This window comes from Salmo salar, chromosome ssa14 (assembly GCF_905237065.1).
Source record: "Salmo salar chromosome ssa14, Ssal_v3.1, whole genome shotgun sequence".
Classification (NCBI taxonomy): domain Eukaryota; kingdom Metazoa; phylum Chordata; class Actinopteri; order Salmoniformes; family Salmonidae; genus Salmo; species Salmo salar.
Window position 1 is genome coordinate 18982435 of NC_059455.1, and position 67830 is coordinate 19050264.

Sequence of the window (67830 nt, forward strand, 5' to 3'; positions counted from 1 at the left end):
TGGCGCGCGAGTTCATGTTGGGTACCCTCGTTCCAATACGTTATAAAAGAGTATGTCCACCTTGAATATTATTCATGTTCTGGTTAAAAAGGCCCTAATGATTTATGCTATACAACGTTTGACATGTTTGAACGAACGTAAATATATTTTTTCCCCTCGTTCATGAAGTGAAGTCCGGCGGGCTTAGATCATGTGCTAACAAGACGGAGATTTTTGGACATAAATGATGAGCTTTTTTGAACAAAACTACATTCGTTATGGACCTGTGATACCTGGAAGTGACATCTGATGAAGAGAATCAAAGGTAATGGATTATTTACATAGTATTTTCGATTTTAGATCTCCCCAACATGACGACTAGTCTGTATCGCAACGCGTATTTTTCTGGGCGCAGTGCTCAGATTATTGCAAAGTGTGATTTCCCAGTAAGGTTATTTTTAAATCTGGCAAGTTGATGGCGTTCAAGAGATGTAAATCTATAATTCTTTAAATGACAATATAATATTTTACCAATGTTTTCTAATTTTAATTATTTAATTTGTGATGCTGACTTGACTGCCGGTTATTGGAGGGAAACGATTTCCTCAACATCAATGCCATAGTAAAACGCTGTTTTTGGATATAAATATGAACTTGATAGAACTAAAAATGCATGCATTGTCTAACATAATGTCCTAGGAGTGTCATCTGATGGAGATTGTAAAAGGTTAGTGCATCATTTTAGCTGGTTTTATGGTTTTGGTGACCCTGTCTTTGAATTGACAAAACATTACACACAACTCTTGTGAATGTACTGTCCTAACATACTCTAAATTTATGCTTTCGCCGTAAAACCTTTTTGAAATCGTAAAACGTGGTTAGATTAAGGAGATGTTTATCTTTCAAAGGGTGTAAAATAGTTGTATGTTTGAAAAATGTGAATTTTGACATTTATTTGGATTCAAATTTGCCGCTCTTGAAATGCACCTGCTGTTGATGGAGTGCACCACGGGGGGGACGCCTGCGTCCCACCTAGCCCATAGAGGTTAATGTGTTTGAGCCAGTCAGTTGTGTTGTGACAAGGTAAGGCTAGTATACAGAAGATGGTCTTTTACCAAATAGGGCTAAGTCCATTTATTTGATAAGAACAGCTCAAATAAGCAAAGAGAAATGACAGTCCATCATTACTTTAAGACATGAAGGTCAGTCAATGCGGAACATTTCATGAACTTTGATAGTTTCTTCAAGTGCAGTCGGAAAAACCATCAAGCGCTATGATGAAACCGGCCTCTTATGAGGACCGCCACAGGAAAGGAAGACCCAGAGTTACCTTTGCTGCAGAGGATAAGTTCATTAGAGTTACCAGCCTCAGAAATTGCAGCTCAAATAAATGCTTCACAGAGTTCAAGTAACAGACACATGTTCAGAGGAGACTGCGTGCATCAGGCCTTAATGTCGAATTGCTGCAAAGAAACCCCTCCTAAAGGACACCGATAAGAAAAAGAGACTTGCTTGGGCCAAGGAACACGAGCAATGGACATTAGACCAGTGGAAATCTGTCCTTTGGTCTGATTAGTGTGTCTTTGTGAGACGCAGAGTAGGTGAACGGATGATCTCCGCATGTGTGGTTCCCACCGTGAAGCATGGAGGAGGAGGTGTGACGGTGCTTTGCTGGTGACACTGTCTGTGTTTAATTTAGAATTCAAGGCACGCTTAACCAGCATGTTTACCACAGCCTTCTGCAGCGATACACCATCCCATCTGGTTTGCGCTTAGTGGGACTGTCATTTGTTTTTCAAAAGTACGATGACCCAACATACCTCCAGACTGTGTACGGGCTATTTGACCAATAAGGTAGAGTGATATAGTGCTGCATCAGACTGCCCTGACCTCCACAATCACCCAACCTCAACCCAATTGAGATGGTTTGGGAGGAGTTGGACCACATAGTTAAGGAAAAGCAGCCAACAAGTGCTCAGCATATGTGGGATGTCCTTTAAGAATGTTGGAAAAGCATACCAGGTGAAGCTGGTTGAGAGAATGCCAAGAGTGTGCAAAGCTGTCATCAAGGCAAAAGGTGGCTACTTTGAAGAATCTAAAATATATTGGTTACTACATGATTCCATATGTGTTATTTCACAGTTTTGATGTCTTAACTATTATTCTACAAAGAAAATAGTAAAAATAAAGAAAAACCCTTGAATGAATAGGTGTGTCCAAACTTTTGACTGGTACTGTATATGTCAACTTTTTATAGATTTGTTACATTTTCACAAAAGTAGTGCTATAATAGTGGACCAATAGAGCGCCTGTTGCACAGCCAAACATATTTTTCCAGCACCCCAATTGAAAATAACATTCATTAAAAGTACCCTGCACCACCAAACTTCTTCCCGTGGCGTTGCCCAAGGGGTGTACGTTTTGGTTTTTGTACTAACACAACACAGCTGATTCAAATGATAAAAGCTTGATGATTAGTTGATTATTTGAACGGTTAAAGGATGAGAGAGGGAGGGGTCTGACTGGATGGGTCCTTAAAAAGGAGAGCAGGAAGCGGTAGAACTCAACTCACAAACAGAGCGCTGACATGACCAGACTGCAGGTGAGAGTTCAACATAGTACTGTATCGGATTTCATCCCAAATGGTGTCTTACTAGGTGTGCCATGCATCGGGGTTAGTTAGCTAGGGTGCTGTTTTGGGGAGAACCCAAGAGCATAGACTTCTCTACTTAAGTAGATGGTGACTATCAGATGCTTTCAATTCCCTATGTAGTGCCATTTGGAGTCAAACATTCCTGTGTGCCAGGCTAATCTACTGTATGTGGTGGAAGAGATGATAGCTGGTATTCCTCAGCCCTTCATTAGTTGAATGTGATAAGTGGACTTACTGGGGTGCTCGAGCAGAGGTTGGGGAAACAGATGGCTTCTCTCGTGTGTGTGTGTGTGTGTGTGTGTCAGGAGACTATCACCATGGCGATGTTGACCCTTCTACTGCTTCTCAGCGCTGCCTTTACACTGGGCGACATAATGACTGCGAACATAGCAAGTAAGAGTCAGCTTCACACTTTACATCACGAGTGTCGAACTCATTCCACAGAGTGCCTAGTATCTGCAGGTGGTTTACCTTTCAATGAAGACAACCAGGTGAGGGGAGTTCTAAATTGATCAATAGAGGGAGGCGCTAAAACCTGTAGATACTAGGTGCTCTGTGGAATGAGTTTGTGCTTTACATCATTCGTTGTGTATATTTTGTTGTGGTATGACTGCTCTAAAAATGTTATTTATGATGCAAGGGGATTTGTATGTCTGTCAGTCTCGACTATCCTTTCAAGTCGGCTGCAATTTCGTAACACTCCCTGTCTTCTCCTTTCAGATGATTTGGTGAAATTTGCAGCAGACAAAAGAAACCCATGCCCCAGAGGCTGGTTCCAATTTAATTCACGCTGCTTCATGTTTGTCAAAACTGCAATGACATGGCCCAAAGCAGAGGTATAATGCTTACCCTCTACAATTGAAATGATCTGGCTCTTTTAGTTAAAGGGTCTTTGGCCTTATTTTAACAGGCGCCTCATGTAAAATATGCTGTAATTAATAATGTCTATAGGCTTTGCAATATTTGTGTGGAGTTGGGCCCTGTTGTCTATTAGAACCCACAGGGCATGGGTTAACTAATCTCTAAGAGCCTGTTAATAGAACATTAGTTCCGATGGCAATATTTGAGTCCAGAAGACAAATTCTCAGACTGGACAACTGACTAATACTTCCATTATGACATGTCTTTGTCTCTGTGTACTGCTTGCTCTAGCGCCACTGTCAGTTACTTGGAGAAAAACTGGAACCTGTGCGCAACACTGTAAAGTACCTTGGCGCAAACCTGGCATCTGTGCACAGCTATGAAGAGTTCCGATTTCTACAGGCGGTGGTGTTGATCAATACTGGCAGTTTCCCTCTTACCTGGATTGGCGGATATGATGCTGTTCAGGCAAAGGTGGAAAAGGTACCCAGTTGTCATAGTTGAGTAAAAGTGATAGGAGTGACTCCAGGGAAAGGTATACTATACCTGAACAGTTCAGCTTGAGGTCTTAGTATACTCATCAATATGTCATGTCCTAGGAATCCTGTTTTAAGACTAATGAAACAATCAGCTCAGAGTAGGTGTTAAGACACTGCTCAGACAACTCTGTGCCAAGAGTAATCAACTCGCCAGTTTCTCAGCTGGTGATGAGCACAGTTTGAGGTACAGCAGAGGAAAGATGGTGACAACGCTCATTGACATTTAGCAAGTAACGGGGGACACACACAATCGCAACACTTGTTCACACATGTGATTTATTAGCCTAGTGGTTATAAGTATTTAGGCATGTCATGTGACTAAGGCCTCGTGTGAAGTCATTGTCAAAAGTGAAAGAAATACTGTTGGATGTAGGTCTAGATTTGAGTTGATCATCTCGAAAGAATACTTGGATATTTCAACTCCAAAGCAATTGCCACAGATGATCCATTATATTGGCCTCTAACCATGTGTAGAGTCTGCAATGGAATGCAGTCGGGCAGATCAGGTGGGACCATTCTAGCCTATGAGAGAGCAGATTCCAGTGTGACAGGCACAACTCCGATATAAATGGTTTTCTCAGTTTCTGGCATGTCATGTGTGCTACTTGTATCAGTACTCGTAACAACCTAAGCATTACAAAACGTATATTTGCTCAAATAAGCCATTATATTTGTCGTCAATGAAATTCGACATCTTATTGACGGCCATACAAAAACCTTACCCGCTTGAGAAGGCAGATTTTGGCCGTAGTTATCCTTCTCGCTCTTCTCGACTCTTCCTCTTTGCTATGGCGCAGAAACAACTTACTAGGTGGCTTGTTCCATTTGAGACCTTGGGATTAAGGTTGTATCTGACATTTGTTAAGTTGATAGGTCGGTGTAGTTTTTAAGAAAGTGTCTATATAAAAAAAGAACCTGGTTTGGAAGATCTTACAGATGTACAAAAAGAATGCCCATTGCAGTATCCACTGACACAGTGGGCTGGAGTGAGTACTATAGCATGGTATCAAAAGGCAACCTATTCCATATCGGTCTGGCCATGTTTTAAATCTGGAAGCCTTAATGGTGACCCGTCAGTTTGCGACATATAACAATTTTAGCTATTTTTTATTTTGTTTTTAACCATGCTGCGCGACGCTGTTCAGCGACCAAAAATGATAATGGTGGCGCTGTTTCCCCCCTAATGCAGATTCAGTCTTTAAACGGTTGTAGGCTGGGTTTTTTTTTCACCGGTCAAGGCTATGGAAATGCATTGGGATTTTTAGAAATGTGGTTGTAGTATCAACACTTATGGGTTTTCACCCCACAGTTCCAGTGTCAGTCTGCACGTTTTTGGTAGTGGTGGCTTTTACGGTTCTGGTGGTGGAGTAAAGACCATGAGTATGTTGGATTTTAGAAATTGTTCAGCAAGCACATCTGAGATCTCACTACTTCCCCACAGGACAGGCTATGGTTCTGGAGTGACGGCTCCAAATTTGATTACGAGAGCTGGGCTGAAGGGGAGCCGAATAACCACTATGGTGCCAGAGAGCCATGTATTCAGATGAACTTTGGAGGTACAGTAAGCCCATTATCATTCATCAAATTCAACTTTTTCAGAGTACGTTTAACAAATAAATGTGACTTTTCTATTTCGTGTTTCCTCTTAAGCTGAAAACGGCTGGAACGATGAATCATGTGGGAAGAGCTATCCCTCCGTGTGCTCCATAAGAACCTGTTTAATCCTTCAAACTATCAATTGAAACCAAAAATGCTACGCCGGTGTCAGCATCCTAACTGCAAATGTTATGTAGTTATTGTTTCTTGTCAATAAAACAGGTGTCTGTATTTAATCTCATGAGTCGTAATTAAACATTGATTCACTTTGAAGATGGAGTCTGTTCAGTGGGCATTTCAATTCTTTGATATTGTTTCTTGAAGAATAGAATTCTCTTAGGACCCAAAAAGTAGTCTCACTGTCAACTGCGTTAATTTTCAGTAAACATGTTTAAATATACACTAAAATAACTCATCCTAGATCTGAATGAAATAATATTAAATACTTTTTTTCTTTACATAGTTGAATGTGCTGACAACAAAATGACACAAATAATCAATGGAAATCCACTTTATCAACCCATGGAGGTCTGGATTTGGAGTCACACTCAAAACTAAAGTGAAAAACCACACTACAGGCTGATCCAACTTTGTAATGTCCTTAAAACAAGTCAAAATGAGGCTCAGTAGTGTGTGTGGCCTCCACGTGCCTGTATGACCTCCCTACAACGCCTGGGCATGCTCCTGATGAGGTGGCGGATGGTTTCCTGAGGGATCTCCTCCCAGACCTGCACTAAAGCATCCGCCAACTCCTGGACAGTCTGGTGCAATGTGGCGTTGGTGGATGGAGCGAGACATGATGTGCTCAATTGGATTCAGGTCTGGGGATCGGCCGGGCCAGTCCATAGCATCTGCCTTCCTCTTGCAGGAACTGCTGACACACTCCAGCCACATGAGGTCTTGCATTAGGAGGAACCCAGGGCCAACCGCACCAGCATATGGTCTCACAAGGGGTCTGAGGATCTCATCTCGGTACCTAATGGCAGTCAGGCGAGCACATGGAGGGCTGTGCGGCCCCCCCAAAGAAATTCCACCCCACACCATGACTGACCCACCGCCAAACCGGTCATGCTGGAGGATGTTGCAGGCAGCAGCACGTTCTCCACGGGGTCTCCAGACGCTGTTACGTCTGTCACATGTGCTCAGTGTGCCAGTGTGCGCAGTGTCATTTTGCAGGGCTCTGGCAGTGCTCCTGCTCCTCCTTGCACAAAGGCGGAGGTAGCGGTCCTGCTGCTGGGTTGTTGCCCTCTTACAGCCTCCTCCACGTCTCCTGATCTACTGGCCTGTCTCCTGGTAGTGCCTCCATGCTCTGGACACTACGCTGACAGATACAGCAAACCTTCTTGCCACAGCTCGCATTGATGTGCCATCCTGGATGAGCTGCACTACCTGAGCCACTTGTGTGGGTTGTAGACTCAGTCTCATGCTACCACTAGAGTGAAAGCACCGCCAGCATTCAAAAGTGACCAAAACATCAGCCAGGAAGCATAGGAACTGAGGAGTGGTCTGTGGTCCCCACCTGCAGAACCACTCCTTTATTGGGGGTGTCTTGCTAATTGCCTATAATTTCCACCTGTTGTCTATTCCATTTGCACAACAGCATGTGAAATTTATTGTCAATCAGTGTTGCTTCCTAAGTGGACAGTTTGATTTCACAGAAGTGTGATTGACTTGGAGTTATATTGTGTTGTTTAAGTGTTCCCTTTATTTTTTTGAGCAGTGTATATGACCATAACAGACAGTATCTGGTGTGGCCACCAGCTGCATTAAGTACTGCAGTGCATCTCCTCATGGACTGCACCAGAGTTGCCAGTTCTTGCTGTGAGATGTTACCCCACTCTTCCACGAAGGCACCTGAAAGTTTCTGGACAATTCTGGGGCTATGGGAATGGCCCTAGCCCTCACCCGCCTATCAAAAAGGTCCCAGACGTGCTCAATGGGATTGAGATCCGGGCTCTTCGCTGAACACTGGCATTCCTGTCTTGCAGGAAATCATCCACAGAACTAGCAGTATGGCTGGTGGGGTTGTCATGTCAAGATGAGCCTGCAGGAAGGGTACCACATGATGGAGGAGGATGTCTTCCCTGTACTGCACAGCGTTGATTGCCTGCTATGACGACAACCTCAGTCCGACGATGCTGTGACACACCGCCCCAGACCATGGCGGACCCTCCACCTCCAAATCGCTCCAGAGTACAGGCCTCGGTGTAACGCTCATTCCTTAGACGATAAACGCGAATCCGACCATCACCCCTGGTGAGACAAATCCGCAACTAGTCAGTGAAGAGCTTTTTTTGTTTCTTTTCAGTCCTGTCTGGTCCAGCGAGGGTGGGTTTGTGCCCGTAGGTGATGTCTGGCGAGGACCTGCCTTACAACAGGCCTACAAGACCTCAGTCCAGCGTCTAGCGGACCGTCGGAGGGTTTGTGCCTTCCTAGTGTAGCTCGGGCAGTTGCCATCTGTACTGCCGAGGTGTGATGTTCGATCCTGTGCAGGTGTTACACGTGGTCTGCCACTGCGAGGTCGGTCCTGTCTCACTGCACGGACAATGCAAGTTATTGCCCTGACCACATCTGCAGTCCTCATGCCTCCTTGCAGCATGCTTAAGGCACGTTCACGCAGATGAGCAGGGACCCTGGGCATCTTTCTTTTGGTGTCTTTCAGAGTCAGTAGAAAGGCCTCTTTAGTGTCCTATGTTTTCATAACTGACCTTAATTGCCTACCATCTGTAAGCTGTTAGTGTCTTAATGACAGTTCCACAGGTGCATGTTCATTAACAAGTGTGGGAAAACTGTGTTTAAACCCTTTACAATGAAGATCTGTGAAGTTATTTGCATTTTTACGAATTATCTTTGAAAGATAGGGTCCTGAAAAAGGGATGTTTTTTTTATTGTTGCTGAGTTTATCACTTCACAAACACTAACGTAAACGAATAGTGTGTATAGCTTTTAAAAGTTGAAAATTGTCAGAGCGCTGTCAGTGAATATTAGTGTTACATTTCCCTACCCCATCCGTTCCCTGTATACCAAGTAGTGGGGCAGCTGTTTGGTGGTTCGAATCGCAGAATGTAGCTTTTGCGTTTCCAAACTCTCGCTAGGTATAGACGTGAGTACAAGATATACTTATTAGAGCCAACTGGTTTCAACTGTTCTGCCTGCGGATATGGAACACGGACCTGTTCATCGGACGTGCTGTTTTCGACTCTCTCGACCTCCGTGCTCGGCTATGAAAAGCCAACTTACGTTTACTCCTGATGTGCTGACCTGTTGCACCCTCTACAACCACTGTGTATAAGCACTTTGTGAAATCTTCTGATGTAAAAAGGGCTTTAGAAATGCATTTCATATGGAATCGCATGATGCGCAGTGTGATGTGTTTATTCCCTCCGTGCACAGCTAGCTAGTATAATTGCATCACCATGATCATAGTAATGAAGTGAAGGTGATCACTTTACTAAGTGGGTGGAGGCAATACCCATTAGGGTCAGTAAGGGAAGAAAGAGGACGTGCTTAACTCAATTCCCTTCTGTAAACCATTAAAGGTGCTTGGAACCAAAAACAGATTGTTTTGTATGATACCCATCAAGGACGAGACTGGCGAGGCCACCTCCAAGGCGATGGTGGACATCTTCAACACCCACGGTCATCCTTGAGTGACCGAGGTCATGAACGCTGGAATGGTTTTAATTTCTTTTACAATTTTTTTTCCATGGTACATATTTCAATATGTTACATTGTCAATAGATATCGCTTTCCTACCCCCTCCTCCAGGTTTTGTGACTGGACCAACCAGACCCTCAAGACTGCCATGGGCAAGTCCCTTGATTGGTACCAGGAAGGATGCGAGAACAACCTGAAGGTAAGTCTCTCTTTGCACACGACAGCAGCATCTAGGCCTCCACCGAGTACGGACGCGAGCCGGTGGATGTTTTCAAACCAGATCAGAACGCCTTTTGAGGACCACCTTCCTAGGAAATATAGTTGTATTTATTCCTGTTCTCAATCAAGGTGAGACTGAACATGGACGAGGCGCAGGAGAAACAGAAGGAGAGCTACCGGAGCAGAATCAAGAAGGGGACCAAGTGCTACGACGTCTGGGCAAATGACTTGGTTTGGAAGAAGGACGGAAGGAAGGAAGGCGAGACCTGAGAGAACCTCGCTGCTCTTTCGCTCCTAGCTGGGGTCACCATCTGTTAAAGTGAATATAAAAGATCTCACAACTATTTGCATACAAATGACCTGAAGCTACTTTTAGTTTCCCTAACACTGATATTTTTCCTCTGTCTTCCTAGGGTTACCTCGGTGGAAGCCAACAATCTTCCACAGTTGGACAGTCGACCACTGAAAGCCCTGACGCCCTACACTTCAGTGAAGCTCGATAGACAAAGTATGTAAAGTTTTGGTTGACATTTGAGAAAAGCAAGAAATTAATTTTAGGACCATCGACTGGCCGAGCCCCCAGGAGGAATCCCATCTACCAGAACCAGTGAGTTTGGATCAGTTTGATTCTCTGTGCGGAGGGGGACCATGGAGGCTATACCTTCCAAAAGTGTTGAGCAGTACATATCTCCCATTTCTAACACTACACCAATCCATTACATTTTCTCAGTGTAACCTGTGTGTTTGCTTGTTTCTGTGTCTGTCTCCTACCCTGCTCCTGTTCTCAAGAGAGCAGCAGTGCCTGGACTTTGCAGTCTCCCTCTTCAAGTCCCCCTTCTGAGACTGGCTGCCTGTTGAGAACAAGGGACAGGCAGAACCTCCCACCCACACACATCCACCTCCTCTATATTCCACGCACCAGAATTCAGTATTTTAGTCTGATTGTCGGTGTACAGAAAATAAATTCATGACACAACTGTACCAAAAACGATCAAAGTTTATGTATTAAAATATTGACAGGTTGGTTTTCACAGCTGTTTCACAAGGTGTTCATTATTGGAAGCTGTAAGGTATCCTTTGATGGTATTTATTTGTTCCAGATTATTCATTGTTGTATCCTAGGACCAACAAGAGATATATATTCAACCACAAGGGTGTATTTAATGAGCTATGTGATAGAGAGGAAAAATGAATCATAATAGAGGACTACTGAAATTATATTATTTCAGTGTAGATAAGGGCAGGTTAAAATAAAAACATGACAGCCAGACAAGCCAGTGACTGAATCAAGAGGATTTACATATTTGTGGAGTGGACATGGGCTTACTTTGTGATATTGTGTCAAGCAGAATACACGGTTTCTTTGACATTTCCTAAACGGAGCAACATTTAAGACATAAGGATTTCATGTTGTAATGTTGACGAGGTACCCAAAAAGTAGTTTGACTTAATCTTTCCATGTTATTAGCTAAACAAAGCTTGCTTAAACAGCGAAATTGTCGCGGAAATCAGCCATGTTTGCATAACGACGAAGAAAAGAACACAATTTAGGCTGTGATCTCCAAAATTCCAATGACTAGGTAATCACACCGTTGATATAGCAATGGACGCTAATAGTTGATCGAATCCTATTGCGACGCAGTGGGGGACAGTATTGGTTTTATTAGTCTCTCACTCAAAAATGGCTCTACGCCTTATGGCAAAATGATGAAACAATATGGCAGTCCCCGCACCACAATGTGCATTCTGTTGGGCAGGCACAAATAGGCTGACTGTGCGCACAGAAAAAAGTGTGTGGGACTTTCCCTTAATCAGATTTTAGTTTCCAAATAATTCATTAGTGCAGCAATTTCATTAATGTATTAGTTTGGATCAAAGAGTAATTCCACGAGCCAAGCTGTTTCAAAATGTTCAGCACCGCATGACGTTTCACAGTTCAGCACCAGGATGTGGATAGCACACATGACATCAATGCCATAACCTCACACTTGGTTTTGCAGGATCCTCCAATGTGCAAAGAAAACTACCCAAATGAATTTCCCAAAATGAATCTGGTACTTATGTTTGTGTGATGTAACAATTGGTTCATTCATTCTCAAAGGGTACATGGTAACAAGGCTTGTTGATGCTCATACACATGCTCTGCTAAGACCCGTTCAAGCCAGTGTCAAAAAGCCTCAACCTTTTCCAAAAGCAAATTCCGTCATCTCCTACATGCCAAACGGCCAACAGGCTTACATGGGCTTTTAGCAGTTATTGTTGGGGTTCTTATAATGGGGTAGACTCTGGTAGAGAGAGAGAGATGCACTAGCAATGCTACTGGTCGATGTTTGAAAAAAATACAGGAGCAGGGTAGGAACGAGCTTAACAGAAATTGCTATTCATGCAGGTGATATCCAGGGGATATAGAAGCGTCAAAATATCAGCTGCATTTCAACTGTATTTTGACTGCATTTTTGCTGTGAACCGTAACAGTGATAGCCTTGGCAGAACAGCATAAACAGATCTGGGAGTGTGGCTTTCAGTTAGTTCTTTTTGGCAACCCATCCCATGAGAGTGAATGTCTCGCCAATTCATCTGTTCTGTTATACTTAATCAAAATCTGACTAACCCAGTGCACTGCCTGCTATGAATTCTATCTGATGGTGTTTGCATGTTTAGGTAAAAATACAAATAATGTCCCCATTTGGAACACTGACAAGTAAAGAGCATACATATATAGTACCAGACAAAAGTTTAGACACACCTACTCATTCCAGGGTTTTTCTTTATTTGTACTATTTTCTACGTTGTAGAATAATAATGATGACATCAAAACTATGAAATAACACATATGGAATCATGTAGTAACCTAAAAAAGTGTTAAATCTATTTCTATTTGAGATTCTTCAAAGTAGCCACCCTTTGCCTTGATGACAGCTTTGCACACTCTTGGTATTCTCTTATCCAGCTTCATGAGGTAGTCACCTGGAATTCATTTCAGTTAACAGGTGTGCCTTGTTTAAAGTGAATTTGTGGAATTTCTTTCCTTCTTAACCTGTTAGGGCTAGGGGGCAGTATTTGCACGGCTGGATAAAAAAAATCTACCCGATTTAATCTGGTTACTAATCCTACCCAGTAACTAGAATATGCATATACTTATTATATATGGATAGAAAACACTCTAAAGTTTCTAAAACTGTTTGAATGGTGTCTGTGAGTATAACAGAACTCATTTGGCAGGCAAAACCCTGAGACATTTTCTGACAGGAAGTGGATACCTGATGTGTTGTATTACCTTTAAACCTATGCCATTGAAAAACACAGGGGCTGAGGAATATTTTGGCACTTCCTATTGCTTCCACTAGATGTCACCAGCCTTTACAAAGTGTTTTGAGTCTTCTGGAGGGAGATCTGACCGAACAAGAGCCATGGAACGATGATGGCCCATTAGACACCTGGCGCGCGAGTTCATGTTGGGTACCCTCGTTCCAATACGTTATAAAAGAGTATGTCCACCTTGAATATTATTCATGTTCTGGTTAAAAAAGGCCCTAATGATTTATGCTATACAACGTTTGACATGTTTGAACGAACGTAAATATATTTTTTCCCCTCGTTCATGAAGTGAAGTCCGGCGGGCTTAGATCATGTGCTAACAAGACGGAGATTTTTGGACATAAATGATGAGCTTTTTTGAACAAAACTACATTCGTTATGGACCTGTGATACCTGGAAGTGACATCTGATGAAGAGAATCAAAGGTAATGGATTATTTACATAGTATTTTCGATTTTAGATCTCCCCAACATGACGACTAGTCTGTATCGCAACGCGTATTTTTCTGGGCGCAGTGCTCAGATTATTGCAAAGTGTGATTTCCCAGTAAGGTTATTTTTAAATCTGGCAAGTTGATGGCGTTCAAGAGATGTAAATCTATAATTCTTTAAATGACAATATAATATTTTACCAATGTTTTCTAATTTTAATTATTTAATTTGTGATGCTGACTTGACTGCCGGTTATTGGAGGGAAACGATTTCCTCAACATCAATGCCATAGTAAAACGCTGTTTTTGGATATAAATATGAACTTGATAGAACTAAAAATGCATGCATTGTCTAACATAATGTCCTAGGAGTGTCATCTGATGGAGATTGTAAAAGGTTAGTGCATCATTTTAGCTGGTTTTATGGTTTTGGTGACCCTGTCTTTGAATTGACAAAACATTACACACAACTCTTGTGAATGTACTGTCCTAACATACTCTAAATTTATGCTTTCGCCGTAAAACCTTTTTGAAATCGTAAAACGTGGTTAGATTAAGGAGATGTTTATCTTTCAAAGGGTGTAAAATAGTTGTATGTTTGAAAAATGTGAATTTTGACATTTATTTGGATTCAAATTTGCCGCTCTTGAAATGCACCTGCTGTTGATGGAGTGCACCACGGGGGGACGCCTGCGTCCCACCTAGCCCATAGAGGTTAATGTGTTTGAGCCAGTCAGTTGTGTTGTGACAAGGTAAGGCTAGTATACAGAAGATGGTCTTTTACCAAATAGGGCTAAGTCCATTTATTTGATAAGAACAGCTCAAATAAGCAAAGAGAAATGACAGTCCATCATTACTTTAAGACATGAAGGTCAGTCAATGCGGAACATTTCATGAACTTTGATAGTTTCTTCAAGTGCAGTCGGAAAAACCATCAAGCGCTATGATGAAACCGGCCTCTTATGAGGACCGCCACAGGAAAGGAAGACCCAGAGTTACCTTTGCTGCAGAGGATAAGTTCATTAGAGTTACCAGCCTCAGAAATTGCAGCTCAAATAAATGCTTCACAGAGTTCAAGTAACAGACACATGTTCAGAGGAGACTGCGTGCATCAGGCCTTAATGTCGAATTGCTGCAAAGAAACCCCTCCTAAAGGACACCGATAAGAAAAAGAGACTTGCTTGGGCCAAGGAACACGAGCAATGGACATTAGACCAGTGGAAATCTGTCCTTTGGTCTGATTAGTGTGTCTTTGTGAGACGCAGAGTAGGTGAACGGATGATCTCCGCATGTGTGGTTCCCACCGTGAAGCATGGAGGAGGAGGTGTGACGGTGCTTTGCTGGTGACACTGTCTGTGTTTAATTTAGAATTCAAGGCACGCTTAACCAGCATGTTTACCACAGCCTTCTGCAGCGATACACCATCCCATCTGGTTTGCGCTTAGTGGGACTGTCATTTGTTTTTCAAAAGTACGATGACCCAACATACCTCCAGACTGTGTACGGGCTATTTGACCAATAAGGTAGAGTGATATAGTGCTGCATCAGACTGCCCTGACCTCCACAATCACCCAACCTCAACCCAATTGAGATGGTTTGGGAGGAGTTGGACCACATAGTTAAGGAAAAGCAGCCAACAAGTGCTCAGCATATGTGGGATGTCCTTTAAGAATGTTGGAAAAGCATACCAGGTGAAGCTGGTTGAGAGAATGCCAAGAGTGTGCAAAGCTGTCATCAAGGCAAAAGGTGGCTACTTTGAAGAATCTAAAATATATTGGTTACTACATGATTCCATATGTGTTATTTCACAGTTTTGATGTCTTAACTATTATTCTACAAAGAAAATAGTAAAAATAAAGAAAAACCCTTGAATGAATAGGTGTGTCCAAACTTTTGACTGGTACTGTATATGTCAACTTTTTATAGATTTGTTACATTTTCACAAAAGTAGTGCTATAATAGTGGACCAATAGAGCGCCTGTTGCACAGCCAAACATATTTTTCCAGCACCCCAATTGAAAATAACATTCATTAAAAGTACCCTGCACCACCAAACTTCTTCCCGTGGCGTTGCCCAAGGGGTGTACGTTTTGGTTTTTGTACTAACACAACACAGCTGATTCAAATGATAAAAGCTTGATGATTAGTTGATTATTTGAACGGTTAAAGGATGAGAGAGGGAGGGGTCTGACTGGATGGGTCCTTAAAAAGGAGAGCAGGAAGCGGTAGAACTCAACTCACAAACAGAGCGCTGACATGACCAGACTGCAGGTGAGAGTTCAACATAGTACTGTATCGGATTTCATCCCAAATGGTGTCTTACTAGGTGTGCCATGCATCGGGGTTAGTTAGCTAGGGTGCTGTTTTGGGGAGAACCCAAGAGCATAGACTTCTCTACTTAAGTAGATGGTGACTATCAGATGCTTTCAATTCCCTATGTAGTGCCATTTGGAGTCAAACATTCCTGTGTGCCAGGCTAATCTACTGTATGTGGTGGAAGAGATGATAGCTGGTATTCCTCAGCCCTTCATTAGTTGAATGTGATAAGTGGACTTACTGGGGTGCTCGAGCAGAGGTTGGGGAAACAGATGGCTTCTCTCGTGTGTGTGTGTGTGTGTGTGTGTCAGGAGACTATCACCATGGCGATGTTGACCCTTCTACTGCTTCTCAGCGCTGCCTTTACACTGGGCGACATAATGACTGCGAACATAGCAAGTAAGAGTCAGCTTCACACTTTACATCACGAGTGTCGAACTCATTCCACAGAGTGCCTAGTATCTGCAGGTGGTTTACCTTTCAATGAAGACAACCAGGTGAGGGGAGTTCTAAATTGATCAATAGAGGGAGGCGCTAAAACCTGTAGATACTAGGTGCTCTGTGGAATGAGTTTGTGCTTTACATCATTCGTTGTGTATATTTTGTTGTGGTATGACTGCTCTAAAAATGTTATTTATGATGCAAGGGGATTTGTATGTCTGTCAGTCTCGACTATCCTTTCAAGTCGGCTGCAATTTCGTAACACTCCCTGTCTTCTCCTTTCAGATGATTTGGTGAAATTTGCAGCAGACAAAAGAAACCCATGCCCCAGAGGCTGGTTCCAATTTAATTCACGCTGCTTCATGTTTGTCAAAACTGCAATGACATGGCCCAAAGCAGAGGTATAATGCTTACCCTCTACAATTGAAATGATCTGGCTCTTTTAGTTAAAGGGTCTTTGGCCTTATTTTAACAGGCGCCTCATGTAAAATATGCTGTAATTAATAATGTCTATAGGCTTTGCAATATTTGTGTGGAGTTGGGCCCTGTTGTCTATTAGAACCCACAGGGCATGGGTTAACTAATCTCTAAGAGCCTGTTAATAGAACATTAGTTCCGATGGCAATATTTGAGTCCAGAAGACAAATTCTCAGACTGGACAACTGACTAATACTTCCATTATGACATGTCTTTGTCTCTGTGTACTGCTTGCTCTAGCGCCACTGTCAGTTACTTGGAGAAAAACTGGAACCTGTGCGCAACACTGTAAAGTACCTTGGCGCAAACCTGGCATCTGTGCACAGCTATGAAGAGTTCCGATTTCTACAGGCGGTGGTGTTGATCAATACTGGCAGTTTCCCTCTTACCTGGATTGGCGGATATGATGCTGTTCAGGCAAAGGTGGAAAAGGTACCCAGTTGTCATAGTTGAGTAAAAGTGATAGGAGTGACTCCAGGGAAAGGTATACTATACCTGAACAGTTCAGCTTGAGGTCTTAGTATACTCATCAATATGTCATGTCCTAGGAATCCTGTTTTAAGACTAATGAAACAATCAGCTCAGAGTAGGTGTTAAGACACTGCTCAGACAACTCTGTGCCAAGAGTAATCAACTCGCCAGTTTCTCAGCTGGTGATGAGCACAGTTTGAGGTACAGCAGAGGAAAGATGGTGACAACGCTCATTGACATTTAGCAAGTAACGGGGGACACACACAATCGCAACACTTGTTCACACATGTGATTTATTAGCCTAGTGGTTATAAGTATTTAGGCATGTCATGTGACTAAGGCCTCGTGTGAAGTCATTGTCAAAAGTGAAAGAAATACTGTTGGATGTAGGTCTAGATTTGAGTTGATCATCTCGAAAGAATACTTGGATATTTCAACTCCAAAGCAATTGCCACAGATGATCCATTATATTGGCCTCTAACCATGTGTAGAGTCTGCAATGGAATGCAGTCGGGCAGATCAGGTGGGACCATTCTAGCCTATGAGAGAGCAGATTCCAGTGTGACAGGCACAACTCCGATATAAATGGTTTTCTCAGTTTCTGGCATGTCATGTGTGCTACTTGTATCAGTACTCGTAACAACCTAAGCATTACAAAACGTATATTTGCTCAAATAAGCCATTATATTTGTCGTCAATGAAATTCGACATCTTATTGACGGCCATACAAAAACCTTACCCGCTTGAGAAGGCAGATTTTGGCCGTAGTTATCCTTCTCGCTCTTCTCGACTCTTCCTCTTTGCTATGGCGCAGAAACAACTTACTAGGTGGCTTGTTCCATTTGAGACCTTGGGATTAAGGTTGTATCTGACATTTGTTAAGTTGATAGGTCGGTGTAGTTTTTAAGAAAGTGTCTATATAAAAAAAGAACCTGGTTTGGAAGATCTTACAGATGTACAAAAAGAATGCCCATTGCAGTATCCACTGACACAGTGGGCTGGAGTGAGTACTATAGCATGGTATCAAAAGGCAACCTATTCCATATCGGTCTGGCCATGTTTTAAATCTGGAAGCCTTAATGGTGACCCGTCAGTTTGCGACATATAACAATTTTAGCTATTTTTTTATTTTGTTTTTAACCATGCTGCGCGACGCTGTTCAGCGACCAAAAATGATAATGGTGGCGCTGTTTCCCCCCTAATGCAGATTCAGTCTTTAAACGGTTGTAGGCTGGGTTTTTTTTTCACCGGTCAAGGCTATGGAAATGCATTGGGATTTTTAGAAATGTGGTTGTAGTATCAACACTTATGGGTTTTCACCCCACAGTTCCAGTGTCAGTCTGCACGTTTTTGGTAGTGGTGGCTTTTACGGTTCTGGTGGTGGAGTAAAGACCATGAGTATGTTGGATTTTAGAAATTGTTCAGCAAGCACATCTGAGATCTCACTACTTCCCCACAGGACAGGCTATGGTTCTGGAGTGACGGCTCCAAATTTGATTACGAGAGCTGGGCTGAAGGGGAGCCGAATAACCACTATGGTGCCAGAGAGCCATGTATTCAGATGAACTTTGGAGGTACAGTAAGCCCATTATCATTCATCAAATTCAACTTTTTCAGAGTACGTTTAACAAATAAATGTGATTACTTTTCTATTTCGTGTTTCCTCTTAAGCTGAAAACGGCTGGAACGATGAATCATGTGGGAAGAGCTATCCCTCCGTGTGCTCCATAAGAACCTGTTTAATCCTTCAAACTATCAATTGAAACCAAAAATGCTACGCCGGTGTCAGCATCCTAACTGCAAATGTTATGTAGTTATTGTTTCTTGTCAATAAAACAGGTGTCTGTATTTAATCTCATGAGTCGTAATTAAACATTGATTCACTTTGAAGATGGAGTCTGTTCAGTGGGCATTTCAATTCTTTGATATTGTTTCTTGAAGAATAGAATTCTCTTAGGACCCAAAAAGTAGTCTCACTGTCAACTGCGTTAATTTTCAGTAAACATGTTTAAATATACACTAAAATAACTCATCCTAGATCTGAATGAAATAATATTAAATACTTTTTTTCTTTACATAGTTGAATGTGCTGACAACAAAATGACACAAATAATCAATGGAAATCCACTTTATCAACCCATGGAGGTCTGGATTTGGAGTCACACTCAAAACTAAAGTGAAAAACCACACTACAGGCTGATCCAACTTTGTAATGTCCTTAAAACAAGTCAAAATGAGGCTCAGTAGTGTGTGTGGCCTCCACGTGCCTGTATGACCTCCCTACAACGCCTGGGCATGCTCCTGATGAGGTGGCGGATGGTTTCCTGAGGGATCTCCTCCCAGACCTGCACTAAAGCATCCGCCAACTCCTGGACAGTCTGGTGCAATGTGGCGTTGGTGGATGGAGCGAGACATGATGTGCTCAATTGGATTCAGGTCTGGGGATCGGCCGGGCCAGTCCATAGCATCTGCCTTCCTCTTGCAGGAACTGCTGACACACTCCAGCCACATGAGGTCTTGCATTAGGAGGAACCCAGGGCCAACCGCACCAGCATATGGTCTCACAAGGGGTCTGAGGATCTCATCTCGGTACCTAATGGCAGTCAGGCGAGCACATGGAGGGCTGTGCGACCCCCCCCAAAGAAATTCCACCCCACACCATGACTGACCCACCGCCAAACCAGTCATGCTGGAGGATGTTGCAGGCAGCAGAACGTTCTCCACGGGGTCTCCAGACACTGTCACATGTGCTCAGTGTCATTTTGCAGGGCTCTGGCAGTGCTCCTGCTCCTCCTTGCACAAAGGCGGAGGTAGCGGTCCTGCTGCTGGGTTGTTGCCCTCTTACAGCCTCCTCCACGTCTCCTGATCTACTGGCCTGTCTCCTGGTAGTGCCTCCATGCTCTGGACACTACGCTGACAGATACAGCAAACCTTCTTGCCACAGCTCGCATTGATGTGCCATCCTGGATGAGCTGCACTACCTGAGCCACTTGTGTGGGTTGTAGACTCAGTCTCATGCTACCACTAGAGTGAAAGCACCGCCAGCATTCAAAAGTGACCAAAACATCAGCCAGGAAGCATAGGAACTGAGGAGTGGTCTGTGGTCCCCACCTGCAGAACCACTCCTTTATTGGGGGTGTCTTGCTAATTGCCTATAATTTCCACCTGTTGTCTATTCCATTTGCACAACAGCATGTGAAATTTATTGTCAATCAGTGTTGCTTCCTAAGTGGACAGTTTGATTTCACAGAAGTGTGATTGACTTGGAGTTATATTGTGTTGTTTAAGTGTTCCCTTTATTTTTTTGAGCAGTGTATATGACCATAACAGACAGTATCTGGTGTGGCCACCAGCTGCATTAAGTACTGCAGTGCATCTCCTCATGGACTGCACCAGAGTTGCCAGTTCTTGCTGTGAGATGTTACCCCACTCTTCCACGAAGGCACCTGAAAGTTTCTGGACAATTCTGGGGCTATGGGAATGGCCCTAGCCCTCACCCGCCTATCAAAAAGGTCCCAGACGTGCTCAATGGGATTGAGATCCGGGCTCTTCGCTGAACACTGGCATTCCTGTCTTGCAGGAAATCATCCACAGAACTAGCAGTATGGCTGGTGGGGTTGTCATGTCAAGATGAGCCTGCAGGAAGGGTACCACATGATGGAGGAGGATGTCTTCCCTGTACTGCACAGCGTTGATTGCCTGCTATGACGACAACCTCAGTCCGACGATGCTGTGACACACCGCCCCAGACCATGGCGGACCCTCCACCTCCAAATCGCTCCAGAGTACAGGCCTCGGTGTAACGCTCATTCCTTAGACGATAAACGCGAATCCGACCATCACCCCTGGTGAGACAAATCCGCAACTAGTCAGTGAAGAGCTTTTTTTTGTTTCTTTTCAGTCCTGTCTGGTCCAGCGAGGGTGGGTTTGTGCCCGTAGGTGATGTCTGGCGAGGACCTGCCTTACAACAGGCCTACAAGACCTCAGTCCAGCGTCTAGCGGACCGTTGGAGGGTTTGTGCCTTCCTAGTGTAGCTCGGGCAGTTGCCATCCTGTACCTGTCCACAGGTGCATGTTCATTAACAAGTGTGGGAAAACTGTGTTTAAACCCTTTACAATGAAGATCTGTGAAGTTATTTGCATTTTTACGAATTATCTTTGAAAGATAGGGTCCTGAAAAAGGGATGTTTTTTTTATTGTTGCTGAGTTTATCACTTCACAAACACTAACGTAAACGAATAGTGTGTATAGCTTTTAAAAGTTGAAAATTGTCAGAGCGCTGTCAGTGAATATTAGTGTTACATTTCCCTACCCCATCCGTTCCCTGTATACCAAGTAGTGGGGCAGCTGTTTGGTGGTTCGAATCGCAGAATGTAGCTTTGCGTTTCCAAACTCTCGCTAGGTATAGACGTGAGTACAAGATATACTTATTAGAGCCAACTGGTTTCAACTGTTCTGCCTGCGGATATGGAACACGGACCTGTTCATCGGACGTGCTGTTTTCGACTCTCTCGACCTCCGTGCTCGGCTATGAAAAGCCAACTTACGTTTACTCCTGATGTGCTGACCTGTTGCACCCTCTACAACCACTGTGTATAAGCACTTTGTGAAATCTTCTGATGTAAAAAGGGCTTTAGAAATGCATTTCATATGGAATCGCATGATGCGCAGTGTGATGTGTTTATTCCCTCCGTGCACAGCTAGCTAGTATAATTGCATCACCATGATCATAGTAATGAAGTGAAGGTGATCACTTTACTAAGTGGGTGGAGGCAATACCCATTAGGGTCAGTAAGGGAAGAAAGAGGACGTGCTTAACTCAATTCCCTTCTGTAAACCATTAAAGGTGCTTGGAACCAAAAACAGATTGTTTTGTATGATACCCATCAAGGACGAGACTGGCGAGGCCACCTCCAAGGCGATGGTGGACATCTTCAACACCCACGGTCATCCTTGAGTGACCGAGGTCATGAACGCTGGAATGGTTTTAATTTCTTTTTACACCATTTTTTTTCCATGGTACATATTTCAATATGTTACATTGTCAATAGATATCGCTTTCCTACCCCCTCCTCCAGGTTTTGTGACTGGACCAACCAGACCCTCAAGACTGCCATGGGCAAGTCCCTTGATTGGTACCAGGAAGGATGCGAGAACAACCTGAAGGTAAGTCTCTCTTTGCACACGACAGCAGCATCTAGGCCTCCACCGAGTACGGACGCGAGCCGGTGGATGTTTTCAAACCAGATCAGAACGCCTTTTGAGGACCACCTTCCTAGGAAATATAGTTGTATTTATTCCTGTTCTCAATCAAGGTGAGACTGAACATGGACGAGGCGCAGGAGAAACAGAAGGAGAGCTACCGGAGCAGAATCAAGAAGGGGACCAAGTGCTACGACGTCTGGGCAAATGACTTGGTTTGGAAGAAGGACGGAAGGAAGGAAGGCGAGACCTGAGAGAACCTCGCTGCTCTTTCGCTCCTAGCTGGGGTCACCATCTGTTAAAGTGAATATAAAAGATCTCACAACTATTTGCATACAAATGACCTGAAGCTACTTTTAGTTTCCCTAACACTGATATTTTTCCTCTGTCTTCCTAGGGTTACCTCGGTGGAAGCCAACAATCTTCCACAGTTGGACAGTCGACCACTGAAAGCCCTGACGCCCTACACTTCAGTGAAGCTCGATAGACAAAGTATGTAAAGTTTTGGTTGACATTTGAGAAAAGCAAGAAATTAATTTTAGGACCATCGACTGGCCGAGCCCCCCAGGAGGAATCCCATCTACCAGAACCAGTGAGTTTGGATCAGTTTGATTCTCTGTGCGGAGGGGGACCATGGAGGCTATACCTTCCAAAAGTGTTGAGCAGTACATATCTCCCATTTCTAACACTACACCAATCCATTACATTTTCTCAGTGTAACCTGTGTGTTTGCTTGTTTCTGTGTCTGTCTCCTACCCTGCTCCTGTTCTCAAGAGAGCAGCAGTGCCTGGACTTTGCAGTCTCCCTCTTCAAGTCCCCCTTCTGAGACTGGCTGCCTGTTGAGAACAAGGGACAGGCAGAACCTCCCACCCACACACATCCACCTCCTCTATATTCCACGCACCAGAATTCAGTATTTTAGTCTGATTGTCGGTGTACAGAAAATAAATTCATGACACAACTGTACCAAAAACGATCAAAGTTTATGTATTAAAATATTGACAGGTTGGTTTTCACAGCTGTTTCACAAGGTGTTCATTATTGGAAGCTGTAAGGTATCCTTTGATGGTATTTATTTGTTCCAGATTATTCATTGTTGTATCCTAGGACCAACAAGAGATATATATTCAACCACAAGGGTGTATTTAATGAGCTATGTGATAGAGAGGAAAAATGAATCATAATAGAGGACTACTGAAATTATATTATTTCAGTGTAGATAAGGGCAGGTTAAAATAAAAACATGACAGCCAGACAAGCCAGTGACTGAATCAAGAGGATTTACATATTTGTGGAGTGGACATGGGCTTACTTTGTGATATTGTGTCAAGCAGAATACACGGTTTCTTTGACATTTCCTAAACGGAGCAACATTTAAGACATAAGGATTTCATGTTGTAATGTTGACGAGGTACCCAAAAAGTAGTTTGACTTAATCTTTCCATGTTATTAGCTAAACAAAGCTTGCTTAAACAGCGAAATTGTCGCGGAAATCAGCCATGTTTGCATAACGACGAAGAAAAGAACACAATTTAGGCTGTGATCTCCAAAATTCCAATGACTAGGTAATCACACCGTTGATATAGCAATGGACGCTAATAGTTGATCGAATCCTATTGCGACGCAGTGGGGGACAGTATTGGTTTTATTAGTCTCTCACTCAAAAATGGCTCTACGCCTTATGGCAAAATGATGAAACAATATGGCAGTCCCCGCACCACAATGTGCATTCTGTTGGGCAGGCACAAATAGGCTGACTGTGCGCACAGAAAAAAGTGTGTGGGACTTTCCCTTAATCAGATTTTAGTTTCCAAATAATTCATTAGTGCAGCAATTTCATTAATGTATTAGTTTGGATCAAAGAGTAATTCCACGAGCCAAGCTGTTTCAAAATGTTCAGCACCGCATGACGTTTCACAGTTCAGCACCAGGATGTGGATAGCACACATGACATCAATGCCATAACCTCACACTTGGTTTTGCAGGATCCTCCAATGTGCAAAGAAAACTACCCAAATGAATTTCCCAAAATGAATCTGGTACTTATGTTTGTGTGATGTAACAATTGGTTCATTCATTCTCAAAGGGTACATGGTAACAAGGCTTGTTGATGCTCATACACATGCTCTGCTAAGACCCGTTCAAGCCAGTGTCAAAAAGCCTCAACCTTTTCCAAAAGCAAATTCCGTCATCTCCTACATGCCAAACGGCCAACAGGCTTACATGGGCTTTTAGCAGTTATTGTTGGGGTTCTTATAATGGGGTAGACTCTGGTAGAGAGAGAGAGATGCACTAGCAATGCTACTGGTCGATGTTTGAAAAAAATACAGGAGCAGGGTAGGAACGAGCTTAACAGAAATTGCTATTCATGCAGGTGATATCCAGGGATATAGAAGCGTCAAAATATCAGCTGCATTTCAACTGTATTTTGACTGCATTTTTGCTGTGAACCGTAACAGTGATAGCCTTGGCAGAACAGCATAAACAGATCTGGGAGTGTGGCTTTCAGTTAGTTCTTTTTGGCAACCCATCCCATGAGAGTGAATGTCTCGCCAATTCATCTGTTCTGTTATACTTAATCAAAATCTGACTAACCCAGTGCACTGCCTGCTATGAATTCTATCTGATGGTGTTTGCATGTTTAGGTAAAAATACAAATAATGTCCCCATTTGGAACACTGACAAGTAAAGAGCATACATATATAGTACCAGACAAAAGTTTAGACACACCTACTCATTCCAGGGTTTTTCTTTATTTGTACTATTTTCTACGTTGTAGAATAATAATGATGACATCAAAACTATGAAATAACACATATGGAATCATGTAGTAACCTAAAAAAGTGTTAAATCTATTTCTATTTGAGATTCTTCAAAGTAGCCACCCTTTGCCTTGATGACAGCTTTGCACACTCTTGGTATTCTCTTATCCAGCTTCATGAGGTAGTCACCTGGAATTCATTTCAGTTAACAGGTGTGCCTTGTTTAAAGTGAATTTGTGGAATTTCTTTCCTTCTTAACCTGTTAGGGCTAGGGGGCAGTATTTGCACGGCTGGATAAAAAAAATCTACCCGATTTAATCTGGTTACTAATCCTACCCAGTAACTAGAATATGCATATACTTATTATATATGGATAGAAAACACTCTAAAGTTTCTAAAACTGTTTGAATGGTGTCTGTGAGTATAACAGAACTCATTTGGCAGGCAAAACCCTGAGACATTTTCTGACAGGAAGTGGATACCTGATGTGTTGTATTACCTTTAAACCTATGCCATTGAAAAACACAGGGGCTGAGGAATATTTTGGCACTTCCTATTGCTTCCACTAGATGTCACCAGCCTTTACAAAGTGTTTTGAGTCTTCTGGAGGGAGATCTGACCGAACAAGAGCCATGGAACGATGATGGCCCATTAGACACCTGGCGCGCGAGTTCATGTTGGGTACCCTCGTTCCAATACGTTATAAAAGAGTATGTCCACCTTGAATATTATTCATGTTCTGGTTAAAAAAGGCCCTAATGATTTATGCTATACAACGTTTGACATGTTTGAACGAACGTAAATATATTTTTTCCCCTCGTTCATGAAGTGAAGTCCGGCGGGCTTAGATCATGTGCTAACAAGACGGAGATTTTTGGACATAAATGATGAGCTTTTTTGAACAAAACTACATTCGTTATGGACCTGTGATACCTGGAAGTGACATCTGATGAAGAGAATCAAAGGTAATGGATTATTTACATAGTATTTTCGATTTTAGATCTCCCCAACATGACGACTAGTCTGTATCGCAACGCGTATTTTTCTGGGCGCAGTGCTCAGATTATTGCAAAGTGTGATTTCCCAGTAAGGTTATTTTTAAATCTGGCAAGTTGATGGCGTTCAAGAGATGTAAATCTATAATTCTTTAAATGACAATATAATATTTTACCAATGTTTTCTAATTTTAATTATTTAATTTGTGATGCTGACTTGACTGCCGGTTATTGGAGGGAAACGATTTCCTCAACATCAATGCCATAGTAAAACGCTGTTTTTGGATATAAATATGAACTTGATAGAACTAAAAATGCATGCATTGTCTAACATAATGTCCTAGGAGTGTCATCTGATGGAGATTGTAAAAGGTTAGTGCATCATTTTAGCTGGTTTTATGGTTTTGGTGACCCTGTCTTTGAATTGACAAAACATTACACACAACTCTTGTGAATGTACTGTCCTAACATACTCTAAATTTATGCTTTCGCCGTAAAACCTTTTTGAAATCGTAAAACGTGGTTAGATTAAGGAGATGTTTATCTTTCAAAGGGTGTAAAATAGTTGTATGTTTGAAAAATGTGAATTTTGACATTTATTTGGATTCAAATTTGCCGCTCTTGAAATGCACCTGCTGTTGATGGAGTGCACCACGGGGGGACGCCTGCGTCCCACCTAGCCCATAGAGGTTAATGTGTTTGAGCCAGTCAGTTGTGTTGTGACAAGGTAAGGCTAGTATACAGAAGATGGTCTTTTACCAAATAGGGCTAAGTCCATTTATTTGATAAGAACAGCTCAAATAAGCAAAGAGAAATGACAGTCCATCATTACTTTAAGACATGAAGGTCAGTCAATGCGGAACATTTCATGAACTTTGATAGTTTCTTCAAGTGCAGTCGGAAAAACCATCAAGCGCTATGATGAAACCGGCCTCTTATGAGGACCGCCACAGGAAAGGAAGACCCAGAGTTACCTTTGCTGCAGAGGATAAGTTCATTAGAGTTACCAGCCTCAGAAATTGCAGCTCAAATAAATGCTTCACAGAGTTCAAGTAACAGACACATGTTCAGAGGAGACTGCGTGCATCAGGCCTTAATGTCGAATTGCTGCAAAGAAACCCCTCCTAAAGGACACCGATAAGAAAAAGAGACTTGCTTGGGCCAAGGAACACGAGCAATGGACATTAGACCAGTGGAAATCTGTCCTTTGGTCTGATTAGTGTGTCTTTGTGAGACGCAGAGTAGGTGAACGGATGATCTCCGCATGTGTGGTTCCCACCGTGAAGCATGGAGGAGGAGGTGTGACGGTGCTTTGCTGGTGACACTGTCTGTGTTTAATTTAGAATTCAAGGCACGCTTAACCAGCATGTTTACCACAGCCTTCTGCAGCGATACACCATCCCATCTGGTTTGCGCTTAGTGGGACTGTCATTTGTTTTTCAAAAGTACGATGACCCAACATACCTCCAGACTGTGTACGGGCTATTTGACCAATAAGGTAGAGTGATATAGTGCTGCATCAGACTGCCCTGACCTCCACAATCACCCAACCTCAACCCAATTGAGATGGTTTGGGAGGAGTTGGACCACATAGTTAAGGAAAAGCAGCCAACAAGTGCTCAGCATATGTGGGATGTCCTTTAAGAATGTTGGAAAAGCATACCAGGTGAAGCTGGTTGAGAGAATGCCAAGAGTGTGCAAAGCTGTCATCAAGGCAAAAGGTGGCTACTTTGAAGAATCTAAAATATATTGGTTACTACATGATTCCATATGTGTTATTTCACAGTTTTGATGTCTTAACTATTATTCTACAAAGAAAATAGTAAAAATAAAGAAAAACCCTTGAATGAATAGGTGTGTCCAAACTTTTGACTGGTACTGTATATGTCAACTTTTTATAGATTTGTTACATTTTCACAAAAGTAGTGCTATAATAGTGGACCAATAGAGCGCCTGTTGCACAGCCAAACATATTTTTCCAGCACCCCAATTGAAAATAACATTCATTAAAAGTACCCTGCACCACCAAACTTCTTCCCGTGGCGTTGCCCAAGGGGTGTACGTTTTGGTTTTTGTACTAACACAACACAGCTGATTCAAATGATAAAAGCTTGATGATTAGTTGATTATTTGAACGGTTAAAGGATGAGAGAGGGAGGGGTCTGACTGGATGGGTCCTTAAAAAAGGAGAGCAGGAAGCGGTAGAACTCAACTCACAAACAGAGCGCTGACATGACCAGACTGCAGGTGAGAGTTCAACATAGTACTGTATCGGATTTCATCCCAAATGGTGTCTTACTAGGTGTGCCATGCATCGGGGTTAGTTAGCTAGGGTGCTGTTTTGGGGAGAACCCAAGAGCATAGACTTCTCTACTTAAGTAGATGGTGACTATCAGATGCTTTCAATTCCCTATGTAGTGCCATTTGGAGTCAAACATTCCTGTGTGCCAGGCTAATCTACTGTATGTGGTGGAAGAGATGATAGCTGGTATTCCTCAGCCCTTCATTAGTTGAATGTGATAAGTGGACTTACTGGGGTGCTCGAGCAGAGGTTGGGGAAACAGATGGCTTCTCTCGTGTGTGTGTGTGTGTGTGTGTGTGTGTCAGGAGACTATCACCATGGCGATGTTGACCCTTCTACTGCTTCTCAGCGCTGCCTTTACACTGGGCGACATAATGACTGCGAACATAGCAAGTAAGAGTCAGCTTCACACTTTACATCACGAGTGTCGAACTCATTCCACAGAGTGCCTAGTATCTGCAGGTGGTTTACCTTTCAATGAAGACAACCAGGTGAGGGGAGTTCTAAATTGATCAATAGAGGGAGGCGCTAAAACCTGTAGATACTAGGTGCTCTGTGGAATGAGTTTGTGCTTTACATCATTCGTTGTGTATATTTTGTTGTGGTATGACTGCTCTAAAAATGTTATTTATGATGCAAGGGGATTTGTATGTCTGTCAGTCTCGACTATCCTTTCAAGTCGGCTGCAATTTCGTAACACTCCCTGTCTTCTCCTTTCAGATGATTTGGTGAAATTTGCAGCAGACAAAAGAAACCCATGCCCCAGAGGCTGGTTCCAATTTAATTCACGCTGCTTCATGTTTGTCAAAACTGCAATGACATGGCCCAAAGCAGAGGTATAATGCTTACCCTCTACAATTGAAATGATCTGGCTCTTTTAGTTAAAGGGTCTTTGGCCTTATTTTAACAGGCGCCTCATGTAAAATATGCTGTAATTAATAATGTCTATAGGCTTTGCAATATTTGTGTGGAGTTGGGCCCTGTTGTCTATTAGAACCCACAGGGCATGGGTTAACTAATCTCTAAGAGCCTGTTAATAGAACATTAGTTCCGATGGCAATATTTGAGTCCAGAAGACAAATTCTCAGACTGGACAACTGACTAATACTTCCATTATGACATGTCTTTGTCTCTGTGTACTGCTTGCTCTAGCGCCACTGTCAGTTACTTGGAGAAAAACTGGAACCTGTGCGCAACACTGTAAAGTACCTTGGCGCAAACCTGGCATCTGTGCACAGCTATGAAGAGTTCCGATTTCTACAGGCGGTGGTGTTGATCAATACTGGCAGTTTCCCTCTTACCTGGATTGGCGGATATGATGCTGTTCAGGCAAAGGTGGAAAAGGTACCCAGTTGTCATAGTTGAGTAAAAGTGATAGGAGTGACTCCAGGGAAAGGTATACTATACCTGAACAGTTCAGCTTGAGGTCTTAGTATACTCATCAATATGTCATGTCCTAGGAATCCTGTTTTAAGACTAATGAAACAATCAGCTCAGAGTAGGTGTTAAGACACTGCTCAGACAACTCTGTGCCAAGAGTAATCAACTCGCCAGTTTCTCAGCTGGTGATGAGCACAGTTTGAGGTACAGCAGAGGAAAGATGGTGACAACGCTCATTGACATTTAGCAAGTAACGGGGGACACACACAATCGCAACACTTGTTCACACATGTGATTTATTAGCCTAGTGGTTATAAGTATTTAGGCATGTCATGTGACTAAGGCCTCGTGTGAAGTCATTGTCAAAAGTGAAAGAAATACTGTTGGATGTAGGTCTAGATTTGAGTTGATCATCTCGAAAGAATACTTGGATATTTCAACTCCAAAGCAATTGCCACAGATGATCCATTATATTGGCCTCTAACCATGTGTAGAGTCTGCAATGGAATGCAGTCGGGCAGATCAGGTGGGACCATTCTAGCCTATGAGAGAGCAGATTCCAGTGTGACAGGCACAACTCCGATATAAATGGTTTTCTCAGTTTCTGGCATGTCATGTGTGCTACTTGTATCAGTACTCGTAACAACCTAAGCATTACAAAACGTATATTTGCTCAAATAAGCCATTATATTTGTCGTCAATGAAATTCGACATCTTATTGACGGCCATACAAAAACCTTACCCGCTTGAGAAGGCAGATTTTGGCCGTAGTTATCCTTCTCGCTCTTCTCGACTCTTCCTCTTTGCTATGGCGCAGAAACAACTTACTAGGTGGCTTGTTCCATTTGAGACCTTGGGATTAAGGTTGTATCTGACATTTGTTAAGTTGATAGGTCGGTGTAGTTTTTAAGAAAGTGTCTATATAAAAAAGAACCTGGTTTGGAAGATCTTACAGATGTACAAAAAGAATGCCCATTGCAGTATCCACTGACACAGTGGGCTGGAGTGAGTACTATAGCATGGTATCAAAAGGCAACCTATTCCATATCGGTCTGGCCATGTTTTAAATCTGGAAGCCTTAATGGTGACCCGTCAGTTTGCGACATATAACAATTTTAGCTATTTTTTTATTTTGTTTTTAACCATGCTGCGCGACGCTGTTCAGCGACCAAAAATGATAATGGTGGCGCTGTTTCCCCCCTAATGCAGATTCAGTCTTTAAACGGTTGTAGGCTGGGTTTTTTTTTCACCGGTCAAGGCTATGGAAATGCATTGGGATTTTTAGAAATGTGGTTGTAGTATCAACACTTATGGGTTTTCACCCCACAGTTCCAGTGTCAGTCTGCACGTTTTTGGTAGTGGTGGCTTTTACGGTTCTGGTGGTGGAGTAAAGACCATGAGTATGTTGGATTTTAGAAATTGTTCAGCAAGCACATCTGAGATCTCACTACTTCCCCACAGGACAGGCTATGGTTCTGGAGTGACGGCTCCAAATTTGATTACGAGAGCTGGGCTGAAGGGGGAGCCGAATAACCACTATGGTGCCAGAGAGCCATGTATTCAGATGAACTTTGGAGGTACAGTAAGCCCATTATCATTCATCAAATTCAACTTTTTCAGAGTACGTTTAACAAATAAATGTGACTTTTCTATTTCGTGTTTCCTCTTAAGCTGAAAACGGCTGGAACGATGAATCATGTGGGAAGAGCTATCCCTCCGTGTGCTCCATAAGAACCTGTTTAATCCTTCAAACTATCAATTGAAACCAAAAATGCTACGCCGGTGTCAGCATCCTAACTGCAAATGTTATGTAGTTATTGTTTCTTGTCAATAAAACAGGTGTCTGTATTTAATCTCATGAGTCGTAATTAAACATTGATTCACTTTGAAGATGGAGTCTGTTCAGTGGGCATTTCAATTCTTTGATATTGTTTCTTGAAGAATAGAATTCTCTTAGGACCCAAAAAGTAGTCTCACTGTCAACTGCGTTAATTTTCAGTAAACATGTTTAAATATACACTAAAATAACTCATCCTAGATCTGAATGAAATAATATTAAATACTTTTTTTCTTTACATAGTTGAATGTGCTGACAACAAAATGACACAAATAATCAATGGAAATCCACTTTATCAACCCATGGAGGTCTGGATTTGGAGTCACACTCAAAACTAAAGTGAAAAACCACACTACAGGCTGATCCAACTTTGTAATGTCCTTAAAACAAGTCAAAATGAGGCTCAGTAGTGTGTGTGGCCTCCACGTGCCTGTATGACCTCCCTACAACGCCTGGGCATGCTCCTGATGAGGTGGCGGATGGTTTCCTGAGGGATCTCCTCCCAGACCTGCACTAAAGCATCCGCCAACTCCTGGACAGTCTGGTGCAATGTGGCGTTGGTGGATGGAGCGAGACATGATGTGCTCAATTGGATTCAGGTCTGGGGATCGGCCGGGCCAGTCCATAGCATCTGCCTTCCTCTTGCAGGAACTGCTGACACACTCCAGCCACATGAGGTCTTGCATTAGGAGGAACCCAGGGCCAACCGCACCAGCATATGGTCTCACAAGGGGTCTGAGGATCTCATCTCGGTACCTAATGGCAGTCAGGCGAGCACATGGAGGGCTGTGCGGCCCCCCCAAAGAAATTCCACCCCACACCATGACTGACCCACCGCCAAACCGGTCATGCTGGAGGATGTTGCAGGCAGCAGAACGTTCTCCACGGGGTCTCCAGACACTGTCACATGTGCTCAGTGTCATTTTGCAGGGCTCTGGCAGTGCTCCTCCTGCTCCTCCTTGCACAAAGGCGGAGGTAGCGGTCCTGCTGCTGGGTTGTTGCCCTCTTACAGCCTCCTCCACGTCTCCTGATGTACTGGCCTGTCTCCTGGTAGTGCCTCCATGCTCTGGACACTACGCTGACAGATACAGCAAACCTTGCCACAGCTCGCATTGATGTGCCATCCTGGATGAGCTGCACTACCTGAGCCACTTGTGTGGGTTGTAGACTCCGTCTCATGCTACCACTAGAGTGAAAGCACCGCCAGCATTCAAAAGTGACCAAAACATCGGCCAGGAAGCATAGGAACTGAGGAGTGGTCTGTGGTCCCCACCTGCAGAACCACTCCTTTATTGGGGGTGTCTTGCTAATTGCCTATAATTTCCACCTGTTGTCTATTCCATTTGCACAACAGCATGTGAAATTTATTGTCAATCAGTGTTGCTTCCTAAGTGGACAGTTTGATTTCACAGAAGTGTGATTGACTTGGAGTTACATTGTGTTGTTTAAGTGTTCCCTTTATTTTTTTGAGCAGTGTATATGACCATAACAGACAGTATCTGGTGTGGCCACCAGCTGCATTAAGTACTGCAGTGCATCTCCTCATGGACTGCACCAGAGTTGCCAGTTCTTGCTGTGAGATGTTACCCCACTCTTCCACGAAGGCACCTGCAAGTTTCTGGACAATTCTGGGGCTATGGGAATGGCCCTAGCCCTCACCCGCCGATCCAACAGGTCCCAGACGTGCTCAATGGGATTGAGATCCGGGCTCTTCGCTGAACACTGGCATTCCTGTCTTGCAGGAAATCACCCACAGAACTAGCAGTATGGCTGGTGGGGTTGTCATGTCAGGATGAGCCTGCAGGAAGGGTACCACATGAGGGAGGAGGATGTCTTCCCTGTACTGCACAGCGTTGATTGCCTGCTATGACGACAACCTCAGTCTGACGCTGTGACACACCGCCCCAGACCATGCCGGACCCTCCAAATCGCTCCAGAGTACAGGCCTCGGTGTAACGCTCATTCCTTAGACGATAAACGCGATTCTGACCATCACCCCTGGTGAGAGAAATCCGCGACTTGTCAGTGAAGAGCTTTTTTTGTTTATTTTCAGTCCTGTCTGGTCCAGCGAGGGTGGGTTTGTGCCCGTAGGTGATGTCTGGTGAGGACCTGCCTTACAACAGGCCTACAAGACCTCAGTCCAGCCTTTTGCGGACCGTCGGAGGGTTTGTGCCTTCCTAGTGTAGCTCGGGCAGTTGCCATCCTGTGCAGGTGTTACACGTGGTCTGCCACTGCGAGGTCGGTCCTGTCTCACTGCACGGACAATGCAAGTTATTGCCCTGACCACATCTGCAGTCCTCATGCCTCCTTGCAGCATGCTTAAGGCACGTTCACGCAGATGAGCAGGGACCCTGGGCATCTTTCTTTTGGTGTCTTTCAGAGTCAGTAGAAAGGCCTCTTTAGTGTCCTATGTTTTCATAACTGACCTTAATTGCCTACCATCTGTAAGCTGTTAGTGTCTTAATGACAGTTCCACAGGTGCATGTTCATTAACAAGTGTGGGAAAACTGTGTTTAAACCCTTTACAATGAAGATCTGTGAAGTTATTTGCATTTTTACGAATTATCTTTGAAAGATAGGGTCCTGAAAAAGGGATGTTTTTTTTATTGTTGCTGAGTTTATCACTTCACAAACACTAACGTAAACGAATAGTGTGTATAGCTTTTAAAAGTTGAAAATTGTCAGAGCGCTGTCAGTGAATATTAGTGTTACATTTCCCTACCCCATCCGTTCCCTGTATACCAAGTAGTGGGGCAGCTGTTTGGTGGTTCGAATCGCAGAATGTAGCTTTTGCGTTTCCAAACTCTCGCTAGGTATAGACGTGAGTACAAGATATACTTATTAGAGCCAACTGGTTTCAACTGTTCTGCCTGCGGATATGGAACACGGACCTGTTCATCGGACGTGCTGTTTTCGACTCTCTCGACCTCCGTGCTCGGCTATGAAAAGCCAACTTACGTTTACTCCTGATGTGCTGACCTGTTGCACCCTCTACAACCACTGTGTATAAGCACTTTGTGAAATCTTCTGATGTAAAAAGGGCTTTAGAAATGCATTTCATATGGAATCGCATGATGCGCAGTGTGATGTGTTTATTCCCTCCGTGCACAGCTAGCTAGTATAATTGCATCACCATGATCATAGTAATGAAGTGAAGGTGATCACTTTACTAAGTGGGTGGAGGCAATACCCATTAGGGTCAGTAAGGGAAGAAAGAGGACGTGCTTAACTCAATTCCCTTCTGTAAACCATTAAAGGTGCTTGGAACCAAAAACAGATTGTTTTGTATGATACCCATCAAGGACGAGACTGGCGAGGCCACCTCCAAGGCGATGGTGGACATCTTCAACACCCACGGTCATCCTTGAGTGACCGAGGTCATGAACGCTGGAATGGTTTTAATTTCTTTTTACAATTTTTTTTTCCATGGTACATATTTCAATATGTTACATTGTCAATAGATATCGCTTTCCTACCCCCTCCTCCAGGTTTTGTGACTGGACCAACCAGACCCTCAAGACTGCCATGGGCAAGTCCCTTGATTGGTACCAGGAAGGATGCGAGAACAACCTGAAGGTAAGTCTCTCTTTGCACACGACAGCAGCATCTAGGCCTCCACCGAGTACGGACGCGAGCCGGTGGATGTTTTCAAACCAGATCAGAACGCCTTTTGAGGACCACCTTCCTAGGAAATATAGTTGTATTTATTCCTGTTCTCAATCAAGGTGAGACTGAACATGGACGAGGCGCAGGAGAAACAGAAGGAGAGCTACCGGAGCAGAATCAAGAAGGGGACCAAGTGCTACGACGTCTGGGCAAATGACTTGGTTTGGAAGAAGGACGGAAGGAAGGAAGGCGAGACCTGAGAGAACCTCGCTGCTCTTTCGCTCCTAGCTGGGGTCACCATCTGTTAAAGTGAATATAAAAGATCTCACAACTATTTGCATACAAATGACCTGAAGCTACTTTTAGTTTCCCTAACACTGATATTTTTCCTCTGTCTTCCTAGGGTTACCTCGGTGGAAGCCAACAATCTTCCACAGTTGGACAGTCGACCACTGAAAGCCCTGACGCCCTACACTTCAGTGAAGCTCGATAGACAAAGTATGTAAAGTTTTGGTTGACATTTGAGAAAAGCAAGAAATTAATTTTAGGACCATCGACTGGCCGAGCCCCCCAGGAGGAATCCCATCTACCAGAACCAGTGAGTTTGGATCAGTTTGATTCTCTGTGCGGAGGGGGACCATGGAGGCTATACCTTCCAAAAGTGTTGAGCAGTACATATCTCCCATTTCTAACACTACACCAATCCATTACATTTTCTCAGTGTAACCTGTGTGTTTGCTTGTTTCTGTGTCTGTCTCCTACCCTGCTCCTGTTCTCAAGAGAGCAGCAGTGCCTGGACTTTGCAGTCTCCCTCTTCAAGTCCCCCTTCTGAGACTGGCTGCCTGTTGAGAACAAGGGACAGGCAGAACCTCCCACCCACACACATCCACCTCCTCTATATTCCACGCACCAGAATTCAGTATTTTAGTCTGATTGTCGGTGTACAGAAAATAAATTCATGACACAACTGTACCAAAAACGATCAAAGTTTATGTATTAAAATATTGACAGGTTGGTTTTCACAGCTGTTTCACAAGGTGTTCATTATTGGAAGCTGTAAGGTATCCTTTGATGGTATTTATTTGTTCCAGATTATTCATTGTTGTATCCTAGGACCAACAAGAGATATATATTCAACCACAAGGGTGTATTTAATGAGCTATGTGATAGAGAGGAAAAATGAATCATAATAGAGGACTACTGAAATTATATTATTTCAGTGTAGATAAGGGCAGGTTAAAATAAAAACATGACAGCCAGACAAGCCAGTGACTGAATCAAGAGGATTTACATATTTGTGGAGTGGACATGGGCTTACTTTGTGATATTGTGTCAAGCAGAATACACGGTTTCTTTGACATTTCCTAAACGGAGCAACATTTAAGACATAAGGATTTCATGTTGTAATGTTGACGAGGTACCCAAAAAGTAGTTTGACTTAATCTTTCCATGTTATTAGCTAAACAAAGCTTGCTTAAACAGCGAAATTGTCGCGGAAATCAGCCATGTTTGCATAACGACGAAGAAAAGAACACAATTTAGGCTGTGATCTCCAAAATTCCAATGACTAGGTAATCACACCGTTGATATAGCAATGGACGCTAATAGTTGATCGAATCCTATTGCGACGCAGTGGGGGACAGTATTGGTTTTATTAGTCTCTCACTCAAAAATGGCTCTACGCCTTATGGCAAAATGATGAAACAATATGGCAGTCCCCGCACCACAATGTGCATTCTGTTGGGCAGGCACAAATAGGCTGACTGTGCGCACAGAAAAAAGTGTGTGGGACTTTCCCTTAATCAGATTTTAGTTTCCAAATAATTCATTAGTGCAGCAATTTCATTAATGTATTAGTTTGGATCAAAGAGTAATTCCACGAGCCAAGCTGTTTCAAAATGTTCAGCACCGCATGACGTTTCACAGTTCAGCACCAGGATGTGGATAGCACACATGACATCAATGCCATAACCTCACACTTGGTTTTGCAGGATCCTCCAATGTGCAAAGAAAACTACCCAAATGAATTTCCCAAAATGAATCTGGTACTTATGTTTGTGTGATGTAACAATTGGTTCATTCATTCTCAAAGGGTACATGGTAACAAGGCTTGTTGATGCTCATACACATGCTCTGCTAAGACCCGTTCAAGCCAGTGTCAAAAAGCCTCAACCTTTTCCAAAAGCAAATTCCGTCATCTCCTACATGCCAAACGGCCAACAGGCTTACATGGGCTTTTAGCAGTTATTGTTGGGGTTCTTATAATGGGGTAGACTCTGGTAGAGAGAGAGAGATGCACTAGCAATGCTACTGGTCGATGTTTGAAAAAAATACAGGAGCAGGGTAGGAACGAGCTTAACAGAAATTGCTATTCATGCAGGTGATATCCAGGGATATAGAAGCGTCAAAATATCAGCTGCATTTCAACTGTATTTTGACTGCATTTTTGCTGTGAACCGTAACAGTGATAGCCTTGGCAGAACAGCATAAACAGATCTGGGAGTGTGGCTTTCAGTTAGTTCTTTTTGGCAACCCATCCCATGAGAGTGAATGTCTCGCCAATTCATCTGTTCTGTTATACTTAATCAAAATCTGACTAACCCAGTGCACTGCCTGCTATGAATTCTATCTGATGGTGTTTGCATGTTTAGGTAAAAATACAAATAATGTCCCCATTTGGAACACTGACAAGTAAAGAGCATACATATATAGTACCAGACAAAAGTTTAGACACACCTACTCATTCCAGGGTTTTTCTTTATTTGTACTATTTTCTACGTTGTAGAATAATAATGATGACATCAAAACTATGAAATAACACATATGGAATCATGTAGTAACCTAAAAAAGTGTTAAATCTATTTCTATTTGAGATTCTTCAAAGTAGCCACCCTTTGCCTTGATGACAGCTTTGCACACTCTTGGTATTCTCTTATCCAGCTTCATGAGGTAGTCACCTGGAATTCATTTCAGTTAACAGGTGTGCCTTGTTTAAAGTGAATTTGTGGAATTTCTTTCCTTCTTAACCTGTTAGGGCTAGGGGGCAGTATTTGCACGGCTGGATAAAAAAATCTACCCGATTTAATCTGGTTACTAATCCTACCCAGTAACTAGAATATGCATATACTTATTATATATGGATAGAAAACACTCTAAAGTTTCTAAAACTGTTTGAATGGTGTCTGTGAGTATAACAGAACTCATTTGGCAGGCAAAACCCTGAGACATTTTCTGACAGGAAGTGGATACCTGATGTGTTGTATTACCTTTAAACCTATGCCATTGAAAAACACAGGGGCTGAGGAATATTTTGGCACTTCCTATTGCTTCCACTAGATGTCACCAGCCTTTACAAAGTGTTTTGAGTCTTCTGGAGGGAGATCTGACCGAACAAGAGCCATGGAACGATGATGGCCCATTAGACACCTGGCGCGCGAGTTCATGTTGGGTACCCTCGTTCCAATACGTTATAAAAGAGTATGTCCACCTTGAATATTATTCATGTTCTGGTTAAAAAAGGCCCTAATGATTTATGCTATACAACGTTTGACATGTTTGAACGAACGTAAATATATTTTTTCCCCTCGTTCATGAAGTGAAGTCCGGCGGGCTTAGATCATGTGCTAACAAGACGGAGATTTTTGGACATAAATGATGAGCTTTTTTGAACAAAACTACATTCGTTATGGACCTGTGATACCTGGAAGTGACATCTGATGAAGAGAATCAAAGGTAATGGATTATTTACATAGTATTTTCGATTTTAGATCTCCCCAACATGACGACTAGTCTGTATCGCAACGCGTATTTTTCTGGGCGCAGTGCTCAGATTATTGCAAAGTGTGATTTCCCAGTAAGGTTATTTTTAAATCTGGCAAGTTGATGGCGTTCAAGAGATGTAAATCTATAATTCTTTAAATGACAATATAATATTTTACCAATGTTTTCTAATTTTAATTATTTAATTTGTGATGCTGACTTGACTGCCGGTTATTGGAGGGAAACGATTTCCTCAACATCAATGCCATAGTAAAACGCTGTTTTTGGATATAAATATGAACTTGATAGAACTAAAAATGCATGCATTGTCTAACATAATGTCCTAGGAGTGTCATCTGATGGAGATTGTAAAAGGTTAGTGCATCATTTTAGCTGGTTTTATGGTTTTGGTGACCCTGTCTTTGAATTGACAAAACATTACACACAACTCTTGTGAATGTACTGTCCTAACATACTCTAAATTTATGCTTTCGCCGTAAAACCTTTTTGAAATCGTAAAACGTGGTTAGATTAAGGAGATGTTTATCTTTCAAAGGGTGTAAAATAGTTGTATGTTTGAAAAATGTGAATTTTGACATTTATTTGGATTCAAATTTGCCGCTCTTGAAATGCACCTGCTGTTGATGGAGTGCACCACGGGGGGACGCCTGCGTCCCACCTAGCCCATAGAGGTTAATGTGTTTGAGCCAGTCAGTTGTGTTGTGACAAGGTAAGGCTAGTATACAGAAGATGGTCTTTTACCAAATAGGGCTAAGTCCATTTATTTGATAAGAACAGCTCAAATAAGCAAAGAGAAATGACAGTCCATCATTACTTTAAGACATGAAGGTCAGTCAATGCGGAACATTTCATGAACTTTGATAGTTTCTTCAAGTGCAGTCGGAAAAACCATCAAGCGCTATGATGAAACCGGCCTCTTATGAGGACCGCCACAGGAAAGGAAGACCCAGAGTTACCTTTGCTGCAGAGGATAAGTTCATTAGAGTTACCAGCCTCAGAAATTGCAGCTCAAATAAATGCTTCACAGAGTTCAAGTAACAGACACATGTTCAGAGGAGACTGCGTGCATCAGGCCTTAATGTCGAATTGCTGCAAAGAAACCCCTCCTAAAGGACACCGACAAGATAAAGAGACTTGCTTGGGCCAAGGAACACGAGCAATGGACATTAGACCAGTGGAAATCTGTCCTTTGGTCTGATTAGTGTGTCTTTGTGAGACGCAGAGTAGGTGAACGGATGATCTCCGCATGTGTGGTTCCCACCGTGAAGCATGGAGGAGGAGGTGTGACGGTGCTTTGCTGGTGACACTGTCTGTGTTTTATTTAGAATTCAAGGCACGCTTAACAAGCATGTTTACCACAGCCTTCTGCAGCGATACACCATCCCATCTGGTTTGCGCTTAGTGGGACTGTCATTTGTTTTTCAACAGTACGATGACCCAACATACCTCCAGGCTGTGTACGGGCTATTTGACCAATAAGGTAGAGTGATGTAGTGCTGCATCAGACTGCCCTGACCTCCACAATCACCCAACCTCAACCCAATTGAGATGGTTTGGGAGGAGTTGGACCACATAGTTAAGGAAAAGCAGCCAACAAGTGCTCAGCATATGTGGGATGTCCTTTAAGAATGTTGGAAAAGCATACCAGGTGAAGCTGGTTGAGAGAATGCCAAGAGTGTGCAAAGCTGTCATCAAGGCAAAAGGTGGCTACTTTGAAGAATCTAAAATATATTGGTTACTACATGATTCCATATGTGTTATTTCACAGTTTTGATGTCTTAACTATTATTCTACAAAGAAAATAGTAAAAATAAAGAAAAACCCTTGAATGAATAGGTGTGTCCAAACTTTTGACTGGTACTGTATATGTCAACTTTTTATAGATTTGTTACATTTTCACAAAAGTAGTGCTATAATAGTGGACCAATAGAGCGCCTGTTGCACAGCCAAACATATTTTTCCAGCACCCCAATTGAAAATAACATTCATTAAAAGTACCCTGCACCACCAAACTTCTTCCCGTGGCGTTGCCCAAGGGGTGTACGTTTTGGTTTTTGTACTAACACAACACAGCTGATTCAAATGATAAAAGCTTGATGATTAGTTGATTATTTGAACGGTTAAAGGATGAGAGAGGGAGGGGTCTGACTGGATGGGTCCTTAAAAAGGAGAGCAGGAAGCGGTAGAACTCAACTCACAAACAGAGCGCTGACATGACCAGACTGCAGGTGAGAGTTCAACATAGTACTGTATCGGATTTCATCCCAAATGGTGTCTTACTAGGTGTGCCATGCATCGGGGTTAGTTAGCTAGGGTGCTGTTTTGGGGAGAACCCAAGAGCATAGACTTCTCTACTTAAGTAGATGGTGACTATCAGATGCTTTCAATTCCCTATGTAGTGCCATTTGGAGTCAAACATTCCTGTGTGCCAGGCTAATCTACTGTATGTGGTGGAAGAGATGATAGCTGGTATTCCTCAGCCCTTCATTAGTTGAATGTGATAAGTGGACTTACTGGGGTGCTCGAGCAGAGGTTGGGGAAACAGATGGCTTCTCTCGTGTGTGGTGTGTGTGTGTGTCAGGAGACTATCACCATGGCGATGTTGACCCTTCTACTGCTTCTCAGCGCTGCCTTTACACTGGGCGACATAATGACTGCGAACATAGCAAGTAAGAGTCAGCTTCACACTTTACATCACGAGTGTCGAACTCATTCCACAGAGTGCCTAGTATCTGCAGGTGGTTTACCTTTCAATGAAGACAACCAGGTGAGGGGAGTTCTAAATTGATCAATAGAGGGAGGCGCTAAAACCTGTAGATGCTCTGTGGAATGAGTTTGTGCTTTACATCATTCGTTGTGTATATTTTGTTGTGGTATGACTGCTCTAAAAATGTTATTTATGATGCAAGGGGATTTGTATGTCTGTCAGTCTCGACTATCCTTTCAAGTCGGCTGCAATTTCGTAACACTCCCTGTCTTCTCCTTTCAGATGATTTGGTGAAATTTGCAGCAGACAAAAGAAACCCATGCCCCAGAGGCTGGTTCCAATTTAATTCACGCTGCTTCATGTTTGTCAAAACTGCAATGACATGGCCCAAAGCAGAGGTATAATGCTTACCCTCTACAATTGAAATGATCTGGCTCTTTTAGTTAAAGGGTCTTTGGCCTTATTTTAACAGGCGCCTCATGTAAAATATGCTGTAATTAATAATGTCTATAGGCTTTGCAATATTTGTGTGGAGTTGGGCCCTGTTGTCTATTAGAACCCACAGGGCATGGGTTAACTAATCTCTAAGAGCCTGTTAATAGAACATTAGTTCCGATGGCAATATTTGAGTCCAGAAGACAAATTCTCAGACTGGACAACTGACTAATACTTCCATTATGACATGTCTTTGTCTCTGTGTACTGCTTGCTCTAGCGCCACTGTCAGTTACTTGGAGAAAAACTGGAACCTGTGCGCAACACTGTAAAGTACCTTGGCGCAAACCTGGCATCTGTGCACAGCTATGAAGAGTTCCGATTTCTACAGGCGGTGGTGTTGATCAATACTGGCAGTTTCCCTCTTACCTGGATTGGCGGATATGATGCTGTTCAGGCAAAGGTGGAAAAGGTACCCAGTTGTCATAGTTGAGTAAAAGTGATAGGAGTGACTCCAGGGAAAGGTATACTATACCTGAACAGTTCAGCTTGAGGTCTTAGTATACTCATCAATATGTCATGTCCTAGGAATCCTGTTTTAAGACTAATGAAACAATCAGCTCAGAGTAGGTGTTAAGACACTGCTCAGACAACTCTGTGCCAAGAGTAATCAACTCGCCAGTTTCTCAGCTGGTGATGAGCACAGTTTGAGGTACAGCAGAGGAAAGATGGTGACAACGCTCATTGACATTTAGCAAGTAACGGGGACACACACAATCGCAACACTTGTTCACACATGTGATTTATTAGCCTAGTGGTTATAAGTATTTAGGCATGTCATGTGACTAAGGCCTCGTGTGAAGTCATTGTCAAAAGTGAAAGAAATACTGTTGGATGTAGGTCTAGATTTGAGTTGATCATCTCGAAAGAATACTTGGATATTTCAACTCCAAAGCAATTGCCACAGATGATCCATTATATTGGCCTCTAACCATGTGTAGAGTCTGCAATGGAATGCAGTCGGGCAGATCAGGTGGGACCATTCTAGCCTATGAGAGAGCAGATTCCAGTGTGACAGGCACAACTCCGATATAAATGGTTTTCTCAGTTTCTGGCATGTCATGTGTGCTACTTGTATCAGTACTCGTAACAACCTAAGCATTACAAAACGTATATTTGCTCAAATAAGCCATTATATTTGTCGTCAATGAAATTCGACATCTTATTGACGGCCATACAAAAACCTTACCCGCTTGAGAAGGCAGATTTTGGCCGTAGTTATCCTTCTCGCTCTTCTCGACTCTTCCTCTTTGCTATGGCGCAGAAACAACTTACTAGGTGGCTTGTTCCATTTGAGACCTTGGGATTAAGGTTGTATCTGACATTTGTTAAGTTGATAGGTCGGTGTAGTTTTTAAGAAAGTGTCTATATAAAAAAGAACCTGGTTTGGAAGATCTTACAGATGTACAAAAAGAATGCCCATTGCAGTATCCACTGACACAGTGGGCTGGAGTGAGTACTATAGCATGGTATCAAAAGGCAACCTATTCCGTGTCGGGTCTCAAATCAAATGTATTTATATAGCCCTTCGTACATCAGCTGATATCTCAAAGTGCTGTACAGAAACCCAGCCTAAAACCCCAAACGGCAAGCAATGCATGTGAAAGAAGCACGGTGGCTAGGACAAACTCCCTAGAAAGGCCAAAAACCTAGAGAGGAACCAGGCTATGAGGGGTGGCCAGTCCTCTTCTGTCTGTGCAGAGTGGATATTATAACAGAACATGGTCAAGATGTTAAAATGTTCATAACTGACCAGCATGGTCAAATAATAATAATAATCATAGTAGTTGTCGAGGGTGCAACAAGCACGTCCGGTGAACAGGTCAGGGTTCCATAGCCGCAGGCAGAACAATTGAAACTGGAGCAGTAGCACGGCCAGGTGGACTGGGGACAGCAAGGAGTCATCATGTCAGGTAGTCCTGAGTCATGGTCCTTGGTCTCAGGACCTCCGAGAAAGAGAGATAAAGAGAGAATTAGAGAGAGCATACTTAAATTCACACAGAACACCGGATAAGACAGGAGAAATACTCCAGATATAGCAGACTGGCCCTAGCCCCCCGACACAAACTACTGCAGCATAAATACTGGAGGCTGAGACAGGAGGGGTCAGGAGACACTGTGGCCCCATCCGACGATACCCCCGGACAGGGCCAAACAGGAAGGATATAACCCCACCCTCTTTGCCAAAGCACAGACCCACACCACTAGAGGGATATCTTCAACCACCAACTTACCATCCTGAGACAAGGCCGAGTACAGCCCACAAAGATCTCCGCCACGGCACAACCCAAGGGGGGGGGCACCAACCCAGACAGGAAGACCACGTCAGTGACTCAACCCATTCAAGTGACGCACCCCACCTAGGGACGGCATGGAAGAACACCAATAAGCCAGTGACTCAGCCCCTGTAATAGGGTTAGAGGCAGAGAATCACAGTGGAGAGATGGGAACCGGCCAGGCAGAGACAGCAAGGGCGGTTCGTTGCTCCAGAGCCTTTCCGTTCACCTTCACACTCCTGGGCCAGACTACACTCAATCATAGGACCCACTGAAGAGATGAGTCTTCAGTAAAGACTTAAAGGTTGAGACAGAGTCTGCATCTCTCACATGGGTAGGCAGACTATTCCATAAAAATTGAGCTCTATAGGAGAAAGCCCTGCCTCCAGCTGTTTGCTAAGAAATTCTAGGGACAATTAGGAGGCCTGCGTCTTGTGACCGTAGCGTACGTGTAGGTATGTACGGCAGGACCAAATTCCGGAAAGATAGGTAGGAGCAAGCCCATGTAATGCTTTGTAGGTTAGCAGTAAAACCTTGAAATCAGCCCTTGCCTTAACAGGAAGCCAGTGTAGGGAGGCTAACACTGGAGTAATATGATCACATTTCTTGGTTCTAGTCAGGATTCTAGCAGCCGTATTTAGCACTAACTGAAGTTTATTTAGTGCTTTATCCGGGTAGCCGGAAAGTAGAGCTTTGCAGTAGTCCAACCTAGAAGTAACAAAGGCATGGATTAATTTTTCTGCATCATTTTTGGACAGAAAGTTTCAGATTTTTGCAATGTTAGGTAGATGGAAAAAAGCTGCCCTTGAAACAGTCTTGATATGTTCTTCAAAAGAGAGATCGGGGTCCAGAGTAACGCCGAGGTCCTTCAGTTTTATTTGAGATGACTGTACAACCATCAAGATTAATTGTCAGATTTAACAGAAGATCTCTTTGTTTCTTGGGACCTAGAACAAGCATCTCTGTTTTGTCCGAGTTTAAAAGTTTGCAGCCATCCACTTCCTTATGTCTGAAACACAGGCTTCTAGCGAGGACAATTTTGGGGCTTCACCATGTTTCATTGAAATGTACAGCTGTGTGTCATCCGCATAGCAGTGAAATTTAACATGATGTTTTTGAATGACATCCCCAAGAGGTAAAATATATGGTGAAAACAATAGTGGTCCTAAAACGGAACCTTGAGGAACACCGAAATGTACAGTTGATTTGTCAGAGGACAGACCATTCACAGCGACAAACATATCTTTCCGACAGATAAGATCTAAACCAGGCCAGAACTTGTCCGTGTAGACCAATTTGGGTTTCCAATCTCTCCAAAAGAATGTGGTGATCGATGGTATCAAAAGCAGCACTAAGATCTAGGAGCACGAGGACAGGTGCAGAGCCTCGGTCTGACATCATTAAAAGGTAATTTACCACCTTCACAAGTGCAGTCTCAGTGCTATGATGGGGTCTAAAACCAGACTGAAGCGTTTCGTATACATTGTTTGTCTTCAGGAAGGCAGTGAGTTGCTGCCCAACAGCTTTTTCAAAAAAAATTGAGAGGAATGGGAGATTCAATATAGGCCGATAGTTTTTATATTTTCTGGGTCAAGGTTTGGCTTTTTCAAGAGAGGCTTTATTACTGCCACTTTTAGCGAGTTTGGTACACATCCGGTGGATAGAGAGCCGTTTTATTATGTTCAACATAGGAGGGCCAAGCACAGGAAGCAGCTCTTTCAGTAGTTTAGTTGGAATAGGGTCCAGTATGCAGCTTGAAGGTTTTGAGGCCATGATTATTTTCATCATTGTGTCAAGAGATATAGTACTAAAACACTTTAGTGTCTCCCTTGATCCTAGGTCCTGGCAGAGTTGTGCAACCTCAGGAAAACGGAGCTTTGGAGAAATACGCAGATTTAAAGAGGAATCCGTAATTTGCTTTCTAATGATCATGATCTTTTCCTCAAAGAAGTTCATGAATTTATTACTGCTTAAGTGAAAGCCATCCTCTCTTGGTGAATGCTGCTTTTTAGTTAGCTTTGCGACAGTATCAAAAATAAATTTTGGATTGTTCTTATTTTCCTCAATTAAGTTGGAAAAATAGGATGATCAAGCAGCAGTGAGGGCTCTCCGATAATGCACGGTACTGTCTTTCCAAGCTAGTCGGAAGACTTCCAGTTTGGTGTGGCGCCATTTCCGTTCCAATTTTCTGGAAGCTTGCTTCAGAGCTCGTGTATTTTCTGTATACCAGGGAGCTAGTTTCTTATGACAAATGTTTTTAGTTTTTAGGGGTGCAACTCCATCTAGGGTATTGCGCAAAGTTAAATTGAGTTCCTCAGTTAGGTGGTTAACCTCTTACATCTAGATGTTCCGCAAGCGGAACACCTGCTCCAATATCCAATGATGGGCGTGGCGCGAAATACAAATTCCTCTAAAATCCGAAAACTTCCATTTTTCAAACATATGACTATTTTACAGCATTTTAAAGACAAGACTCTCGTTAATATAACCACACTGTCCGATTTCAAAAAGGCTTTACAGCGAAAGCAAAACATTAGATTATGTCAGCAGAGTACCCAGCCAGAAATAATCAGACTTCCCATTTTTCAAGCTAGCATATAATGTCACAAAAAACAAAACCACAGCTAAATGCAGCACTAACCTTTGATGATCTTCATCAGATGACAACCATAGGACATTATGTTATACAATGCATGCATGTTTTGTTCAATCAAGTTCATATTTCTATCAAAAACCAGCTTTTTTACATTAGCATGTGACGTTCAGAACTAGCATACCCCCCGCAAACCTCCGGTGAATTTACTAAATTACTCACGATAAACGTTCACAAAAAACATAACAATTATTTTAAGAATTATAGATACAGAACTCCTCTATGCACTCGATATGTCCGATTTTAAAATAGCTTTTCGGTGAAAGCACATTTTACAATATTCTCAGTAGATTGCCCGGCATCACAGGGCTAGCTATTTAGACACCCACCAAGTTTAGCACTCACCAAAATCAGATTTACTATTAGAAAAGTTTGATTACCTTTGATGTTCTTCGTCAGAATGCACTCCCAGGACTTCTACTTCAATAACAAATGTTGGTTTGGTCCAAAATAATCCATAGTTATGTCCAACAGCGGCGTTTTGTTCGTGCGTTCTAGACACTATCCGAATGGTAAATAAGGGTCGTGCGCATGGCGCATTTCGTGACAAAAGATTTCTAAATATTTCATTACCGTACTTCGAAGCATGTCAAACGCTGTTTAAAATCAATTTTTATGCCATTTTTCTCGTAAAAAAACGATAATATTCCGACCGGGAATCTGCGTTTCGGTAAATAGAGGGAAAAAAAGAAAGACCGGGGCGGCCAGTGCGCGCGCCTAAGCCCACTGTCCCCTGATAGACCACTTAGCAAAAGTGCTCGTGTGTTTCAGCCAGGGCTTTGAATTACGTCATTCGGCTTTTTCCCGGGCTCTGAGAGCCCACTGGAGCCGTAGGAAGTGTCACGTAACAGCAGAGATCCTTTGTAATGGATAGAGATGACAAAGAAGGCCAAGAAATGGTCAGACAGGGTACTTCCTGTACAGAATCTTCTCAGGTTTTGGCCTGCCAAATGAGTTCTGTTATACTCACAGACACCATTCAAACAGTTTTAGAAACTTTGGAGTGTTTTCTATCCAAAGCTAATAATTATATGCATATTCTAGTTTCTGGGCAGGAGTAATAATCAGATTAAATCGGGTACGTTTTTTATCCAGCTGTGAAAATACTGCCCCCTAGCCATAACAGGTTAACTGATATTTGTCCTCTGATGTCCTTGGGTAGGCAGAGAGAGTCTGGAAGGGCATCAAGGAATCTTCGGGTTGTCTGAGAATTTATAGCACGACTTTTGATGCTCCCTGTTTGGGGTCTGAGCAGATTATTTGTTGCAATTGCAAACGTAATAAAATGGTGGTCCGATAGTCCAGGATTATGAGGAAAAACATTAAGATCCACAACACTTATTCCACGGGACAAAACTAGGTCCAGAGTATGACTGTGGCAGTGAGTAGGTCCAGAGACATGTTGAACAAAACCCACTGAGTCGATGGCTCCGAAAGCCTTTTGGAGTGGGTCTGTGGACTTTTCCATGTGAATATTAAAGTCACCAAAAATTAGAATATTATCTGCTGTGACTACAATGTCCGATAGGAATTCAGGGAACTCAGTGAGGAACGCTGTATATGGCCCAGGAGGCCTGTAAACAGTAGCTATAAAAAGTGACTGAGTAGGCTGCATAGATTTCATGACTAGAAGCTCAAAAGACGAAAACGTCATTTTTTTTGGTAAATTGAAATTTGCTATTGTAAATGTTAGCAACACCTCCGCCTTTGCGGGATGCACAGGGAATATGGTCACTAGTTTAACCAGGAGGTGAGGCCTCATTTAACACAGTAAATTCATCAGGCTTAAGCCATGTTTCAGTCAGGCCAATCACATCAAGATTATGATCAGTGATTAGTTCATTGACTATAACTGCCTTTGAAGTGAGGGATCTAACATTAAGTAGCCCTATTTTGAGATGAGGTATCACGATCTCTTTCAATAATGGCAGGAATGGAGGTCTTTATTCTAGTGAGATTGCGAAGGCGAACACCGCCATGTTTAGTTTTGCCCAACCTAGGTCGAGGCACAGACACGGTCTCAATGGGGATAGCTGAGCTGACTACACTGACTGTGCTAGTGGCAGACTCCACTAAGCTGGCAGGCTGGCTAACAGCCTGCTGCCTAGCCTGCACCCTATTTCATTGTGGAGCTAGAGGAGTTAGAGCCCTGTCTATGTTCGTAGATAAGATGAGAGCGCCCCTCCAGCTAGGATGGAGTCCGTCACTCAGCAGGCCAGGCTTGGTCCCGTTTGTGGGTGAGTCCCAGAAAGAGGGCCAATTATCTACAAATTCTCTTTTGGGAGGGGCAGAAAACAGTTTAACCAGCGATTGAGTTGAGACTCTGCTGTAGAGCTCATCACGCCCCCTAACTGGGAGGGGGCCAGAGACAATTACGCGATGCCGACACATCTTTCTAGCTGATTTACACGCTGAAGCTATGTTGCGGTTGGTGATCTCTGACTGTTTCATCCTAACATTGTTGGTGCCGACGTGGATAACAATCTCTATACTCGCCAGTTTTAGCTTTAGCCAGCACCATCTTCAGATTAGCCTTAACGTCGGTAGCCCTACCCCTGGTAAACAGTGTATGATCGCTGGATGATTCATTTTAAGTCTAATACTGCCTTAAGCATGCTGCAAGGAGGCATGAGAACTGCAGATGTGGCCAGGGCAATAAATTGCATTGTGCGTGCAGTGAGACAGGACCGACCTCGCAGTGGCAGACCACGTGTAACACCTGCACAGGATTGCAACTGCCCGAGCTACACTAGGAAGGCACAAACCCTCCGACGGTCCGCAAAAGGCTGGACTGAGGTCTTGTAGGCCTGTTGTAAGGCAGGACCTCACCAGACATCACCTACGGGCACAAACCCACCCTCGCTGGACCAGACAGGACTGAAAATAAACAAAAAAAGCTCTTCACTGACAAGTCGCGGATTTCTCTCACCAGGGGTGATGGTCAGAATCGCGTTTATCGTCTAAGGAATGAGCGTTACACCGAGGCCTGTACTCTGGAGCGATTTGGAGGGTCCGGCATGGTCTGGGGCGGTGTGTCACAGCGTCAGACTGAGGTTGTCGTCATAGCAGGCAATCAACGCTGTGCAGTACAGGGAAGACATCCTCCTCCCTCATGTGGTACCCTTCCTGCAGGCTCATCCTGACATGACAACCCCACCAGCCATACTGCTAGTTCTGTGGGTGATTTCCTGCAAGACAGGAATGCCAGTGTTCAGCGAAGAGCCCGGATCTCAATCATATTGAGCACGTCTGGGACCTGTTGGATCGGCGGGTGAGGGTTAGGGCCATTCCCATAGCCCCAGAATTGTCCAGAAACTTGCAGGTGCCTTCGTGGTAGAGTGGGGTAACATCTCACAGCAAGAACTGGCAACTCTGGTGCAGTCCATGAGGAGATGCACTGCAGTACTTAATGCAGCTGGTGGCCACACCAGATACTGTCTGTTATGGTCATATACACTGCTCAAAAAAATAAAGGGAACACTTAAACAACACAATGTAACTCCAAGTCAATCACACTTCTGTGAAATCAAACTGTCCACTTAGGAAGCAACACTGATTGACAATAAATTTCACATGCTGTTGTGCAAATGGAATAGACAACAGGTGGAAATTATAGGCAATTAGCAAGACACCCCCAATAAAGGAGTGGTTCTGCAGGTGGGGACCACAGACCACTCCTCAGTTCCTATGCTTCCTGGCCGATGTTTTGGTCACTTTTGAATGCTGGCGGTGCTTTCACTCTAGTGGTAGCATGAGACGGAGTCTACAACCCACACAAGTGGCTCAGGTAGTGCAGCTCATCCAGGATGGCACATCAATGCGAGCTGTGGCAAGAAGGTTTGCTGGATCTGTCAGCGTAGTGTCCAGAGCATTGAGGCACTACCAGGAGACAGGCCAGTAGATCAGGAGACGTGGAGGAGGCTGTAAGAGGGCAACAACCCAGCAGCAGGACCGCTACCTCCGCCTTTGTGCAAGGAGGCGCCTGTTAAAATAAGGCCAAAGACCCTTTAACTAAAAGAGCCAGATCATTTCAATTGTAGAGGGTAAGCATTATACCTCTGCTTTGGGCCATGTCATTGCAGTTTTGACAAACATGAAGCAGCGTGAATTAAATTGGAACCAGCCTCTGGGGCATGGGTTTCTTTTGTCTGCTGCAAATTTCACCAAATCATCTGAAAGGAGAAGACAGGGAGTGTTACGAAATTGCAGCCGACTTGAAAGGATAGTCGAGACTGACAGACATACAAATCCCCTTGCATCATAAATAACATTTTTAGAGCAGTCATACCACAACAAAATATACACAACGAATGATGTAAAGCACAAACTCATTCCAAAGAGCATCTACAGGTTTTAGCGCCTCCCTCTATTGATCAATTTAGAACTCCCCTCACCTGGTTGTCTTCATTGAAAGGTAAACCACCTGCAGATACTAGGCACTCTGTGGAATGAGTTCGACACTCGTGATGTAAAGTGTGAAGCTGACTCTTACTTGCTATGTTCGCAGTCATTATGTCGCCCAGTGTAAAGGCAGCGCTGAGAAGCAGTAGAAGGGTCAACATCGCCATGGTGATAGTCTCCTGACACACACACACACACACGAGAGAAGCCATCTGTTTCCCCAACCTCTGCTCGAGCACCCCAGTAAGTCCACTTATCACATTCAACTAATGAAGGGCTGAGGAATACCAGCTATCATCTCTTCCACCACATACAGTAGATTAGCCTGGCACACAGGAATGTTTGACTCCAAATGGCACTACATAGGGAATTGAAAGCATCTGATAGTCACCATCTACTTAAGTAGAGGAGAAGTCTATGCTCTTGGGTTCTCCCCAAAACAGCACCCTAGCTAACTAACCCCGATGCATGGCACACCTAGTAAGACACCATTTGGGATGAAATCCGATACAGTACTATGTTGAACTCTCACCTGCAGTCTGGTCATGTCAGCGCTCTGTTTGTGAGTTGAGTTCTACCGCTTCCTGCTCTCCTTTTTTAAGGACCCATCCAGTCAGACCCCTCCCTCTCTCATCCTTTAACCGTTCAAATAATCAACTAATCATCAAGCTTTTATCATTTGAATCAGCTGTGTTGTGTTAGGGCAAAAACCAAAAACGTACACCCCTTGGGCAACGCCACGGGAAGAAGTTTGGTGGTGCAGGGTACTTTTAATGAATGTTATTTTCAATTGGGGTGCTGGAAAAATATGTTTGCCTGTGCTACAGGCGCTCTATTGGTCCACTATTATAGCACTACTTTTGTGAAAATGTAACAAATCTATAAAAAGTTGACATATACAGTATCAGTCAAAAGTTTGGACACGCCTATTCATTCAAGGGTTTTTCTTTATTTTTACTATTTTCTTTGTAGAATAATAGTTAAGACATCAAAACTGTGAAATAACACATATGGAATCATGTAGTAACCAAAATATTTTAGATTCTTCAAAGTAGCCACCTTTTGCCTTGATGACAGCTTTGCACACTCTTGGCATTCTCTCAACCAGCTTCACCTGGTATGCTTTTCCAACATTCTTAAAGGACATCCCACATATGCTGAGCACTTGTTGGCTGCTTTTCCTTAACTATGTGGTCCAACTCCTCCCAAACCATCTCAATTGGGTTGAGGTTGGGTGATTGTGGAGGTCAGGGCAGTCTGATACAGCACTATATCACTCTACCTTATTGGTCAAATAGCCCGTACACAGTCTGGAGGTATGTTGGGTCATTGTACTTTTGAAAAACAAATGACAGTCCCACTAAGCGCAAACCAGATGGGATGGTGTATCGCTGCAGAAGGCTGTGGTAAACATGCTGGTTAAGCGTGCCTTGAATTCTAAATTAAACACAGACAGTGTCACCAGCAAAGCACCGTCACACCTCCTCCTCCATGCTTCACGGTGGGAACCACACATGCGGAGATCATCCGTTCACCTACTCTGCGTCTCACAAAGACACACTAATCAGACCAAAGGACAGATTTCCACTGGTCTAATGTCCATTGCTCGTGTTCCTTGGCCCAAGCAAGTCTCTTTTTCTTATCGGTGTCCTTTAGGAGTGGTTTCTTTGCAGCAATTCGACATAAAGGCCTGATTCACGCAGTCTTCTCTGAACAGTTGATGTTGAGATGTGTCTGTTACTTGAACTCTGTGAAGCATTTATTCGGGCTGCAATTTCTGAGGCTGGTAACTCTAATGAACTTATCCTCTGCAGCAAAGGTAACTCTGGGTCTTCCTTTCCTGTGGCGGTCCTCATAAGAGCCAGTTTCATCATAGCGCTTGATGGTTTTTGCGACTGCACTTGAAGAAACTATCAAAGTTCTTGAAATGTTCCGCATTGACTGACCTTCATGTCTTAAAGTAATGATGGACTGTCATTTCTCTTTGCTTATTTGAGCTGTTCTTGTCAGATAAATGGACTTAGCCCTATTTGGTAAAAGACCATCTTCTGTATACCAGCCCTACCTTGTCACAACACAACTGACTGGCTCAAACACATTAAGAAGGAATGAAATTCCACAAGGCACACCTGTTAACTGAAATGCATTCCAGGTGACTACCTCATGAAGCTGGATAAGAGAATACCAAGAGTGTGCAAAGCTGTCATCAAGGCAAAGGGTGGCTAATTTGAAGAATCTCACATATAAAACAGATTTTGATTTGTTTAACACTTTTTTGCTTACTACATGATTCCATGTGTGTTATTTCATAGTTTTGATGTCGTCATTATTATTCTACAATGTAGAAAATAGTAAAAATAAAGAAAAACCTTGGAATGAGTAGGTGTGTCTAAACTTTTGTCTGGTACTATATATGTATGCTCTTTACTTGTCAGTGTTCCAAATGGGGACATTATTTGTATTTTTACCTAAACATGCAAACACCATCAGATAGAATTCATAGCAGGCAGTGCACTGGGTTAGTCAGATTTGATTAAATATAACAGAACAGATGAACTGGCGAGACACTCACTCTCATGGAATGGGTTGCCAAAAAGAACTAACTGAAAGCCACACTCCCAGATCTGTTTATGCTGTTCTGCCAAGGCTATCACTGTTACGTTCACAGCAAAAATGCAGTCAAAATACAGTTGAAATGCAGCTGATATTTTGATGCTTCTAAATACCTGGATACCACCTGCATGAATAGCAATTTCTGTTAAGCTCGTTCCTACCCTGCTCCTGTATTTTTTTCGACCAGTAGCATTGATAGTGGCTCTCTCTCTCTACCAGAGTCTACCCAATTATAAGAACCACAACAATGACGGCTAAAAGTCTATGTAAGCCTGTTGGCCGATTGTCATGTAGGAGATGACGGAATTTGCTTTTGGAAAAAGTTGAGGCTTTTTGACACTGGCTTGAACGGGTCTTAGCAGAGCATGTGTATGAGCGTCAACAAGCCTTGTTACCATATACCCTTTGAGAATGAATGAACAAATTGTTACTTCACACAAACATATGTACCAGATTCCTTTTGGGAAATTAATTTGGGTAGTTTTATTTGCACATTGGAGGACCCCTGCAAAACCAAGCGTGAGGTTATGGCATTGATGTCATGTGTGCTATCCACATCCTGGTGCTGAACTGTGAAACGTCATGCGGTGCTGAACATTTTGAAACAGCTTGGCTCGTGGAATTACTCTTTGATCAAAACTGATACATTCATGAAATTGTTGCACTAATGAATTATTTGGAAACTAAAATCTGATTAAGGGAAAGTTACACACTTTCTTCTGTGCGCGCAATCAACAGCCTATTTGTGCATGCCCAACAGAATGCACATTGTGGTGCGGGGACTGCCATATTGTTTCATCATTTTCCCATAAGGTGTTGACATTTTTGCAGTTGTAAAGCAAATTTCCTGCAATTGTACACATTTTGCTATATGAGTGAGAGACTAATAAATTCAATTTGGGCCTGTCATGCCAAATACTGTCCTCCACTGCGTCACAATAGGATTCGATCAACTATTAGCGTCCATTGCTATATCAACGGTGTGATTACCTAGTCATTGGAATTTTGGAGATCACAGGCTAAATTGTGTTATTTTCTTCGTCGCTACGCAAACAAGGCTGATTTCTGCGACAATTTCGCTGTTTAAACAAGCTTTGTTTAGCTAATAACATGGAAACGTTCATTCAAACTACTTTTTGGGGTACCTCGTCAACATTACATGAAGTCCATGTCTTAAGCGTTGCTACGTTTCAGAAATGGCAACGAATACGTGTATTCTGCATGACACATTAAAGTTACTTACCTTATAGATCACAACGTAAGCTGATGTCCACTCAATTCAGATGTAAATCTTTTTGATTCAGTCACTGGCTTGTCTGGCTGTCATGTTTATATTTTAACCTGCCCTTATCTACACTGAAATAATCTTATTTCAGTAGTCCACTATTATGATTCATCCACCCCCCCCTCCTCCCCATCTAATTAATACACCCTTGTGGTTGTACATATATATACATATATATATATATATATATATATAAACAATGAATAACCTGGAACAAATAAATACCATCAAAGGATACCTTACAGCTTCCAATAATGAACACCTTGTGAAACCCAACCTGTCAATATTTTAATACATTAACTTTGATCGTTTTTGGTAGAGTTGTGTCATGAATTTATTTTCACAGATTTTCTGTACACTCAAATGGCAATCATAGAATAAAATACTGAATTCTGGTTTTTGGAATATAGAGGAGGTGGTTGCTGTGTGGGTGGTAGGTTCTGCCTGTCCCTTGTTCTCAATGTTGAGAACAGGAGCAGAGTTAAAGGGAACAAGGTAGGAGCCAGATGACACAAACAAGCAAACACACAGGTTACACTGAGAAAATGTAATGGATGGGTGCAGTGTTAGAAATGGGAGATATGTACTTCAACACTTTTGGAAGGTATAGCCTAACTGGTCCCACTCCGACTCAGAGCACAGAGAATCAAACTGATCCGAACTCACTGGTTCTGGTGGATGGGATACCTGCTGGGGGGCTCGGCTAGTCGATGGTCCTAAAGTCATTTGGAGAGGTAAATTGAAGAGATACATTTTATTACGCTCAGCATAACTACAATTTCCTGCTTTTCTCAAATGTCAACCAAAACTTAACTTACTTTGTCTATCGAGCTTCCCTGAAGTGTAGGGCGTCAGGGCTTTCAGTGGTCGACTGATTGTTGGCTTCCACCGAGGTAACCCTAGGAAGACAGAAAAAAATATCAGCGTTAGGGAAACTAAAAGTAGCTTCAGGTTGTTTTGTATGCAAATAGTTGAGATTTTAAATATTCACTTTAACAGATGGTGACCCCAGCTAGGAGCAAAAGAGCAGCGAGGTTTTCCCCAGGTCTCGCCTTCCTTTCGTCCTTCTTCCAAACCAAGTCATTTGCCCAGATGTCGTAGCACTTGGTCCCCTTCTTGATTCTGCTCCGGTAGCTCTCCTTCTGTTTCTCCTGCGCCTCGTCCATGTTCAGTCTCACCTTGATTGATAACAGGAATAAATACAATCATATACATTTCATAGGAAGGTGGTCCTCGAAGGCTTTCTGATCTGGTTCAAAAACTTTCACCACATCGGGTGAGGTTTTAGTGATCTGAAAGTAGGTTATACAAAAATTTGAAAGACTACAGTATATGCAATAACCATTGCATTGTTTACCTCAGTCAACAGCTGCGGCTCCCGTCCGTACTCGGTGGAGGCCTGGATGCTGCTGTCGTGTGCAAAGAGAGACTTACCTTCAGGTTGTTCTCCCATCCTTCCTGGTACCAATCAAGGGACTTGCCCATGGCAGTCTTGAGGGTCTGGTTGGTCCAGTCACCAAACCTGGAGGAGGGGGTAGGAAAGTGATATTGAAATATGTCTAATTTTGTACCATGGAAAAAAACAAAAAGAAATTGTAAAAAATAACCATTCCAGCGTTCATGACCTCGGTCACTCAAGATGACCGTGGGTGTTAATGTCCACCATCGCCTTGGAGGTGGCCTCGCCAGTCTCGTCCTTGATGTGTATCATACAAAACAAAAATCTATTTTTGGTTCCAAGCACCTTTAAATGGTTCACAGAAGGGAATTTAGAGTTAAGCACGTACTCTTCCTTCCCTTAATGACCTTAATGGTGATTGCCTCCACCCACTTTTTAAAGTGATGGCCTTCAGTTCAGTACCATTAACCCCCGTGATGTAATTATACTAGCTAGCTGTGCACGGAGGGAGTAAATACGTCACACAGAGCATCACGCAATTCCATATGAAATGCATTTCTAAAGCCCTTTTTACGTCAGATTTCACACAAAGTGCTTCTACAGAAAACCAGCGTAGAACCCCAAACAGCAAGCAATGCAGATGTAGAAGCACGGTGGCTAGGGAAAAAAAAAAAAGTTGCGAGAGAGTCAAAAACAGCACTTCCGGTGAACAGGTCCGTGTTCCATATCCGCAGGCAGAACAGTTGAAACCAGTCTAATACATTTGGCTCTAATAAGTACATCTTGTACTCACAAGTCTATACCCAGCGAGAGTTTGGAAACGCAAAGCTACATTCTGCGATTCGAACCACCAAACGGCTGCCCCACTACTTGGTATGTGTTATTTCTTACATTGTTACCCCAGGAAATCTTACAGCCGGGAAAAACTATTGGATAGAAGAGCAACGTCATCTCACCAACATTATGACCAGTAATACAACTTTCCCGAAGCGGATCCTCTATTTGGTCCACCACCCAGGACAATGGATCGGATCCCAGCCGGCGACCCAAAACAACGGCACCGCAGAAGGGGCAGATGGAGCGGTCTTCTGGTCAGGCTCCGTAGACGGGCACATCGCGCACCGCTCCCGAGCCCTACTACTCACCAATGTCCAGTCTCTTGACAAGGTAGACGGAATCCGAGCAAGGGTTGCCTTCCAGAGAGACATCAGACATTGTAACGTTCTTTGTTTCACGGAAACATGGCTCACTCGGGATACGTTATCAGAGTCGGTACAACCACCTGGTTTCTTCACGCATCGCGCCGACAGAAACAAACATCTCTCTGGTAAGAAGAAGGGCGGGGGTGTATGCCTTATAGACAGAAACTAAAACAGAAAACGCCCGTGCTCAGGTCTGTTCAAAGCTGGTCCGACCAATCGGATTCCACGCTTCAAGATTGCTTCGATCACGTGGACTGCAATATGTTCCGCATAGCGTCGGACAATAACATTGATGAATACGCTGATTCGGTGTGCGAGTTTATTAGCAAGTGCGTCGGTGATGTTGTACCCACAGAGTCTATTAAAACCTTCCCCAACCAGAAACCGTGGATTGATGGCAGCATTCACGTAAAACTGAAAGCGCCAACCCACACTTTTAATCAGGGCAAGGCGACCGGAAACATGACCGAATACAAACAGTGTAGCTATTCCCTCCGCAAGGCAATCAAACAAGCTAAGCGTCAGTATAAAGACAAAGTAGAGTCGCAATTCAATGGCTCAGACACGAGAGGTATGTGGCAGGGTCTACAGTCAATCATGGACTACAAAAACCAAACCAGCTCCGTCGCAGACCACGATGTCTTGCTCCCAGACAAACTAAACAACTTCTTTGCTCGCTTTGAGGACAATACACTGCCACCGACACGGCCCGCTACCAAAACTTGCGGGCTCTCCTTCACCGCAGCCAACATGAGTAAAACATTTAAACGTGTTAACCCTCGCAAGGCTGCCGGCCCAGACAGCATCCCTAGCCGCGTCCTCAGAGCATACGCAGACCAGCTGGCTGGTGTGTTTACGGACATATTCAATCAAACCTTATCCAAGTCTGCTGTGCCCACATGCTTCAAGAGGGCCACCATTGTTCCTGTTCCCAAGAAAGCTAAGGTAACTGAGCTAAATGACTATCACTCACTTCCGTCGTCATGAAGTGCTTTGAGAGACTAGTCAACGACCATATCACCTCCATCCTAGACCCACTCCAATAGGTCCACAGGCGACGCAGTCACACTGCCCTAACCCATCTGGACAAGAGGAATACCTACGTAAGAATGCTGTTCGACTACAGCTCAGCATTTAACGCCATAGTACCCTCCAAACTCGTCATTAAGCTCGAGACCCCGCCCTGTGCAACTGGGTTCTGACGGGCCGCCCCCAGGTGGTGAGGGTAGGAAACGTCTCCACCCCGCTGATCCGCAACACTGGGGCCCCACAAGTGTGTGTTCTCAGCCCTCCTGTACTCCCTTTTCACCCATGACTGCGTGGCCATGCACGCCTCCAACTCAATCAAGTTTGCAGACAACACTAGTGGTAGGCTTGATTACCTACAGGGAGGTGGTGAGGGCCCTCGGAGTGTGGTGTCAGGAAAATAACCTCAAACTCAATGTCAACAAAAAAGATGATCGTGGACTTCAGGAAACAGCAGAGGGAGCAGCCCCCTATCCACATCGACGGGACAGTAGTGGAGAAGGTGGAAAGTTTAGTTCCTCGGCGTACACACCACAGACAAACTGAAATGGTCCACCCACACAGACAGCGTGTTGAAGGCGCAGCAGCGCCTCTTCAACTTCAGGAGGATGAAGAAACTCGGCTTGTCACCAAAAACACACAATCGAGAGCATCACGTCAGGCTCTATCACCGCCTGGTACGGCAACTGCTCCGCCCACAATCGTAAGGCTCTCCAGAGGGTAGTGAGGTCTGCACAACACATCACTGGGGGGCAAACTACCTGCCCTCCATGACACCTACGCCACCCGATGTCACAGGAAGGCCAAAAAGATCAAGGACAACCACCACCTGAGCCACTGCCCGTTCACCCCACTATCAGCCAGAAGGCGAGGTCAGTACAGGTGCATCAAAGCGGGGACCGAGAGACTGGAAAACAGCCATCACTAACATTGAGTGGCTACTGCCAACGTACTGACTCAAATCTCTAGCCACTAATAATTGGATGTAATAAATGTATCACTAGCCACTATAATGTTTACATACATTACTCATCTCATATGTATATACCGTACTCCATACCATCTACTGCATCTTGCCTATGCCGTTCGGCCATCCATATATTTTTATCTACATATTCCTTTTCACTTGTGTATAAGGTAGTTGTGAAATTGTTAGATATTACTGCATGGTCGGACCTAGAAGCACTTGGATACACTCGCATTAACATCTGCTAACCATGTGTATGTGACAAATAAAATTTGATAGGAAATGTAACACTAAAATTCCCAGACATCCACATCATTTTCTACTTATTTTAAAGCTAGAGACAGACTGCTCGTTTACGTTAATGTTTGGAGTACTACAACTTTTTGGGTCCTAAGAGAATTCTATTCTTCAAGAAACAATATCAAACAATTGAAATGCCCACTGAACAGACTCCATCTTCAAAGTGAATCAATGTTTAATAACGACTCATGAGATTAAATACAGACACCTGTTTTATTGACAAGAAACAATAACTACGTAGAAGTCAAATGTATTTTACAGCAACAATTAGCTTCAAAGTAATAACCCATAACATTTGCAGTTAGGATGCTGACACCGGCGTAGCATTTTTGCTTTCAATTGATAGTTTGAAGGATTAAACAGGTTCTTATGGAGCACACGGAGGGATAGCTCTTCCCACATGATTCATCGTTCCAGCCGTTTTCAGCTTAAGAGGAAACACGAAATAGAAAAGTAGGTCACATTTATTTGTTAAACGTACTCTGAAAAAGTTGAATGATAATGGGCTTACTGTACCTCCAAAGTTCATCTGAATACATGGCTCTCTGGCACCATTGTTGTTATTCGGCTCCCCTTCAGCCCAGCTCTCGTAATCAAATTTGGAGCCGTCACTCCAGAACCATAGCCTGTCCTGTGGGGAAGTAGTGAGATCTCAGATGTGCTTGCTGAACAACTTCTAAAATCCAACATACTCATGGTCTTTACTCCACCACCAAAACCGTAAAAGCCACCACTATCAAAACGTGCAGACTGACACTGGAACTGTGGGGTGAAAAAAAACCACAAGTGTTGATACCACAACCACATTTCTAAAAATACCAATGCATTTCCATGGCCATAGACTTGACCGGTGAAAAAAATAAAAAACAGCCTACAACCGTTTAAAGACTGAATCTGCATTAGGGGGGGAAACAGCGCCACTGGCCACCATTATCATTTTTGGTCGCTGAGCAGCGTCGCGCAGCATGGTTAAACAAAATAGCAGTAACTTATTTGTTATACGTCGCAAACTGACGGGTCACCATTAAGGCTTCCAGATTTAAAACATGGCCAGGTTGGCCAGGTTGGCACCCCCCCTTGGGTTGTGCCATGGCGGAGATCGTTGTGGGCTATACTCGGCCTTGTCTTAGGACAGTAAGTTGGTGGTTGGAGACATCCCTCTAGTGGTGTGGGGGCTGTGCTTTGGCAAAGTGGGTGGGGTTATATCCTGCCTGTTTGGCCCTGTCCGGGGGTATCATCGGATGGGGCCACAGTGTCTTCTGATCCCTCCTGTCTCAGCCTCCAGTATTTATGCTGCAGTAGTTTATGTGTCGGGGGGCTAGGGTCAGTCTGTTACATCTGGAGTATTTCTCTTGTCTTATCCGGTGTCCTGTGTGAATTTAAATATGCTCTCTCTAATTCTCTTTCTCTCGGAGGACCTGAGCCCTAGGACCATGCCTCAGGACTACCTGGTATGATGACTCCTTGCTGTCCCCAGTCCACCTGGCCGTGCTGCTGCTCCAGTTTCAACTGTTCTGCCTGCGGCTATGGAACCCTGACCTGTTCACCGGACGTGCTTGTTGCACCCTCGACAACTACGATTATTATTATTTGACCATGCTGGTCAGTTATGAACATTTTAACATCTTGACCATGTTCTGTTATAATATCCACTCTGCACAGACAGAAGAGGACTGGCCACCCCTCATAGCCTGGTTCCTCTCTAGGTTTTTGGCCTTTCTAGGGAGTTTGTCCTAGCCACCGTGCTTCTTTCACAGGCATTGCTTGCCGTTTGGGGTTTTAGGCTGGGTTTCTGTACAGCACTTTGAGATATCAGCTGATGTAAGAAGGGCTATATAAATACATTTGATTTGATAAGAGAATGCCAAGAGTGTGCAAAGCTGTCATCAAGGCAAAGGGTGGCTAATTTGAACAATCTCAATTAGAAATAGATTTATTTGTTTAACACTTTTTTTGGTTACTACATGATTCCATATGTGTTATTTCAAGAACAAGAGACTTGCTTGGGCCAAGAAACACGAGCAATGGACATTAGACCGGTAGAAATCTGTCCTTTGGTCTGATTAGTGTGTCTTTGTGAGACGCAGAGTAGGTGAGCGGATGATCTCCGCATGTGTGGTTCCCACCGTGAAGCATGGAGGAGGAGGTGTGACGGTGCTTTGCTGGTGACACTGTCTGTGTTTTATTTAGAATTCAAGGCACGCTTAACCAGCATGTCTACCACAGCCTTCTGCAGCGATACACCATCCCATCTGGTTTGCGCTTAGTGGGACTGTCATTTGTTTTTCAACAGTACGATGACCCAACATACCTCCAGGCTGTGTACGGGCTATTTGACCAATAAGGTAGAGTGATGTAGTGCTGCATCAGACCGCCCAGAACTCCACAATCACCCAACTTCAACCCAATTGAGATGGTTTGGGATGAGTTGGACCACAGAGATAAGGAAAAGCAGCCAACAAGTGATCAGCGTATGTGGGATGTCCTTTAAGAATGTTGGAAAAGCATACCAGGTGAAGCTGGTTGAGAGAATGCCAAGAGTGTGCAAAGCTGTCATCAAGGCAAAAGGTGGCTACTTTGAAGAATCTAAAATATATTTGGTTTTGTTTAACACTTCTTTTGGTTACTACATGATTCCATAAGAGTTATTTCACAGTTTTGATGTCTTCACTATTATTCTACAAAGAAAATAGTAAAAATAAAGAAAAACCCTTGAATGAGTAGGTGTGTCCAAACTTTTGACTGGTACTGTATATATATATTTATATATATGTCAACTTTTTATAGATTTGTTACATTTTCACAAAAGTAGTGCTATAATAGTGGACCAATAGAGCGCCTGTAGCACAGGCAAACATATTTTTCCAGCACCCCAATTGAAAATAACATTCATTAAAAGTACCCTGCACCACCAAACTTCTTCCCGTGGCGTTGCCCAAGGGGTGTACGTTTTGGTTTTTGCCCTAACACAACACAGCTGATTCAAATGATAAAAGCTTGATGATTAGTTGATTATTTGAACGGTTAAAGGATGAGAGAGGGAGGGGTCTGACTGGATGGGTCCTTAAAAAAGGAGAGCAGGAAGCGGTAGAACTCAACTCACAAACAGAGCGCTGACATGACCAGACTGCAGGTGAGAGTTCAACATAGTGCTGTATCGGATTTCATCCGAAATGGTGTCTTACTAGGTGTGCCATGCATCGGGGTTAGTTAGCTAGGGTGCTGTTTTGGGGAGAACCCAAGAGCATAGACTCCTCTACTTAAGTAGATGGTGACTATCAGATGCTTTCAATTCCCTATGTAGTGCCATTTGGAGTCAAACATTCCTGTGTGCCAGGGATATCTACTGTATGTGGTGGAAGAGATGATAGCTGGTATTCCTCAGCCCTTCATTAGTTGAATGTGATAAGTGGACTTACTGGGGTGCTCGAGCAGAGGTTGGGGAAACACTGATGGCTTCTCTCGTGTGTGTGTGTCAGGAGACTATCACCATGGCAATGTTGACCCTTGGCTTCTCAGCGCTGCCTTTACACTGGACGACATAATGACTGCGAACATAGCAAGTAAGAGTCAGCTTCACACTTTACATCACGAGTGTCAAACTCATTCCACAGAGTGCCTAGTATCTGCAGGTGGTTTACCTTTCAATGAAGACAACCAGGTGAGGGGAGTTCTAAATTGATCAATAGAGGGAGGCGCTAAAAGCTGTAGATATGGTGCTCTGTGGAATGAGTTTGTGCTTTACATCATTCATTGTGTATATTTTGTTGTGGTATGACTGCTCTACAAATGTTATTTATGATGCAAGGGGATTTGTATGTCTGTCAGTCTCGACTATCCTTTCAAGTCGGCTGCAATTTCGTAACACTCCCTGTCTTCTCCTTTCAGATGATTTGGTGAAATTTGCAGCAGACAAAAGAAACCCATGCCCCAGAGGCTGGTTCCAATTTAATTCACGCTGCTTCATGTTTGTCAAAACTGCAATGACATGGCCCAAAGCAGAGGTATAATGCTTACCCTCTACAATTGAAATGATCTGGCTCTTTTAGTTAAAGGGTCTTTGGCCTTATTTTAACAGGCGCCTCATGTAAAATATGCTGTAATTAATAATGTCTATAGGCTTTGCAATATTTGTGTGGAGTTGGGCCCTGTTGTCTATTAGAACCCACAGGGCATGGGTTAACTAATCTCTAAGAGCCTGTTAATAGAACATTAGTTCCGATGGCAATATTTGAGTCCAGAAGACAAATTCTCAGACTGGACAACTGACTAATACTTCCATTATGACATGTATTTGTCTCTGTGTACTGCTTGCTCTAGCGCCACTGTCAGTTACTTGGAGAAAAACTGGAACCTGTGCGCAACACTGTAAAGTACCTTGGCGCAAACCTGGCATCTGTGCACAGCTATGAAGAGTTCCGATTTCTACAGGCGGTGGTGTTGATCAATACTGGCAGTTTCCCTCTTACCTGGATTGGCGGATATGATGCTGTTCAGGCAAAGGTGGAAAAGGTACCCAGTTGTCATAGTTGAGTAAAAGTGAAGATGCCGTAATAGGAGTGACTCCAGGGAAAGGTATACTATACCTGAACAGTTCAGCTTGAGGTCTTAGTATACTCATCAATATGTCATGTCCTAGGAATCCTGTTTTAAGACTAATGAAACAATCAGCTCAGAGTAGGTGTTAAGACACTGCTCAGACAACTCTGTGCCAAGAGTAATCAACTCGCCAGTTTCTCAGCTGGTGATGAGCACAGTTTGAGGTACAGCAGAGGAAAGATGGTGACAACGCTCATTGACATTTAGCAAGTAACGGGGGACACACACAATCGCAACACTTGTTCACACATGTGATTTATTAGCCTAGTGGTTATAAGTATTTAGGCATGTCATGTGACTAAGGCCTCGTGTGAAGTCATTGTCAAAAGTGAAAGAAATACTGTTGGATGTAGGTCTAGATTTGAGTTGATCATCTCGAAAGAATACTTGGATATTTCAACTCCAAAGCAATTGCCACAGATGATCCATTATATTGGCCTCTAACCATGTGTAGAGTCTGCAATGGAATGCAGTCGGGCAGATCAGGTGGGACCATTCTAGCCTATGAGAGAGCAGATTCCAGTGTGACAGGCACAACTCCGATATAAATGGTTTTCTGAGTTTCTGGCATGTCATGTGTGCTACTTGTATCAGTACTCGTAACAACCTAAGCATTACAAAACGTATATTTGCTCAAATAAGCCATTATATTTGTCGTCAATGAAATTCGACATCTTATTGACGGCCATACAAAAACCTTACCCGCTTGAGAAGGCAGATTTTGGCCGTAGTTATCCTTCTCGCTCTTCTCGACTCTTCCTCTTTGCTATGGCGCAGAAACAACTTACTAGGTGGCTTGTTCCATTTGAGACCTTGGGATTAAGGTTGTATCTGACATTTGTTAAGTTGATAGGTCGGTGTAGTTTTTAAGAAAGTGTCTATATAAAAAAAGAAGCTGGTTTGGAAGATCTTACAGATGTACAAAAAGAATGCCCATTGCAGTATCCACTGACACAGTGGGCTGGAGTGAGTACTATAGCATGGTATCAAAAGGCAACCTATTCCGTATCGGTCTCAAATCAAATGTATTTATATAGCCCTTCGTACATCAGCTGATATCTCAAAGTGCTGTACAGAAACCCAGCCTAAAACCCCAAACGGCAAGCAATGCATGTGAAAGAAGCACGGTGGCTAGGACAAACTCCCTAGAAAGGCCAAAAACCTAGAGAGGAACCAGGCTATGAGGGGTGGCCAGTCCTCTTCTGTCTGTGCAGAGTGGATATTATAACAGAACATGGTCAAGATGTTAAAATGTTCATAACTGACCAGCATGGTCAAATAATAATAATAATCATAGTAGTTGTCGAGGGTGCAACAAGCACGTCCGGTGAACAGGTCAGGGTTCCATAGCCGCAGGCAGAACAATTGAAACTGGAGCAGTAGCACGGCCAGGTGGACTGGGGACAGCAAGGAGTCATCATGTCAGGTAGTCCTGAGGCATGGTCCTTGGGCTCAGGACCTCCGAGAAAGAGAGAATTAGAGAGAGCATACTTAAATTCACACAGGACACCGGATAAGACAGGAGAAATACTCCAGATATAGCAGACTGGCCCTAGCCCCCCGACACAAACTACTGCAGCATAAATACTGGAGGCTGAGACAGGAGGGGTCAGGAGACACTGTGGCCCCATCCGACGATACCCCCGGACAGGGCCAAACAGGAAGGATATAACCCCACCCTCTTTGCCAAAGCACAGACCCACACCACTAGAGGGATATCTTCAACCACCAACTTACCATCCTGAGACAAGGCCGAGTATAGCCCATAAAGATCTCCGCCACGGCACAACCCAAGGGGGGGCACCAACCCAGACAGGAAGACCACGTCAGTGACTCAACCCATTCAAGTGACGCACCCCACCTAGGGACGGCATGGAAGAACACCAATAAGCCAGTGACTCAGCCCCTGTAATAGGGTTAGAGGCAGAGAATCCCAGTGGAGAGAGGGGAACCGGCCAGGCAGAGACAGCAAGGGCGGTTCGTTGCTCCAGAGCCTTTCCGTTCACCTTCACACTCCTGGGCCAGACTACATTCAATCATAGGACCCACTGAAGAGATGAGTCTTCAGTAAAGACTTAAAGGTTGAGACAGAGTCTGCATCTCTCACATGGGTAGGCAGACTATTCCATAAAAATGGAGCTCTATAGGAGAAAGCCCTGCCTCCAGCTGTTTGCTAAGAAATTCTAGGGACAATTAGGAGGCCTGCGTCTTGTGACCGTAGCGTACGTGTAGGTATGTACGGCAGGACCAAATCGGAAAGATATGTAGGAGCAAGCCCATGTAATGCTTTGTAGGTTAGCAGTAAAACCTTGAAATCAGCCCTTGCCTTAACAGGAAGCCAGTGTAGGGAGGCTAACACTGGAGTAATATGATCACATTTTTTGGTTCTAGTCAGGATTCTAGCAGCCGTATTTAGCACTAACTGAAGTTTATTTAGTGCTTTATCCGGGTAGCCGGAAAGTAGAGCTTTGCAGTAGTCCAACCTAGAAGTAACAAAGGCATGGATTAATTTTTCTGCATCATTTTTGGACAGAAAGTTTCAGATTTTTGCAATGTTAGGTAGATGGAAAAAAGCTGCCCTTGAAACAGTCTTGATATGTTCTTCAAAAAAGAGATCAGGGTCCAGAGTAACGCCGAGGTCCTTCAGTTTTATTTGAGACGACTGTACAACCATCAAGATTAATTGTCAGATTTAACAGAAGATCTCTTTGTTTCTTGGGACCTAGAACAAGCATCTCTGTTTTGTCCGAGTTTAAAAGTAGAAAGTTTGCAGCCATCCACTTCCTTATGTCTGAAACACAGGCTTCTAGCGAGGACAATTTTGGGGCTTCACCATGTTTCATTGAAATGTACAGCTGTGTGTCATCCGCATAGCAGTGAAATTTAACATGATGTTTTTGAATGACATCCCCAAGAGGTAAAATATATAGTGAAAACAATAGTGGTCCTAAAACGGAACCTTGAGGAACACCGAAATGTACAGTTGATTTGTCAGAGGACAGACCATTCACAGCGACAAACATATCTTTCCGACAGATAAGATCTAAACCAGGCCAGAACTTGTCCGTGTAGACCAATTTGGGTTTCC

The 67830-nt window shown here is 43.4% G+C and overlaps 4 protein-coding genes and 3 long non-coding RNA genes across 10 annotated transcripts; 6 read left to right on the forward strand and 1 right to left on the reverse strand.

The window, feature by feature from the left end:
• Positions 1 to 2515: 2515 nt before the first annotated feature.
• On the forward strand, positions 2516 to 5901 carry LOC106600282 (ladderlectin-like). Of its 2 annotated transcripts, none has more exons than XM_045694028.1 (6): positions 2516 to 2581; positions 2938 to 3025; positions 3353 to 3468; positions 3785 to 3976; positions 5474 to 5588; positions 5683 to 5901. In XM_045694028.1, the coding sequence occupies exons 1-6, from the start codon at positions 2567 to 2569 to the stop codon at positions 5772 to 5774; spliced, it is 618 nt and encodes a 205-aa protein (XP_045549984.1). In that variant the 5' UTR covers positions 2516 to 2566; the 3' UTR covers positions 5775 to 5901. The 2 variants fall into 2 exon arrangements, with proteins under 2 accessions (XP_045549984.1, XP_045549985.1); XM_045694029.1 differs by having other exon boundaries at positions 2941 to 3025.
• A 9556-nt stretch (positions 5902 to 15457) lies between these two features.
• Positions 15458 to 18847, forward strand: LOC106599531 (ladderlectin-like). Of its 2 annotated transcripts, none has more exons than XM_045694030.1 (6): positions 15458 to 15523; positions 15880 to 15967; positions 16295 to 16410; positions 16727 to 16918; positions 18417 to 18531; positions 18629 to 18847. In XM_045694030.1, exons 1-6 carry the CDS (start codon positions 15509 to 15511, stop codon positions 18718 to 18720), a joined length of 618 nt encoding a protein of 205 aa, XP_045549986.1. In that variant the 5' UTR covers positions 15458 to 15508; the 3' UTR covers positions 18721 to 18847. The 2 variants fall into 2 exon arrangements, with proteins under 2 accessions (XP_045549986.1, XP_045549987.1); XM_045694031.1 differs by having other exon boundaries at positions 15883 to 15967.
• Positions 18848 to 28051: 9204 nt separating this feature from the next.
• Positions 28052 to 31130, forward strand: LOC106599602 (ladderlectin-like). The gene is made up of 5 exons (XM_045693659.1): positions 28052 to 28162; positions 28523 to 28610; positions 28938 to 29053; positions 29370 to 29561; positions 31059 to 31130. Exons 1-5 carry the CDS (start codon positions 28148 to 28150, stop codon positions 31128 to 31130), a joined length of 483 nt encoding a protein of 160 aa, XP_045549615.1. The 5' UTR covers positions 28052 to 28147.
• On the forward strand, positions 31117 to 31487 carry LOC123726622 (uncharacterized). Its single transcript, XR_006758682.1, has 2 exons — positions 31117 to 31174; positions 31269 to 31487. It is a non-coding gene; the product is annotated as an uncharacterized lncRNA (long non-coding RNA).
• Positions 31488 to 40982: 9495 nt separating this feature from the next.
• On the forward strand, positions 40983 to 42469 carry LOC106568837 (ladderlectin-like). Of its 2 annotated transcripts, none has more exons than XM_014139548.2 (4): positions 40983 to 41048; positions 41402 to 41489; positions 41810 to 41925; positions 42242 to 42469. In XM_014139548.2, exons 1-4 carry the CDS (start codon positions 41034 to 41036, stop codon positions 42452 to 42454), a joined length of 432 nt encoding a protein of 143 aa, XP_013995023.1. In that variant the 5' UTR covers positions 40983 to 41033; the 3' UTR covers positions 42455 to 42469. The 2 variants fall into 2 exon arrangements, with proteins under 2 accessions (XP_013995023.1, XP_013995024.1); XM_014139549.2 differs by having other exon boundaries at positions 41405 to 41489.
• Positions 42470 to 50979: 8510 nt separating this feature from the next.
• Positions 50980 to 51992, reverse strand: LOC106600055 (uncharacterized). Its single transcript, XR_001327677.2, has 3 exons — positions 51884 to 51992; positions 51443 to 51530; positions 50980 to 51122 (listed from the first exon to the last, which is right to left on the reverse strand). It is a non-coding gene; the product is annotated as an uncharacterized lncRNA (long non-coding RNA).
• An 11662-nt stretch (positions 51993 to 63654) lies between these two features.
• On the forward strand, positions 63655 to 64680 carry LOC106568838 (uncharacterized). Its single transcript, XR_001320405.2, has 3 exons — positions 63655 to 63706; positions 64032 to 64147; positions 64464 to 64680. It is a non-coding gene; the product is annotated as an uncharacterized lncRNA (long non-coding RNA).
• Positions 64681 to 67830: the final 3150 nt, after the last annotated feature.

Bases quoted from the DNA above. Each gene is read 5' to 3' on its own strand.
- LOC106600282 (XM_045694028.1), top strand. The intron at 3,026-3,352 runs GTAAGAGTCAGC...TTCTCCTTTCAG, and splicing joins AATGACTGCGAACATAGCAA to ATGATTTGGTGAAATTTGCA. The intron at 3,977-5,473 runs GTACCCAGTTGT...ACTTCCCCACAG, and splicing joins TTCAGGCAAAGGTGGAAAAG to GACAGGCTATGGTTCTGGAG.
- LOC106599531 (XM_045694030.1), top strand. The intron at 16,411-16,726 runs GTATAATGCTTA...TGCTTGCTCTAG, and splicing joins TGACATGGCCCAAAGCAGAG to CGCCACTGTCAGTTACTTGG. The intron at 16,919-18,416 runs GTACCCAGTTGT...ACTTCCCCACAG, and splicing joins TTCAGGCAAAGGTGGAAAAG to GACAGGCTATGGTTCTGGAG.
- LOC106599602 (XM_045693659.1), top strand. The intron at 28,611-28,937 runs GTAAGAGTCAGC...TTCTCCTTTCAG, and splicing joins AATGACTGCGAACATAGCAA to ATGATTTGGTGAAATTTGCA. The intron at 29,054-29,369 runs GTATAATGCTTA...TGCTTGCTCTAG, and splicing joins TGACATGGCCCAAAGCAGAG to CGCCACTGTCAGTTACTTGG.
- LOC106568837 (XM_014139548.2), top strand. The intron at 41,490-41,809 runs GTAAGAGTCAGC...TTCTCCTTTCAG, and splicing joins AATGACTGCGAACATAGCAA to ATGATTTGGTGAAATTTGCA. The intron at 41,926-42,241 runs GTATAATGCTTA...TGCTTGCTCTAG, and splicing joins TGACATGGCCCAAAGCAGAG to CGCCACTGTCAGTTACTTGG.